Below are 72,089 nucleotides of genomic sequence, written 5' to 3'. Positions count from 1 at the left end.
CTGTCTTTTTTCTGTCTGTTTTCTGTGACTTGTCTTATACAAAATCCTAATAAAAATATATTTAAAAAAAAAAGATATGACAGAGGACGACTACCTAAACTTTACTCCAGCAGCACTTGACTCTCTTGTTGACAGCACTATAGTTTCAATGCGTACAGCACTGGACAATGTTGCCCCTCTGAAAAGGAAGGTAATCAGTCAGAAGAGGTTGGCTCCTTGGTATAATTCACAGCTGCGTGCTTTAAAGCAGACAGCAAGAAAGCTGGAGAGACAGTGGCGTTCCTCTAATTTAGAAGAGTCTCAGTTAGTCTGGAAAGATAGTTTAACAATGTATAAGAAAGCCCTTCGTAAAGCTAGAACTGCGGACTTGTGTCTGTGCTTGTCCTGTTGGATCTCAGTGCTGCATTTGATACGGTCAATCACAGTATCTTATTACACAGACTTGAACATGGTATTGGGATTAAAGGAACTGCATTAGGCTGGTTAAAGTCATATTTATCTGATAGATTTCAGTTTGTTCTTGTAAATGAAGAATCTTCCTCACACACCAGAGTAAGTCATGGAGTTCCCCAGGGTTCTGTGCTTGGACCGATTCTTTTCACTTTATACATGCTTCCATTAGGTAACATTATTAGACAGCATGGCATACATTTCCATTGCTATGCTGATGATACTCAGCTGTACTTATCTATAAAACCAGATGAACCCAATAGGTTGGTCAGACTACAAGCATGTCTTAAAGACATAAAGACCTGGATGACTCAAAACTGTCTGCTTCTAAATTCAGACAAAACTGAAGTCGTTATCTTTGGACCTGAGCGTTTCAGGGAGAAATTGTCTAGCTATATAGTTACTCTAGATGGTATTTCCTTGGCTTCTAGTTCTACAGTGAGGAACCTTGGAGTTATTTTTGACCAGAACTTATCATTTGACTCGCATATAAAACAGGTTTCTAGGACTGCCTTCTTTCACCTTCGTAATATTGTTAAAATCAGGAACATCTTGTCTCAGAGTGATGCAGAAAAACTAATTCATGCATTTGTTACTTCAAGATTGGACTACTGTAATTCTTTATTATTGGGCTGTCCCACATATTCTCTGAAAAGCCTTCAGTTGATCCAAAATGCTGCAGCCAGAGTTTTGATGAGAACTAACAGGAGAGATCATATTTCTCCAGTTTTAGCTTCTCTTCATTGGCTCCCTGTTAAATTCAGAATAGAATTTAAGATTCTTCTCCTTACATATAAAGCTCTTAATGACCGAGCTCCATCATATCTTAAAGATCTCATATTAAGATATTTTCCTAACAGAGCACTTCGTTCCCAAACTGCAGGTTTACTTGAGGTTCCCAGAGTTTCTAAAAGTAGAATGGGAGGCAGAGCCTTCAGTCATCAGGCCCCTATTGTGGAATAAGCTGCCAGTAAATGTCCGGGAAGCAGACACCCTTTCCACTTTTAAGACCAGGCTTAAAACTTTCCTTTTTTATAAAGCTTATAGTTAGGTCTGTTGAATCTGATAGTGTATCTGCTAGTGTGTCTTGTTCTGCCTCCACCTCTGGCACCCTCTATACTTTCATTACCCCCTACCCGAACCAGGGTTTGCATCCCCACCCCGCTGTGACTGGTGTGCAGTTGGTGAGAGGCTGAGGTAGCTTGTGGCTGTAAAAAGATGGTTGTTGTGGTGTGAGGAGCAGATCTATATAGGGAGTATAGGGAATTACTCACTGAGTCTGGTCCTTTATTTTATTATTTATTTATTTATTCGTTAGCACAAGTTTCTTGTGTTTACCTTGAATAGGGATGGCTCAGGTAATCCAGAAACATCCCATAGTTAAGCTGCTATAGGCCTAGACTGCTGGGGGGCCTCATCTGTCACACCTTTCCTCACTTTACTCTCTTTATGTATATGTGATATTATTGTGGTCATTAACTCGTGTTTCCCTGTTCCAACAGATATCCTTTGAATGGTGTTACAGTGCCGCTGCCGCAAACCCCAGCTGGTCGAGGCGGATGGCCACCCTTCCTGAGTCTGGTTCTGCCAGAGGTTTCTTCCTGTTAAAAGGGAGTCGTTTCTCTCCACAGTCGCCTCAGGCACGCTCAGGCCGGGAGATTCGACCGAAAAACAAAAAGTTTTCAGTGCAATCTGTTGGTTTTCTTAGCTAGGAAATTGTTTTTGAATTGGCTCTATATGAACGAATTGGATTATTTTATGAATTATGATTATTATTAATTAATTGAATTCCAATTGGCTTGAATTGGACTTACTATCTAAGTGCCTTGAGATGACATTTGTTGTATTTGGCGCTATATAAATAAAAATGAATTGAATTTAATTGAATTGAACTAAAGGCAAAACATCATTAGAAACACTGTAAACATTTCAGTCATAACTGTAGATCTTCTAGTCTCACTCCCTCTGTGTGTGTGTGTGTGTGTGTGTGTGTGTGTGTGTGTGTGTGTGTGTGTGTGTGTGTGTGTGTGTGTGTGTGTGCGCGCGCGGGTGTGTGTGTGTGTGTCCCTACAGCAGAGCAGACACATATGTAAACACTATATGGCAGCACTCCATGTAAACCTTTAAAAAAAAAAAGCTTTTAGCAGCTGTGTGTGTGTCTTCACCCACCCCTACATAATAAGTCCTCCTAGTGTGGTAGTCTGTGAAACACTGCCCCGGATGCAAGGGAACACTACAGGTCTTGCAACACAGTCTCGTCTCACTCCTCTGGCCTCTACGTACACAGACCCTACACTTCCGTCTCAGTTTTCCCGGCAGCCGTACAAGTATGTGCTTGGGTAGGGCACCATCTAGCCTGCTCTCTGGGTCACAATTATACGGAACTCTTGGTGTATGCCTGCCTTCATCCAAGTCCCCAGTTTCCTCAAAACCCCCACCTGCACCCTCCTCCTCAACCTCCTCCTGCATCTGCTCCCCTTCCCCATGCTCTTCCACCCTCTGCTTCACTGTCCAGGACTTCACAACCCTGCGTGTGAACTCCAAGAGAGTTTTACACTTTCCTGGGTACCTGGCTCTGTAAAGGACAAATGCATTGAATATGCAAAGCTGGAACAGATAGGCTACAAATTTCTTGGACCAGTTCTATGTTCTACGCATGAAGGGGTAATAGGCAATGTTTTGGTCCAGTTTGTCCACCTCATTCATGTTGGAGTTGTAGGCTACCACACACTCCGGCTTGAACTGCTCAACCTTGTTCCTCTGCCCCCTCTGCCATACCTCAACTCTTTGCATTCTATCTTGGTGGCAGGTTGTTACCATCTTCACCACCCCTTTGTCCTGCCATGCAGTAACCATCACCCTGTCATTGTGCAGCATAATTCTCCCCCCAACCTCCAAGCTATTCTTTGTCACCTCCCTGATGACATTGGGCTCCCCCTATTTGCCCTCAGTGTGCCAGAGACGTTGGTTTTTGCCTCCAGGAGACGCTCACACAGTGAAACAGAATTATAAAAGTTGTCCATGAACAATGTGTAACCGTGACCTGGCAGACGATCCAGGAGGTTGAACACAATCTCTGTCAAGGTACTAGCTTCCCCGACATAGGGCAGCATATTGAAACAGTAACCTGTGGCAGAGTCACACAAAATGTAGGATTTTATCCCGTATTTTACAGGCTTTTAAGGGTTGTACACCCTAAATGCCAACCGCCCCCTCAACAGCATCATCCCCTCATCAATGCAAATGTTTTGCTTTGGTTGGTACAGTTCTTTGAATTTTCCCACTATGTAATCTAACACAGGGCGTACCTTGTACATTTTGTCATTAGGGTTCTGTTCTGCATTGTTGTTGAAATGGAGGAACTTCCATATGATTTGGAATCGGTTCCTTGGCATGGTTTTGCTAAAGTAAGGTGTAGCATCTACTTCATCAACACTCCAGTACAAGTGAAGACTAGGCTTTTTGACACAGCCGGTAAGAAATGTAAGACCAAGAAATGTTTTAAGTTCTGGCGCGGACACTGGTTTCCATGCCTTACCTCTGCTATGTGGTAGCTGTTCAGGGTGTGCATCAAAGTACTGACCAGTATACAGGTTTGTCTGTGCCACAATATTATTGAGCAGTTCATCAGTGAGGAACAAGGCCAGGAAGTCGGCTGGTTGGTCGCTGTCCAGCGCATTCTGGGGTCCAGGAATGGCGGTAAATGGAATCTGACTCGGTTGCCAGTCATCCTGACGCCAACCCCCTGTATCCGTGCCCTGCTTGGAGGCTCTGCCTGATGTATGACCTGTAAATTACATACATGTATTATACACAATTGCCATGAAAATCATATTTATTACTGTGGTTGGATGCACAGATTTATATAAAATGATATAGGCCTACCTTTATTTTTTGATTTGGTAGCAGGCCTGGGGGTGGGAGCTCTGCTTGAAGCACCATCTATAAATTAGACATACATACAATTTTCATACCATTTTAGTGTAAGCTGTAGCAGTTACAAAAACAAATCCAAAAGATGCTTTGGTGCAGGAACAGGAGGGGCTAAATGTAGGCAGACACTAACACAGGAGAGCAATCAATGTTATCAAAACAATGAAATTCAAAAGATGCCACGCGAAGTAATGAAAAAGAGGGGCTACAAGTAATCTTGGAACTAAATATTGAACTGGAACGCACAATTGCATTTATTGAATACCATCACCCAAAATCGCTAACACAAGAAGACATCAGTAACACGTCTTACCTGTATTCGCCGCTCTGTCACAAGAAATGTGGGTGTCTCAGACCGACCAGATGCGTCTGTGAAATGATAATTGCTTCAGGTCAGTACTAGAACTAGTAAAAGAATCAGAATATGAACTGACTGAACAAGCATATGCGGGAAAAGGAACATGCATCAGCATTCAAAACAAACTGATGAACTTTAGCTCAACTCACCTGTAGTATATCGTCCTGATGCACGAGAGGCTCTTGTTCTTGAGGTAGAAGGCTGAGGGGAAGAAGACCTGCTGCTAGCAGCAGATGACGGTAACCAATCGTCGGTTGAATCTGGGTCAGCTTCGCTGAAATCCGATCCATCAGGGGAGGGACTCCGACGGGTGCTAGTGCTGGGAGGCGCACTGCCCAAACTTCTTGCCATGCTCTGCTCCAGCGTAAGCTGTTTGAAGTAGCTTGATGGCCGACCCTTCTTACTGCGCCGTCTTGCCATGGTGTCTGAGACGTTTCTCTGTTTATCGTTTCTTTATATGTGACCCGCTCTGGCGAAATGAGTCGGAAGTCGCAACGTTCTATTTTGAGGTACGGGCAGATAACGTGAAAAAACAATGGATTAAAAAAAATTTTTTTTTTAGCTAATTTCAAAGAATAGACATTAAAAAACAATCTCCCAAAGTTGTATAGTCCATATAATTGAGGAAAGGCATGTAAATGACAATTCAAGTTGACTTGCAAGTTGTATTAAATGCGTTAAAATTTAACAGGTTGAACAAATTCATCGACTCCTCTCCCATTAACGTCTACCGTTCCTATTACCTCTGAGGATTTCCCTTTACCTCTGAAACGTCTCTATCTCTGCTCGCTTCATAAAACCAATCAAAATGCTTAAAAATGTACACACACAGTGACACAAAGGCCCACAATAGGCGGGAAGTCACGTTTCGAGTGACTGGTGCACGCGATTGGTCCAGCCATCACTCCTGTCAAACTAGCTATCTGTGTTGGTGTAGCCTAAACTAATCGTAGAAAGTCTCTCAATATTCGTCATTGTCAAAAAAGTCATCGTCTTATTACAATATTAGTATCGTGTAGTACAGTGTAGTGTGTTGATCTGTGTTTTTGTTTTAAAATGTCATTCGCTAAAGAAAGTAGAGTCGCGAAAGCTTTAAACTCTCGTGGCGTCCAATTTTAGCTCTGCTGCTGGACAGCAAGACTTGCTAGCGCTAGTTACGGATTTTTTTACTGAGGTGATATCTTCTGAAGAAGAAAATGACAGCGATGTCGAAGACTCGGATATGGAAAAGGAGCAAGAATTCGCCACTCATGTGGAAGATGACGATGAAGTCATTGAGCAACCTGTGACTGATATTAATGAGGTGACGAGGGCTATGTCGAGCTGTGGAGCAGTGTGTGTGGGAACAAAAATAAATATTTTCTAATCATTTGGGCTTCAGTCTGGTTTAATACCATTTTACATCTGTACAAATGCCTTTGGTAAAATTAAGCTTTAAGATAAAGAGTTTATCCCCTTAAATTCACAGGATTTTGAAAGCTATCAACAAAAAAACGGGCAAAAAACTTTAAACGCGATTTTCTCAGGTTTTCAATCGTAAAAAAAGGGTGGAAGATCATAAATCAAATGGCCATATTTTGAAAACCATCCAACGTATGACTTTGACTATGGTATCATTTTAAAGCTTATTTCCATTCCTTTCTTTTGATACCAAAATCTCAATTTTGACATTTGGGTCACTGTGACTCATTTTGCTGGATCAGGTCACATATAGACAACGCATCTTCTTCGCACACTTTCTCCAAACATGAAAACAAACAAAAAAAAATACTGCCCCCTAGATTGTTGCAGATATCCTTGTGATTACATACAACTCAATTTTTTTTACACAAGCTAGATCAGCTGATTACCCCCCCCCCCCCCCATAAAAAAACGCAATTGACACGATAATGCGCCTTTGGCACTGTGCGTTACTATAGGAAAAAACGCGTTTGCACGTTCATGGCACTGAATGAGTTAATTAGACGATAAGGAGGCACGGCAGCTTGGAGGATGCCTGTGATTGGGAGATGCAGGTAGATTTAGGAAATAAGCTTGTTGTTCCCCAGGAGATAGCCTCTACAAATCTAAGGCCTGATATAGTCTTGTGGTCTAGGAGTAAAATGAGAGTCTATTTCATAGAGTTGACTGTTCCTTGGGAGAAATTAGTAGCAGAAGCATATGAAAGGAAAAAGCTTAGATATGTGGAGTTGGGGGCAGAAGCAGAGCAGCGAGGATGGAAGGTTAGAATCTGTCCAGTGGAAGTAGGATGTAGAGGATTTGTTGCAAAGTCTGTGGTCTCATTGTTGAGGGAGCTGGGTGTAAGTGGACAGAGTGTGAGGAAAATAGTGAAGGAAGTGTCAGATGAGGCAGTAAAGTCCGGTCAGTGGATTTGGATTAGAAGAAGCAATAGCAGCTGGGGGCTCAGCAGGGGGAGCACTTAGGGTAAACAGACTTTTGGAAAAAGCAAAGAAGAAGTTCAATATATTTAAGTGGATATTCTCAGCTTCCACCGCTATCAAAACAAAGAACTAGTTGTTCGGGAAGCTAGGAGAAGGGGTGAGCTAAAATTTCAAAACACTCCGTTCAGGATGAGGTAGTGGACAAATGGAGGGAATACAGCTCTGTAATGTCGTCTTTATACAAGATGGGACTGAAACCTTCCTTGGCGTATCCAGCAAGGCTCCGCATCATACAAGCCAATGGGACCCGAACGACATTCGGCTCGGTGGCAGAGGCAGAGAAATTTATTGTGGACTTTAACAAGCCTGAACCAGCATGCCCGCAGAAGTGAGAACTATACCCGACGACTCTTGGTTCACACTGAATAAGGCAACAATATTATTTTGGTATGTATAGGGGTTCTTTTATATATGCGTGACGTGAGGTTTATCCGAATAACAATTTCTAATTTATAAGCCCACGACCTGTTCATAGGTGGGAACTGTACCAACATTTTAGGAGCAGAGAAGCTGTTAGATAGTTCTATGGGTGTGGAGGTGTTACAGGTATATAGGGAAGGTGTGCTGTTTGTTCCTACAGCTGATTTCACCTTGGGGTTTTAGGAGGGGAGGGAAGGGAGTTCAGTCTTGCTGTCAGTAATTATTTTTTCTTTTTAAAGCCCTGTACTGCAGATCAACCAAAGAAAAAAATTTGCAACAAGCCATATGTTTAATGTTCATGGTTCTTTAATCTGGTTATAATGTGAGTATGATGAAGAATGTTAGCATTGTTACTTGGAATGTTAAAGGTCTGAACCATCCAGTGAAAAGGAAAAAGGCTCTCGCACATCTTAGGAGCTTGGACACAGGAATTGCTTTTCTTCAGGAAACCCATTTTAAAAACTCAGAATATATGCGTCTGAAATGTGGTTGGGTGGGGCAGCTCTTTCATTCGACCTTTGGGGGTAGGGCCAGAGGGGTTGCTATATTGATTAACAAAAATATACCTTTTACCCCAATATCTTCGATATTGGACCCAAATGGGCGTTTTGTTATAGTGGCAGGTAAACTATATGACAACAACGTCATACTAGCTAATGTATATGCTCCGAATTTTGACGACCCCCAATTTTTTGTTCGCCTCATTAAAACGCTTCCTTGTCTGAATTCATATCAGCTTATAATGGGAGGAGATTTTAATTTATGTATGGATCCCGGACTGGACTGATCGTCAGTGAAACCAGGTTATACAATATCTAAGTCGGCATCTTGCCTACAATACTTTTTTAAAGAATATGGCATCTCACACATTTGGCGCTTTTTACATCCCCAAGACAGACAGTTTTCCTTTTTTTCTCATGCTCACCAGAGCTATAGCAGAATTTACTATTTTTTTTATTGATAATAAGCTGATTAGGGACGTCCAAACATGCGAGTATCAGGCCATAGTAATATATGATCATGCTCCAGTGATGCTCAAACTTCGCATGGCGGAAGTGACAGCACCCAGGAAGCACTGGAGATTTAACTCTCTCTTACTATCTGATGAAAAGTTTATTAAGTTTATGTCGAACCATATTTCCCTATTTTTGGACATCAATATGACCCCCGAGGTTTCTATTGCAACTGTATGGGAGGCGCTTAAGGCGTACATCCTCGGCCAGGTAATTTCCTTTACAGCAAAGAAAAAGAAAAACTCTATGTCCAAACAATTAGATCTGGAATGTCAAATTGTCGATATAGATAAAAAAAATGCACAGACTCCATCTCCAGAGCTATATAAAGAACGTTTGAAGCTAAGTGCAGAATATGATCTACTTACCTCACAATCTATAGAATATCTACTATTAAAAAATAGAAGTAACATGTATCAACATGGCGATAAGGCCAGCGAGATACTGTCAAGACAATTAAAAGGTACCAGAGCTAAACAAGTTATTAAAGGTATCAAGTTGGGGCACGGCGAGATCATCACAGATCAGCAGGGGATAAATGAAATCTTTAAACAGTACTATGAAGAATCATATAGTTCTACTAATCCCAACAACGTCGATCTTATACATACCTTTTTTAGGGACTTGCCTATTCCAACTTTGTCTTTTGATCAAGCTTCCGCCTTGGACACACCAATAACACTACAAGAGGTAGAGATGGCAGTTAAATCGCAACGAGCTCGAAAATCTCCTGGGCCTGATGGTTTACCGAGTGAATTCTATGCTGCATTCTCCACACAGCTTTGTCCTGTACTGACGAAGGTGTATTTGGACTCCATTAGGAGGGGGTCTCTCCCGACCACCATGAACCAGGCATGTATAACGCTATTACCAAAAAAAGGCAAAGACCTCATGGATTATACTTCCTACCGACCAATATCCTTGTTAAATTGTGATTATAAGATATTAGCTAAGCTACTGGCCCGGCGATTGGAAATTATCTTTCCGGACATAATCTCTCCAGGCCAAACGGGATTTGTTAAGGATAGACGCTCATATTTTAATATAAGGCGTTTATTTAACATTATATATACAACAAGTCAGGGGGGCTCGGAGTGTGTCCTCTCTATGGATGCGGAGAAGGCCTTTGATAGGGTAGAGTGGCACTACCTTTTTGAGACATTGGAAAGATTTGGCTTTGGTGGTGCGTTTATCTCTTGGATTAAACTTTTATACACCGACCCTTCAGCCATGGTCCTAACGAATGATTTATATTCCGAATCCTTTAGGCTAAATCGGGGGACCCGTCAGGGCTGCCCTCTTAGCCCGATTCTCTTTGTGCTAGCAATTGAGTCCCTGACCATAGCCATAAGATCTAGTGACTCCTTTTGCGGTATCACTAGGAACGGCATGGAACATAAACTAGTCTTGTATGCCGACGATCTCCTGCTGTTTGTCTCCAAAGCAGAGATAACCATCCCTTTTATTCTGGATCTTCTGACTCGGTTTGGGGAAATTTCGGGGTATAAATTCAATCTGCATAAAAGTGAGCTTCTGCCGCTGAATTTGGATAATATTACTCTAGCCAACATTAAGGTGCCATTTAAGATTGCTATGCACGGTTTTTCATACCTGGGGGTTTCTGTAACCAAGGATTTTTTAGACCTAAAAAACTAACTTTGATAAGTTACTATCAGAAACCCAACATGATTTGGTTAAATGGTCTCCCCTCCCACTTTTTATGCTTGGGAGAGTTAATGTGATAAAAATGTCTGTGCTTCCTAAATATTTATACATGTTCCAATGTCTCCCAATTTTTCTTCTAAACGCCTACTTTAAAAACTCGACTCAGCTATATTAACATATATTTGGAATGGGAAAAAGCCACGATTGCGGAAAGATCATCTTCAAAAACCCAAACAAGAAGGCGGAATGGCCCTTCCAAATCATAGATATTATTACTGGGCAACCAATTTGTGGTATCTTTCTTTCTGAACAGACTATTGGTCTGATAAAAGAAATCCTGTTTGGGTTGGAATGGAGAAGGGGTCTTGTGATCCTTTTTATTTAGCATCAGTAATTAGAGCACCGTCATTCTCAATTATGGAACGAATATTTACCAAACCTGTAGTTAGCAATTCCATTAAAATCTATTTGCAGTTCCGAAAAAAATTTGGCCTTCAGGATATGAACCTTTCTAATCCAATAGCCTCAAATGCCTTTTTCCTCCCGTCAATACAAGATGTCACTTTTAATACCTGGTCTAAGAAAGGTCTGAGGTGTTTTAAAGATCTTTTTATTGAAAATAAATTTGTCTCTTTTGCACAGTTGTCTTCCAAATTCAATCTCCCCTCGTCTGACTTTTTTAGGTACCTACAGGTAAGACATTATGTTTCAGGTTTCATCCCCGGGTTCCCAGACCAACCAGCTGATAGTATAATTCATTTCAATAATTATGAGGAAGATCCTTGGTTTACATACACCTCTGGCCTCTCCGGTTAAGGCAGCTTGGGAGCAAGATTTGCAAGTCACAATCAACGAGGCAACCTGGGCTGAAGTTCTTAAGAAAATTCACTCGTCCTCCATGTGTGCCAGACACTCCCTTATCCAATTTAAGGTTGTCCATCGGATGCACCTCCATAAATCTAAATTGGCCAAGATTTATCCAGAAGTGGATTCAACTTGTGATAGATGTGAATCTGAAGAAGCAAATTTGATCCACATGTTTTGGAGGTGTCCTAAAATACGAGAATTTTGGGGTGGAGTTTGTAAAACGCTTTCCAGTGTTCTGGCAGTAAAATTTACTTTAAATCCAATTATGATGCTTTTTGGAGTTGTTCCTGGGGGGCTAGGATTGCCGGTGGGGGGACACAAGGTTGTTGCTTTTTCAACTCTACTGGCGCGCCGTCTGATTCTTCTGGCGTGGAGGGATGTTGCCCCTCCCACAGTGCAGCATTAGATCAGGGATGTATTATCCACTTTGAAACTGGAGAAAATCAGATGTGTAATGAGAGACTCTGAAAAGAAATTCTACCAGACTAGGAACACCTTTATTCTGTTTTTCAATCAACCCTCAACAAAAGTTCAGGAATAGTCAAATTTTAATCACAAGGTTTATCTGGTATAGTTAGTAATATATACAATTTAAATTTTCTGTACAGTATTTGATTTGCATGACAGTGAGGACTGGTTTTGTTCATTTTAAGGGGTGTTTTTTTTTTTTTTAATTTCCTTTTTATTTATTTATTTTTTGTTTTTGTTGTTGTTGTTCATGGTTCTTGTTAATCGCTATTTCATATTTCTTGATTTGATGGAGAACTGTGAGGTATTTTCATTACCCCCTACCCGAACCAGGGTTTGAATCCCATTCCTACTAATCTTTTTTTTATTTTTTTTATAATTTTTTGGGGGCTTTTTATGCCTTTATTATATAGGACAGTGTAGAGAGACAGGAAGCAGGGGGCAGAGAGAGGAATAACATGCAGCAAAGGGCTGTCCGATGCAGGATTTGAATCGGGGCCAGCTGCAGCGAGGACTATACATGGGGCGTCTGCTGTACCCACTACGCCACAGACCGCCCCTCATTCCTACTTATCTTACCTCTTTTATTTCTCCCCCTACCCGAACCAGGGTTTGTATCCCCACCCCGCTGTGACTGGTGTGCAGTTGGTGAGAGTGAGTTGTATGGCTTTGTTTTTGCTGGCATTTTTAGTGATTATAGGACTGTTTAGATGAGTTTGTCTGCTGAATCTGCTAGTGTGTTTTGTCCTGCCTCCATCTCTGGCACCCTCTATATTATCATTACCCCCTTCCCGAACCAGGGTTTGAATCCCATTCCCGCTTATCTTACCTCTTTTATTTCTCCCCCTACCCGAACCAGGGTTTGCATCCCCACCCCGCTGTGACTGGTGTACAGTGGGTGAGAGGCTGAGGTAGCTTGTGGCTGTGGGAGGGGAAAAAAAAAAAAGAAAAAACGATGGTTGTTGTGGTGTGAGGAGCAGTGATGGCTGGCATTAGGGGAGTGACTCTGGGACGCCAGTGGTCATTGTCTAGACTCCTAGGTGTCGTGGGCCCAACTTGACGGAACACTGATGAAAGGAGGTTCCCACCTGATGACCCCAATGATATGTTGGTCAGCACTGCTCACTGATCTATATAGGGAGTATAGGAAATTATTAACTGAGTCTGGTCCTTTATTTATTTATTTATTTATTTATTTATTTCTTTAGCACAAGTTTCTTGTGTTTACCTTGAATTTCATATGTAGCTACTGGGGCCAGAGTCAGTGTTTTTGTCTGCTATACATCTGCTTGATGTGTGATGGCACGGTGTGGATTCTCTGTTCAGCTTGTTCGGACTTAAAGGTGGGGTAGGGTTCTTTTTCTGGAACATTTTTTTACATATTGCTTGAAATACTCTTCACACCCCCATTGCAACCAATTAATTAAAAGTTTTGACACAAATATGAAAAGTTTTAGTGGCCTCTAGAACGTACAATCTAGGAAAAACACTATCCAATCATTATGCCGTCTATCAAACTGCAATCTGCTCCTCCCTCCCCCTCCTTCCCCCTGTGCGCGTACCCTGCTCCGTGAATGAATTACGCGTCCAGAAGCTTGGCAGGAAGCTAAACTAGAGCCAGCTTGGCTAGCACCTAGCATTATTAAACGTATAGTTATCATATACTAAATACTAAATACTTATTACGGCAACGATCGATGCTTGCTGTCAGAACAGCGCTCGTGCACCTTCGTGCTCATGCGCGTTCATGTACTCTAGAGGCATGCCTTCGGGGGGAAAGTGAAGAAAAGGGTTGGGACTTTTTACCTGTGTATTTTCAAAATACACAGTGTGGTGTGGTGGTTAGCACCGTCGCCTCACAGCAAGAAGGTTCCAGGTTCAACACCCAGCTGGGGCCTTTCTGTGTGGAGTTTGCATGTTCTTCCCGTGTATGCATGGGTTCTCTCCGGGTACTCCGGCTTCCTCCCACTGTCCAAAAAATCATGCATGTTAGGTTGATTGGCATCTCTAAATTGTCCTTAGGAGTGAGTGTGAGCGTGCATGGTTGTTTGTCTCGTTTGTCTCTATGTGGCCCTGCGATGGACTGGCGGCCTGTCCAGGGTGTACACCGCCTCTCACCCATTGACTGCTGGGATAGGCTCCAGCCCGCCCGCGACCCGATCGACGGATTCAGCGGTATAGATAATGGATGGATGGATGGATTTTCAAAATGCAGCTTCGCTGGACTCAAAATCCAGGATCTCCTACCCTACCTTTAATATCAATTGAAAATGAATGAAAATTAAATGCTATCGAATATGTCATTATTATCACAAGAAAACTACAACTTGGAACAAGACCATTTAAACTTCAGTACTTATAGTTTATATCATTTTTAAAAGTAAAGCGACGGGTAAAAATAGATTATGACGGGATTTTTATGATGCTGTCAGTCAAAATGACGGACAACGAAAAAGTCTAGCACAACTTTTGGGCGAGACCCTTTCATGGATGGATTGGATGTCGGGGAAAGATCACATAAAATCTCATTATATGCAGACGATGTGTTGCTGTTTATGTTAAACCCCTCTGTATCAGTCCCTCGTCTTGTTCAGATTATTGACCGGTTTGCTGCCTTTTCTGGATATAAAATTAATTTTTCCAAATCAGAGGCAATGCTTCTGTGGAATTTACGACGACACCAGATATTCCCAATCCTTTCCCATTCAAATGGTCCTCTATGGGTTTCATATACTTAGGTATATACATTACACCTAAATTCAATCAGTTGTTTCAAGCCAACAACAGACTTGGAGAGATGGAACAATCTTCCCATATCATGGCTGGGCCGAATCTCACTTTTGAAAATGAGTGTCCTTCCGCGTCTGCTCTGTCCAATACAAATGAGTCCCATCTTATTCAATCATAAAATAGTGAAAAAACTTAATGGTTGGTTTAGCTCATAACAACTGAGTGCCCATCTAAGATATATATCTGATTGGATTAAAGAGGATGCTTCTTCAGTCTGGCTTGATATCGAGAAGTTCTTATCCAATTGTCCTCTAAAAAAATCTACTTTTTATTGATAAACTGAAATGTATTAAAGGGAAAGTTCCGTTTTTTAAAACCTGGACCTTATTTCTAGCTGTATATATGTTCATTTACTCATTGATAACATTTTGGTGTACCTCGGAGTCGTCCTGATGCCATTTAGATCATTCGAGGGCCGCGTATATATCTGCGTATAATATAACGGGAGTGAACAGGGCAAGGACAATGCAGCCTCTAAATAAGGCACGAAACTCCTTAATTTCACCAATACAAGTGCCTTTATAGTGCATTATAAGTGCCTTATTATATATAAAAAAAGTTGCAAAGCTGCAACAGAATGTCTGAAAAAGAAAGGAATCAAGGTGTTGCAATGGTCCAGTCAAAGTCCAGACCTCAACCACAAATATGAAGCAACATTGGAAAGAAGAGTGGGCCAAAATTACTCCACAACCATGTGAGAGACTGACAACGTCCCACAGGAAACCATTACTTCAACTCACTGCTGCTGAACCTGCTGCTACAAGCTGCTGGATCATAGATCGTACTTAGTTTATCGTACACACACATTTTGGCTTAGTTTCTATTTAATAAATAATGACACAGTGTAGAGTTAATGTGTTGTTGTTTATCTAAAGTTGTATTTACCTCATTTTTAGACCTGGCAAGCACAGGATTATTTTATTTTTCATTATGTCCTTAGAACTGAGTGTAATTCTTTTTTACCAGGAAAAGATCATTATTGAAAACAGGCAGGTGACAAGAGAAACAAATAAAATTAGTCAAATCTGAGATTCCTTCAGATGTGGATGTTTTAAAATACCAGGAAACAAAACACGTGTCGGAAAGATAGTGTGGCAACCTTCTTCTTATGGTGTAATTAAAGATGCAGGAATGAAAAATTATCTTTTGACTTATTAACATCTTATCGTCTGGTTACGAGTGTAGGAGAAGATGCACCTATATGTAAGGGACTCTAATTTTTACTCCATTACTTTTACTGACTGGTTACATTCAAATCAGTTTGAATATCAAACTGTTGATGGGAAAGTGAGCTTCATTGCTACAGCCATGTGTTAAAGATTACAACAATCAGAAAGGTTAACACAAACAGACTGAGGAGGCTAATCGCAGCACATGGATTGGGCTGCAGTCAAAGTGATGGATAGATGTTGGAGGTACTTTCCTGCTTTCCATTCTATAGTAGCCATATGGAAATCACACACTCACACAAACACACACAGCTCTGATTGTTTACAGCCAGTGTCAAGACTTCTAGATTGATTATAAATTAACACCAGCTCATGATTACCTTGAAACAGGTTGCTGTGTGTATGCTGTATATGTGTGTGTGAGAGAGAGATATGCTTCTCAAAGTGTTGTAAGTTAATGATTCACTCCACATTTATCCAGAGAATAATGACTAACTGTGGCTAATGTGTGTGTGTGTGTGTGTGTGTGTGTGTGTGTGTGTGTGTGTGTGTGTGTGTGTGTGTGTGTGTTTGAAATCTACGAGCATACAACTAATTGCAAACACTTGTTAAAGGCTGAGGTCTGCATCTTAGCAAACGTCATATCACACACACACACACACACACACACACACACACACACACACACACTCAAACACACACCTCCAAGTATACACATATGAGAGGTCAGTCTGGTTGTCCTTAACAGATCACATCCTATGGTCTCTGTGAGGAAACCAGGTGGAGAACCATCAGGCACACCTACAAAAAGACAAACAGAGAAAAACACAAACAGCAACAACAACACCAGCAGCAAGTAAATTAAAACACAACTGTGGATATTGATGATTAAAACCACAGGACCAATATAGTACTCATTCATCGAGTGGCATGACCCTATAAGAAGCAGATGGTTGGTTGGTTTATTCATTAATGTGACTGCGTGCAGTCCGTACCTGTTCTGTGCTGAAAGTCTTTTGTCAGTCTGACAATAAAATTGCCATTACAACTTTGATTAAAAAAAAGTGACCAGGTGCTTACTCATTTTTTTCTAATGAATGGAAAGAAGTGCATCTCTGAAAAAGGCTTAAAAATGGACCACACAATCCAGAAACAGTAGCCAACAAGAGGCTCACAAAAGCAGCCCCTCCGATGGGGTCAGTTTGTTGCTGCAGCAGGGGTGCCAAGGCACAGGGTTTAAACAAAGCAAGGCAATGCTTTCTGATATTATCTTAGGTTGTAAGGGAATGTTAAGTTTCACACAGTTTTCAGCTTTGTATCGCCAAACTGGTGTACACAAAAATTCTTTTTTGTGAAGTGTCTTATTCAGAAATGAACTTTAATGGGTGATTTAGTTTAATTTGGAGCTGCAAACTAAAATTGTGTCCCACACAAATTAGAGTGCAAGGAGAAGAGCCAATTCAGTTGTTTAAATGCAAATCTTGCTGTGAGGTAATAGTACAAATCATTCTGTTACAGTCAAGTGTGTGAACTGAAAAAAAATTGTTAAACTTGTTCGAAGGAAAATGTGAGGTTGTAGTTTATTGAGCAGCCAAACAAATACAAAATGAACTAAGTAGAAGTGAATACCTTAAACCAGATGAAGTAAGCATGAGTTTGAATATGGCTGAATAATTATCATTATTTTTTTTACAAATTGAAAGCATTGAAAGTACAACCCATTCCAAAAAAGGTTGGGACACTGTGTAAAATGGAAATAAAAACAGAATGCAATTATTTGTAAATCCCAATGTTGTATTCACAAGAACATAGAAACCATATCAAATGTTACTATTACTATTTTATGAAAAGTATTAGCTCATCTTGAATTCAGTGACAGCAACTGTATCTCAAATTAGTTGGGACTGTTTAGCATTAGCAACAGTCTGTAGATATCTGAGAACTGAGGAGACTTGTTGTTGGTCCTTCGGGAAAGGGATGTTGTCCTGTTCTTGTCTGATATAGGATTTTAGCTGCTCAACAGTCTCGGGTAGATGGTAAGCACTTTCTTAGTCTAGTCTAGCTGACCAAAGTGCTTTCACACTACATGAAACATTCCCCCATTCACTCCCAAACTCATACAGCACATCTCAGTCCTTATAGGCTACCTCATGCTTTCTTCTAAGCATTTATACACATTTATACACCAATGGATGCATCAGTAGGCAACATGGGGTTCAGTGTCTTGCAGTGACATGTAGCCAGGAGTCAAACCACCAACCTTCCAATTGGTAGGCGACTGCTCTTCCTCCTAAGCAACAACTGCCCCTTAAGACTGGGTCTTCTTTGTTGTATTTTGGGTTTCATGCCAAAGGTTTTCAGTTGGTGAAACGTTTGAACTGTAGTGTGAATGGCAGGATTGTTCAAAGTCTTTACAAATGTACTTACTTTTCCATCCATTTGTTACCCCTGTCCCAACCTTTTTTAAGACATGTTAATGACATCAAATTGAACTAATAGTTTTCATGAAATTGTAAAATGTCTCACTTTCAACATTTGATATGTTTTCTAAGTTCTATTGTGAATGAAATATTGTTTCATGAGCTTTGCAATTCACTGGCTTCATTTTTTTTAACCTACATTTAACACAACATCCCAATTTTTATGGAGCGTTGGATTTAGTTGAACTGTCATTTGAGGATGAGTGTCATGACCATGCTCGGCTGTGGTGTTTGTGTGGTTTCTGGGTCTTAGTGGGATTGTGCAGGTTTTCCTGGTTTTCTAGTTCAGCTCCTGCACTCGCACCTGCTTTCCATCTGCGCTCGTCTGGTCACCTTCAGAAGGATCTGCAGGAGCAAGCAGTTTTCCCCAGATTGTTCTCACTGCTACAGTGGTCATCCGGCTGACTTCTGCGCTCTTTTCCTGCTGAAACTCAATGAACTTTACTTGTTCTCTTGTGCTCCCAGTGTCTGCTCTTCCGTTGCTCGTTGCACCCTGGATTGCCAAGCTAAAGGATTTAGCTCTCCACTGCAGATTCGGAGACATCTACCTGCTCACCACCTGCCTGCTCGACCCACCGTTGACTCAGTACCTTCTTCACCACAGCCAGCACCCTCCCCTCTGAGCTGGAAACCCTCTTGGACTCAGTAAGGAATCTTCTCTTGGATAAATGACTCTCTCTCCGGCTCACGCCAACCATCTTCCTCTCCTCTCAGAGTTCACCTGGATCCACTCATCGGCTCATCGCTGCACCAACCTTTTTAATAAGTGCTCTTGAGTACGATCTGCGAGTCAGCCGGCTTTTGCTGTGATAGAGATAAGTTCAGCTGAATGTAAATGATGTCAATTTTTTATTTATTTATTTATTTTTATTTAATTTTATTTTTTTAAAGGAGAGTTGAGGGCTTCAGGGTAGCGTGGTGATTAGCACTGTCGCCTCACAGCAGAGGGTTCCAGGTTCAACTCCTGGCTGGTTCTTTCTGTGAGGAGTCTGCATGTTCTCCCCGTGTATGCGTGGGTTCTCTCCGGGTACTCCGGCTTCCTCCCACTGTCCAAAAACATGCCTGTTAGGTTCATTGGTGTCTCTAAAATTGTCCTTAGGAGTGAGTGTGAGTGTGTGTGGTTGTGTGTCTTGTTTGTCTCTGTGTGGCCCTGTGATGGACTGGCGGCCCCTCCAGGGTGTACCCTGCCTCTCACCCGATGACCGCTGGGATAGGCTCCAGGCCCCCCGCAACCCGACCAACGGATTCAGCGGGTATAGAAAATGGATGGATGGTGACAGTTGAGCTCTGTAAGTGGTTAAAATGTTTAAAGAAAAATTCTGACACATAAACCACAAATCACAGACCGCAGTTATGTTGTGGGTACAGCTACACTGGCATTTAAAACAAGTGATTTTTTTTATGTGGACATATGTGAAGATCTATGACAATTTGTTATTGACTGAGGAATAAAAGGCTAAAATGAGTTTCCTTTAGAAGGTGGCTGGGCTCAGCCTTAGATATGGTGAGGAGCTCGGCCGTCTGGAGGGGAACTTGGTGTAGAGCCGCGGCTCGTCCCCATCGAAAGGAGTCAGCTGAGGTGGTTTGGGCATCTGGTAAGGATACCTTCTGGTCACTTCCCTTTGGAGGTTTTTCAGGCACGTCCAACTGGGAGGAGGCCGGTTGGACGGGGCAGACCCACAACTCACTGGAGGGATTATAAATCCAATCTTGCTTGGGAACATCTCGGGGTCCCCCAGGAGGAGCTGGAGAGCGTTGCTGGGGTGAGGATGTCTGGGTTGCTCTCCTGAGCCTGTTCCCTCCATGAATCGACCTCAGGTAAGCGGAAGAAAATGGATGCAGATGGATGGAATAAAAGTCCCTTCAAGAGTCAGTTTTCCTCAACTTGAAATTCAGTCAGCAGTTTGTTGAACAACTTTAGGAATGTGCCACACAGCGTTACTGTCAGATTGTAATTTTGATCATGAAGCTAATTGGACAGATACACTTTCGGGATCAATAAAGTATCTATCTATCTATCTATCACTTGGTGTGTGGAAGCCGCCTCGCTGATATGTCTTTAAATCATGTTTGTGCTTTAATTCTCCGTAATGACAGAGCAACAGGCACCCTCACAGCAGACTCTGTGTGCCATTCCAACACGTCACATGTCAGTCAAAGTATTCCATAAGCAGGCAGGGAAAGCTGCCATTCCTCCCTTGTTCTGGAAACATTTTGGCCATTTTAGACCAGCAGAACAAAGTGCCATTCAGATAGCTGTGCATGTGTGCGTGTGCACTCATGTGTGTTTATTCTTGCATGTATTTAAGTGTGTGCTTAAGCTAAGCTCATCTGTAAAAAGTCCAGACTCTTTGGAATTTTCCTTACCCTGGTCACACATGGAAACATCTCCTTTCTTTATGCTCTTTGCTCTTGTGGGATTGAAAATGAGAACATCTGTTCCTCTGCACCCTCAATGTAGTTGGGTTGCATAAAATGAGTTTCTTTATCTTTCGACCACTTATTCCTAATCAGTTTTGGTTTAGACCACACCATCCAACAGAGAACAATTTCAGTTATATATTACAGTTATAGAAAAACATGCTGGAGTTGATTGGAACTTCAGTCTCTTTCACTTTATTCAAAACAACACTGGCAAAAGATCATATGTCAAATTGATATACATGTTACTTGTAAAGGTAATGGGTATACTGGTATGTCTTATTAGTGACTGCGTCGCTGGCTCTCTGCAACACCTTGTGGTCAGAGGAAGAAGTTGCACAAAAGATGGAGACTGCAATACAATGGGAATAGCAATGTAAAGCAATTGTGTTGTTACTGAATCTGTATATCATTTGAATAAAACCGCAAACTGGTAAGTTTGGCTTTAAAATTTAAAATTCAAGTTTAATGATCACCCAAACCAAAAAACAAAAATATGTGATCGGGAACTGAAGCAGAGAAGAATTAAATGAACTACTGAGTTCTTCTCAAATTGATTTATTTTTATATTTTTTTTATTTTTTTTTATTTGTTTATTTAGTCATTAATTATTATTGCTAGTTAGTAGTAGTATTTTTTTACTAGAATTGGTATTATTATTGTTGTTGTTAATACAATCATTGTAAATATTTAAAAAAAATGTTGAGCTACTTGACTAATTTGAATTTCCCCCATTGGGGGATGAATAAAGTATTTTTCTATTCTATTCTATTCTACAATCTATAAACGAACCACCCTCAAAAGCCATCTCCTTCCCCTAAAAAGTGTTTCAAAGCTGACACCTGGACTTAGATAAAACTGTTAACAGCAAGAGTTCTGTATCTGTGAATGTTTGTCACTGGCCATGATCTTTGAATTTACATAAATAAATTAAATCATATCAAATCTGATGGAGCAACAGGAATTTGTTTTTGTAGTTGAACAACAAAAATAGTCAGTTTCATCCTGAGCCTTTCCCTGCTCGCTGGTTTAATTACATCCTCTGAATTCTCCCTCTCCTCTATCACTAACCTGTCTCCACAGGCATACCTTCACTAAAGGATAAATGGTTGTTCTCTTGCTAATTGCTGCTGCATGTTTTTCTATTGGCTGATTTTGTGTTTCTCCAATCAGAGCTCTAAGATCCTGCATGGAACCAATTAGTTTTTTCAAGGACGGGCATTATTTACAAGGCGTGTGAGAGTGTGTATGCTTGTGTGACTCTCCAAGTTCAATTATCCCGATTTACAAGATCTCATGTGTGCATATTGAAATAAGACAGATAAATGTTCAATGTCAACTTTAAATGTCTGAATCTAGTTGTGTCTTTCTACTTTAAGGAATAAGTCTGTGCTTCATTTTCTTTATGTGTACATATATATATATGTATTTAGCAATTCATTTGGCAGAGCACAAATTAACTCAGATGTTAGCATGAGAAGCCCATCATATTGCTCCAGCTGAGACCTGGATTATATTTTGGATGTACTTTGTATTGTTTTGGCAGGAGTGGTGCAGCCCAGCAGAATGCAGGCCATGTGTATGCTTTCTCTTTTCACCTCTGAGGTTGAGCACCATTTTGGTGCTTTGGGGTACACTGACTGGGCTGCACTGCCACAGCTGTATAATCTGGTTTTTCATATGTTGCAGATCATACAGTGTACGGTTACTTTGGACTGAGTTAACATGTAGGATGTATCAGTATGAAAACAATTCATTTACACACATTGTTCTTGAGAGCTCCAAAACTCAAGTCCCTTGAGTCCAAGACAGGGGTCTTGAGGTTTTTATGGTCTCCAGAAAGATTTTGCACAGAAATTCAGGACTGTCATTTTTTTTTATCACAAAGAATGTCTTGCGAGTAATGTTTCTATTGTATATACACCATAGTGCTATCAATCTTTTTATTTTACTGAGGGAAAGAAAACAAAAGATCCTATTTGCCAAAATCTTTAGGGGGTCTTTTAGTGGAGACATCTGGTGGTCTCCAGGGATTTCCCAAAAATTTGTAAGATCTCTGGAGGCTTCTGGACGCTGCGGCTGCCTGCTGTTGTTGGCGGTAACTCGTCTGTTGTCACTCTTTACAGTGTCAGAGAGTTGGCCTTTTGAAGATGCTAATTAGTTTTTATGCCCAGGATTCCAGCTGGAGTCTGCTGTGAGAAAATAGCATTATTCTTTTTGCATGTCAAATCAAAGGTGAAGATTTGCAAGACGAACACTTAGCTGTGGAAAGACAAGCCAAGTGGAAAGCTGAAATGTCTCTGTAAGCTTACATCATTGCTTTTGGAATAAAGCTCATGTCATGTGACAAGACACAGAAAAATGGTTCATCCAAAGCTCCCAGTTTTTTCAGCCTTGACATCCTGAAAGATGAAGGTTCCAGCGGTGACATCATATTTAAACACTCACACACAAACACACAAAACAATGTTGTGGTTTTTTTTTTCACTTTTTCACTCTCTCTCTCCCTCCCTCTCTCTTACCCCACCCACACTCAGTGATGTCACAGTGTAATCAACCAGTCACAAGAAGCCCAATCTATCACTGTCAGCACTCGGGCCAGTCGGCTGCTCCATGAAAACCTTCCTCTCTCCAATGGCAGTGAGCCTGGCCCTGACCTGCCCATGTGGGAATATGGGCAGGTCTGATGCAGGCACACACACATATCTGCACAGTGTGGCACTACGTCATGACTGACAGAAGAGTATTCACTGTCCAACACAACATGACTTGTTGGGAATTGTTGGCTTCCTCCAGTTGTAGAGTGGATGAATGAATGATTTAAGGCTTTATTTCGAACATGAGAAAAACAACCAAAAAACAAAAACAACCAATCAAAATAGTCAAAACGACAAAAAAGAAATGTTGACATAATATGTCTGAAACGGAGTAGGAAGAAGCATATGCTTATTTAATCCTACCCTTTCTCCTTTCTCAATAATCAACAGTGTATGTATGTACCAGCACGTCACGAATGTACATATTTACAAACAAAAGAAAATAAATAATGTAAATAAACAAGTGAATAAATGATTTGTGAAAACACCAGGGGCCCGTTGCACAAAAGTAGGATAAGGGATTAAGCCGGGATATGTTGGCTATCCTGGATCAACTTATCCGTGATCCAGTTGCACAAAAGTGGGATAGAGGGAAGTGGGATATGTTCAGACCTAAGTTACCTGCTGCAGACCAGGGGGGTATTCCTAGAAGCTGGCTTAGCGGAAAGCCTGGCTTATTTCGCTACTTCTGGCTAAATTTAGCGAGAGTTCCGTTCCATAAAGGTGGCTTATTTGAACGCCCGCTGAGTAACCATGGTAGTTTATGCTGCTGAACTAGCCTGCTCCCGGGCAGGCTAAAGTTGAAGCTTAGCTTAGCTGCAACTCAAAAAATGTCCGACCGGCTGAAACGGACTCCGGAAAGAAATGTTCACCAAGAATTCTGCGCTCCCGCAACTCATGTCTTGTCTAAAAAACTAAACAAAAACTGTGGTTATCATATCACCACCTTCACTGTCTCGAAAAATCAATCAGTCGGTGCCAGTGCAACTAAAGAAACACAACTATACACACGTATTGAACATGAAATTAAATGAGAGAGAACATGGTATTCATTAAAACTAATCAACACCTAACAAACATCCGATCTACACCCACGTAGGACCAGACTCAGAAAAATGGGGGACAGGTAATAATGTTAATCATACAAATTATTTGTACAGTCAAGGACTGTACAAACAAGATATTAAATAAAACGCAGGAATTAAAACATCTTACCATATTAAAAATATGACCTCTGTCCTTTCAGGCTGCTGCTCCACATTTACAGTAGCCGATAATGTAAAACAACCTGCTGGCTGAAGTATTTGCATTAAGTTCATCATCTCCCTCAGGCTTCCCTAATGTTATCGGTGCACTACACTGTGCCCATGTACGCATCCAAGGCAAGGCAATGTGTAGAGCACAATTCGTACACAAGGCAATTCAAAGTGCTTTACAGCTACATAAAACCACAAGAAGGCAATAAAATCATTCCAAAAACCAAAAAAATCATTGATTAATTAATTTAAAAGTGAAGAGTGCAGATAAAATACTTTCAGGTGTCATATGCACATCTAAATAGAACTGTTTTCAGTCTGGATTTAAACATTGTCACATTGTCCAGGCCCCTGCTGGACCCGTGGAGGCTGACTATGTAAACCGAACATTTTTCCATATCCTAAATGTACAGGTACACTTGGGGATAATTGTCCATAGACTCTGAACTGGATTTCTCATTTTGAAAAACACAACATCAACCCCTTTGAGTAATGCTGAGCAATGTTACATTTATGCCCTGTGAAAGCTCATCATTGACTCCTATCCTCCGTGCATACCGATGATCTGTGATGGAGGTCATTTCATTTCCAACATTGAGGCTAAATGGCCGGGATCAGTTTATGATTCTAGGATCTTCCGAGCATCCTCACTGGCACAGAGGTTTGCACAAGGTGTGAGAATTTTACTTACCCGAAGGAGTGTACTTTGGAAGTAAGGTGTAGCATAGGCAGAATTTTGGTGATCTAATGAGAGGTCAGGTGTAGAGGTCATCTTAAGGAATTTTAAGTGCTCGTCATACTTTATTATAGATAGCCATATAAGGCACACATTGCATCAAATTGCCTAAAGTCTTGACACATGTATATCCATCCAACATTTCTCTTATTCTGCAGGAGAGTTCAATGGTGTCCTGCTTGGGGACAGAGGCTATGCATGCTGGCCGTACCTCCTCACGCCATATCCTGATCCAGGAACAAGGGCATGCACATGCACATGCACATGCTACAACAAGGGCACGGATAGAAATGACCTTTGGCCAAATTAAATACAGGTTCATTGCTTAAACTTACAGAGAGACAATTCAGCATGCTTTATGTAAACACATTATAACACAAAGAGGAGAGCATAAATACACGAGGACAGTAAAATAAATGTCTAACAATTGAAACTTTCAGAACTTACGCGTTTAGTCTGTCTGCAGTTGTTTGCCATGCCGTTTCTTCGCTTTATTGATCGCAGCTGTATTACCATTTCTGGTGATGACACTTTTAAAATCCTCATACAGCTCCATAAGCATTATTTGTTCAGCTGCCGAAAAAATAACAGCGCTTCTCGCTCTCATTTTCACACAGATCTCGGTTTTTCCACCATCCACTCGTCAGGGCTTCATGCATATTAATTAGAATAATTTAACACATATTGGTCTCTGACCAGCCGACCACAGTCGTCATCCGGGAAGATGGCAGGAATGTCCCAGTCTATGAGAGCTGGCACTCTGGGGGCCCTCTCCTTTCTCAGGCAGGCCACATTGTGGAGGACAGCACAGGCCACAATGATATCACATGCCCTGTCTGGGCTGACTCTCAGGTGGTTCAGACACTGAAAGCGTGCCTTCAGTAGGCCAAATGTCATTTCTATCCGGGCCCTTGTTCTGGCATGGGCACGGTTGTATGCCAGTTGGTCCTCCAGAGGGTCTGCAAATGGAGTGAGCAGAAAAGGCTGGCAGGCGTACCCTCTGTCACCCAGCAATACACCCAGGAATTCACCTGTGAATACAAAATGTTACCATCACAACCTCATAAGTAGTGACATTCTTAACACAGCCATGATGTTAAAAGTGGTTATCAATAGAGGTTCTGTGGCTCACCTTGTGATAGGCGCCGATAGATCTCCGAGTTCCGAAACACTCGGGAGTCGTGGACCGAGCCGGGCCACTTTGCCACAACATTACTGAACAAATAGGTAGCATTGCAGACCATCTGAAATGATAAGATGTTAAACCAATTAATGCACAGTACAGGCAATGTGTGGGCAGGCACATTCTTAATAAAAAGTACACTTGTTAAGTATTTGTCAGGGGACTTCCCATTCTGCAGGATGTTCTTATATTTCACTTTGACTTGCTGCCAAGTCCGTTTTGGCCCAGTCATGTTAAATCTACACACACAAAAACACACGCACACACACAATGAAACAGTGGAGGAGCATGGAGTTACATTTAGATAGTTTCACTCACATGCAGTCAATTTCAACTTATTCATAATCAAAGTAGGCTACAAATATCTTTTCAAATATCGTCACCTTCCTAAAATAATCGCATAAGTCATTTTTTCAGGTTTTTCAGGAAACACAAAAAACTCCCCCCAAAAGTTAAATTATAGCATAAAATAATCATTTCAGTCAGTAAGTATGTATCAAAGGATGCTTGACATAAGAACACTTATTGTTTTTCATAAAAACTAAGATTAAATAAATGACTTAGGCATTTTTTGGACCACACCTTTGATGCCATAAAATGACTTGGGCGATTATTTTAGGAAGGTGACGATATGTTAATTAACATTTTATTTGGATTGTAGCCTAATTGTGATAGTTTCAGTAGAGTGGTGAGTGTGTATTTGTGCACTACTTATGCATTCAGGCGGTCAGCAATGGTTTGCCACGCTTGCTCCCTTTGTTTTTTGACTGTGGCAGTATTTCCTTTTTGTTTTATTTTCTCCTTCACCTCTTCATATGCTTCCATTAATAATTCTTGCTCCGCTGGGGAGAAATACGCCGCCCTTGTTGCCATGGTGAATCAGTGAATCTATGATCGATCGTGGGGTCTATTTAAGCAAGCCGTGTGCAGCACTTATCCGGGATCGGTTTCACCTGGCTTAATGAATCCGTGTCTGCTCATCCTGGATTGGCCTTTGTGCAACCAACTAAGCCTGGGCGCCCATGTTTTGGATTCCTTGAACCTGGCTAAGTAATTCATCCTGGATGTCTAGGCCCGTTGCACAAAAGTAGGATAAGGGATATCTTGGTTATCCTGGCTCAACTTATCCGTGATCCGGTTGCACAAAAGCGGGACAGTAGGATATGTTATGGTATAAGTTACCATGGAGATTTATTCTGTGGAGCTAGCCTGCTCCAGACCAGGCTAAGTTCCAGGATCTATTTAATCTCATTCCTTATCTCAGTCAGCAGTCACCACAAACGGAAACCAATAGTTATTCCACTGCTCACTGCACTTTGTTATCATATATAACTAGACCCACTGTCATTATTTAAATGTTTGTGATCATTCTGATAAATTATCATTTTAGGTGATGTTGCAATTATTACATAATTTACAGTTTCCCATATAAGGCTATATATAAAATGACGGAATATTAGGGCCACAGAGAAAAAAAAAATTCACAGACTTCGAGAAAAAAGTCAGAGGTTGAAATGAGGACCGTGGAGCATTTCGTGGAATTGTACTTTAGTATAGGTTTCACAAACAAGGAGAAACTTAATCTTTTGGCACATCAGCATCACTTGGTCATAAGTATCAGGACTTTAAAAAGAATATGCAAGAAAATGCATCTTTTCCGCAGAGAGAACCAGTCTCATAAATGTATGACTTTTTTTCTTCCTCAGTGTGGCCCTAATACTCTGTCATATAAAATAAAAATCCCATATAAATATAAATACACATAAAAGTGTAACATTATGTTCCTTTATTGAATAAGGACAAATCAAAACAGGTAAACCATCAGCTCCTTTCAAAACTGAAGTCACACAGAGACTCTACAAGGTAAAAAGCACAGAATCAAAGCATATTATACAACACAAGGATATTCAAAGGTCTGTATATAATACATCCCCCATGTCTGCACACTGAAATAAATGCAGGACAAATCCACACACATCAAATGAACAGACAAATGAATGGATGCAGTAGCCTCCCTGCAGGCTTGTATACGCACAGTATACAGGCCTTGCGTGTTGTTTACACAGTCATTTGTACTCGATGTGAAAGTACACCACTCACACAGTAATTAGAAGGTAAATCAAGTAAATTAATTCACGTTGGGCGAAATATTTCGATTGGCGACGCTGGCGACGCTAGCATGTATGTATTACACGCAACCAAGCAGTGGTCAGTGCTGTGAGATTCAGACAATGCCTGGGTCGCCAGGAAAACGCTCCCACACACTTATTTATGTCTCGGGAATGCGGGGATACACTTAATTTGGCCTGGGGGTGGCATATCCCTTTAAGACCTAAAAAGTCATGCAGAAAATTAACAGAAGCCCTGAGAGCTTTGAGACTTTGCACAGTTGTGGCCAGGGAGTCACTGCAGCTTTTGGATGTTGATATCTTGATGTATGAAGAAGATGTAGACCAATAAACACATGCCTAAAATAGGCGGACAATGAGGAAAAAATATGTCTATGGAGAATGTTATCATTTCCTTTATGGTTGCTTTGCTCATGATGATCATAGCAACACATATCATAGCTCAAATGAAAGGTGAGGTTGTGCTGAATCCGGCAATACCAAATATGTATATATGATATGAGTATTGAAGATGTTATTTTACCAAAAGAAGGAGGTGTGCTAAATGAAGCAAAATGAATCAGTGACAGCCTCCAGTCCTTTATCCAGTGATATAAAAGACCAAAGCTCTGCAAGCTCTGGTACCCTTTAGATATTTAATAATGTAAGGAGTTAATACTGTATAGCAACACACTGTAAAATAGAATTAATAGTGAAACAAAGTTAGATTTTGAACAATGAGGTGTTTTTTTGAAACGAGATTGAGGAGCCGGGACTGCAATTTGGCATTGACGAACGTTTTAATAAGAACTTAGATGAACTTACAGAACAAGTTAGGTAAATCTACTCATCCACATCATCTTCTGTGTTAAAGTGGGTCACATTTTGACAGTCAGGGAAGCATGAGCAAAAGTCAGTGGATGTTAGTCCCACTGCGAAGCATTGACATTTGGTGCCATCATCGCATTTGCATTTGCCTTTACAGTAAAGATGGGTAATGTCCCTGACTTCCTTCGGTGCAGCGTCCTTCTTGAACATGACCGGTTCAACTGACCCATCTTCTCTGAGTCTCCATCCCCTACCTACTGGGTCCCAGAGTCAACATCTGCTGTTTTTTGTTTTTTTGTCTTGATTGAGCAGTAGTTCGCTCTACATGATACATGGTATGACACTTTAATTTTCCCTGAAAGTATATCTTCTGTGTGTGGAGCGAGGTTTTTATGAACATCATCATCTCTCTGCAGAGCAAGAGAAAGTATGTGTTGGAGGGGTTTTGGACATAGGGATCTTTTTTCTTGCCCTTTTCAAAATGTTTCCCACAAATGATACAAAGATTCGGATCCAACATCCTCCATAATTCAACACACTAGTGCAAAGTAAAAAGAGAAAACAAATGTACGTTTCAGTATTATCATTGTCTTAATACAATATTAATTTCATTGTACATGCACTATACCTTGAGCTAGCACAGATAGCTAAGTTAAACTCTAGCTAAGCTAAGCTAAAGGTTATTTAACAACTAAACTTGCAGTTAATTATAGTAATGTAGCTATTTAACTCATAAATTGTATTTATTGTAATGTCATGAATAATGATTTACCTGTCAGTGTAGATAGTGTTAGATAGTAGCCTAAGTCACTAAAGCACTTTGACCAACTGTTGAACTGAAGATCTCTGGTGTGTCCTGAGCGACTGGTGCACTGGTGAGTTTGAAGATCAGAGAGCTGCAGGTATCACACACTTTAACAGCATGTACAAACCTACATTTAGCATTTTCTGCAGTCTAGTTTAATTCATAAATTGTATTTAGGCTATAAGCTATTGTAATGAATACAGTAGAGTAGAGTAGAGATACTTTATTGATATGCTAGATATAGAAGATATTTTTATTATAAATATAGTTTCACTCTAATCTGAAATATATAATCTAAATATATAGTCTAAAGATATTTTCACTCTAATCTGATTCTTAATAAAATATGATCTAGAACATCACTTACCAATTACAAGTGTATTTGAAGTAATATACTGGAGTAGAAAGTATGAGCAATCCTCTCACCACTAAAGTGCATTGAAATAGGGGCTGTCTCTCCTTTCAGTTTTCTTTCATTGTGGACACTTCATTCATTTGGTGATATACCATCTTCAATCTTCAAAATATATATACATATTTGGTATTGCTAGATTCAGCACAACCCCACCTTTCAATCAAGCTATCATATGTCTGCACTTGACACTCCCTGACAAAGCCATTTCAAAGTAAATGATGACATTCTGTATAGACATAATTTTTTATCATTTTCCGCCTATTTTAGGTGCGGTATAGACCTATATCTACTTCATACATCAAGATATCCACATCTAACCTTTTCTAGTACATATAGTGGACCCCTGGGGACAACCATGCCAACTGTCAAAGCTCTCAAAGCTTCCGTTAATTTTCTGCATGACTTTTTATGTCTTTACTCCCATACTAAGAGGTCACATTTTTGGTGTGTTTTTTGTTTGGGGGTGCATATGAAAATGTGTCAATATTTCAGCCTTAGCAGTAAAATCATTTTGGCCAAGAATCAATTTCATGTATGGGAGACCTTTGAGATGAGCAAAAACATTGTCACTAGCCTATCTATGGTTGCTCTTTGCTTTGCTATAACAGCCTGTGGTTTTGCCACCATTGATGCATCACACAGGATTCTGATCATTGTTGCATCCTGTAATTTAAAAGCACTGATGAACATTTTTACTTCTTTGTATAAATTATGTCCTTCACCAGGAAACTTTTCTTGTTTCTGTTTGCTTTAATATTGGGAGCTCCGTTTTAATAGTTTATCATTATATACACCCTGGAGAGAACACCAGATTTCTATTTCTAATTTTATTTTTTGTTTTAAATATCTCCCTGATAAATTGTTGGGCATCTAATTGGAATAAACATTTGTATCTTAATTTCCACTCTAAAGTCTGGCCCTGCCCAGGTATCCTGGGGGCCTCCGGCTCCACGCTGCAGAGGCCGGCCTTGGTCACGCTGAGCATCAGAGTTTCCTCCTGGTCTTTGGCAGTTTGTATAATGTCCGAGCTCATCACAGGTCCAGCATGCTCCTGTGGGTCTTTGCACACCTGGTGTGGCGCTCTTAGGCCCCTCAAGGCTGATATAGATGTCACCCCCCTGAAGTCACTGGTTTTCCCTACCTTCATTCTTTGTGTGGTGTTCATGGTCAGATTCACAGTCTCTGGCTCTCCCTCGGAGGCCGTTGTTCTGCTAGCACTGCTCTACAGATTGCAGCTCAAAAAGCATTAAATTCAGCTCCGAATGTTCTGTGGTTCAACATCCAATCACTGCTGGATAAATGTTCAAAACGTCCTGTGAGTCTGCAACATTGTTGACACTGCTTCAGTGAATCAACTATTTGCCCCCCCACCCCCCATCTCTTCATGGGAAGCTTGTTCTGCTCCCTCATCGATTCGATCCTGAGCAGCTCTGGAAGGTCGAGCGTCTGCCACGGCTCAGAAAGTCCTGGGTTGAGGACTTTATGTGGGACTTGCAAATCCTTAAAAACCTTTAAATACAACACTCAAGAGTAAGTCCGAGTTGTACCACCTATGGATAACCAGCGACCTGGCGATGAGAGCAGAAGACTGGAGCTTAAGGACTCAGTGAGTTAAATTACCAATCAGCCAGCAGTCACAGCGACAGCCAGAAAGTCCATGACATAGCACCGGGAAAACAGACTAAAAAAATAAGTCTGGCAAAAAAATCCCGTCCTCTCTATTGGATTTTCTCAGTGTTCACAGAGCGACTCACTGCCTTAATCACACCCTTGATCTTGTGCTGACTTATGGCATTGAGAGTGAACAGTTAACAGTGTTCCCTCATATCTGACCATTTTCTGATAACCTTTGAGTTTAAATCTAAAACACCTTCTATATGTAAATTTCTTCTCAGAAAGTGTATAGTCAAGTAATGTAAAGAATTAATTCCATCATCCTTTTCTTCACTGCCATGTGCAGATATGACAGAGGACGACTACCTAAACTTTACTCCAGCAGCACTTGACTCTCTTGTTGACAGCACTATAGTTTCAATGCGTACAGCACTGGACAATGTTGCCCCTCTGAAAAGGAAGGTAATCAGTCAGAAGAGGCTGGCTCCTTGGTATAATTCACAGCTGCGTGCTTTAAAGCAGACTGCAAGAAAGCTGGGGAATCCCAGATTTTTAAAAAGATCACACGACATACAAACAACATACAAATGTATCACCATCCAAACTAAGAAAAGCAGACACAATGTCAGTGTGTTTGAATTCAGCACTAAGCTTATCATGTGACACCCGTCATGATTCCATTTCAAACATTTTATGTCTGTATTCTGTTATCTACAGAGCCCCTAAAGGGACATGGAGAGATTTTTTTTTTTTTGCGGGATCTCGGAAAAGTTTTTTTCCCACGTCAGTGAACCGGAAGTAAAACAGACACAGCGATGGAGGAGCCTACCCATCATCTGTGGGAGAAGTTTATTGATTTCTATTTTAGTATTGGCCTAACATATAAAGACATCAAATCCGTTCTTGCCCGTAGACATGGCTTTGACATAAGTGAGAGACATCTGAAATCGCTGTGTCTGTTTTACTTCCGGTTCACTGACGTGGGAAAAAAACTTTTCCGAGATCCCGCAAAAAAAAAAAAAAAAAAAAAAAAAAAAAAATAAAAAAATAAAAATATCTCCATGTCCCTTTAGGGGCTCCGTAGTTTTCCAGCTTTAAACACATTATTTTTTCTGATCATGTGTGGATTTTTTCTTTTAATAATAATACATTTAATTTTTAAAAAAGCGCCTTTCTCAACGCTCAAGGACACTTTACAACACATTAAAAACACAATAAATAAAATAACACAAGTTAAAAAAGAGACTAGAGGGAGAATGCAGCTTGAAACAGATGGGTTTTGATTTGAAGAGGGGTAAAGAGTCAATGTTGCGGATGTCTGGTGGGAGTGAGTTCCAGAGTTGGGGAGCAGAGCTCCCCAAAAACAAAGCTCTGCTCCCCATGGTGCATTGACTTGAAGGTGTACCAACTAATACATAGCAACAAATTACAGGCTACAAACTTGTAGAAATGTTGATAACAAGAGGACTCAAATGTACAAATGATTTGCCATTTATATCTCCACAGCTTTATTGATAAACTTGGTACGGGCTAACTGCCTGGTTATACTTTTTCATGGCCCCATTTGGCCTGCTAAATTAATCTCTACATGTACAAAGGCTAACATAACTCCCAAGCCAAATAAGTTAAATACATATAACACACAGTCACAAAAGGAGACCAGAGAACCCTGGTACTGGCTGGTTAACCGCTTTATGAAGCAGCCGACAGCCTGACAGGCATGTGACGACCTTCCCTTTGGTTCGGCCCCATAAATGTAGATCAGGGACCAGAAAACATTCACTATAGCTCTTCTGACAGTTCAGCCTTTTCCTCCCGAGTCATTTTAGTATGGACCATTTGATTTGCTCCTTGGCTGACTGCAGAACCTGAAAAACAGGCAAGAAGACAAAAAAAAAGATGTTGTTGATGTACATACTGATGCTCGTTATGTTAGCCAAGTCATGGATGCTCAGAGAAAACAGAGAGCTTTACAGCACTTCTTCTTCAGGACTTGAACTGTTGATAAGTTATACAGAAGTTTACAAATCATTTATACCCACCAACTGCTGATAACATTCTCTCATAACTCATAATACCTTCTATACAGTTCATCAATGTGCAAGGATGTGTACTGAAGCCTTCAGTGAAGAAATGTATCAGTCAAATTTACGGGCTGCACAAGCCATCATAGAAACAATTCATGCAGGTAACCTACAGAAAGATGGTGCAGTACCAACTCAAACCAGCAGAGGTCAGGCTGAACGTATGCACGCAACCTTGTGCAGTCCCGCGGCTCCATGATGGAGCGCAGCAGGACCCCTAACAGCCTGGGGGTCTTTAGCTCATTGGATTTTCTCTGCAGAAACGGTCATTAAGTAACAAAAAAACAGCGGTGATTCTATTTTGGTTTTAGATCCACATTAAGATACAATATTCTTTCTTTATCTTTGCCAAAAGGGCCAAAACAAAACTTCAAATTCTGTTTGTCATTTCCTTTTTGAAAAATACAAACTAAAATGACAACAGAACAGAAACGAATAAATAGTTTTTGTTTTTTTTCTCCATATTTTGAGATTGGTTGTTGGAACAAGATGACAGAACCTGAGCCAGGGGACATCCAGGAGAAAAAAAAAAAAAAAAAAGCTTTTGATACAACAGGGAGTGAATGAGACAGAAGTCCTGGGCATGCCCAGCAGCTCTGCACACAGCGATGACTAATAGGTGCTAAAAAACTGTCACGGTTCATTTCTCTGTCTGTGCACAGAGTTTGATCCCAGCATCTGGTCAGAGGTGTCCCCTCCCCCCATGCAGGGTGACAGGGACCCTGACTGTGCCCACCAGCCACATGACAGCCCCCCTGTGTACAGGATGGACAGCTGTGCAGATGGACACCTCCCTGCCGTCCACCCATTTTTCAAAGAATAATACTATTGTTTACAATTATTATTATTTACTATACTACTAAAATACCAGCAAAACAGTCAATTCATAATGTAGGTATTCATTTATTTGGCACTTAGTATGAGGTTCTCAGCTTTTGGAAACCATTGGAATTATTATTATTTTGATAGCGTATATATACGCAGAGTTAAGGCATTTTCAATTATGCGTGTCACATTCTGTAAATGGGCCCAGAGTCGGCACAGCAGAGCAGCTTTCACTCAGACTCCACCATAGAGTGTGGGAGGCGTGAACCTCACTGAAAATACATCTCTCATATTTCGGAAGGGATTTTCAGTTTTGACTGCCTTTTCCTTCTGATTCCTGTCACGGTTCATGTGTAAAGTCTGTAAGGTCGATCTGCGCTCTTCTTATGGTTCATATCAATATATTTCAACTTGTGACTAATGTGAGGAGGGGTGCTGATGCAGCAGGTCAGGTCCTGATACTCCAAATACCCCCCCTGACCTGATACCCCCCCTGACCTGGGTGGAGGTCGTAGACTCGAAGCAAACAACAAATGTTTTCCCAGTGCCGCCTTGCTTCTTTTAAAAGAAAACTTTTGATATTTCCCTCAGTAGAAAACGTTAAAGCGAAATTAACAAAAAGACAATACACTAGTTACAAGATTGAATTCTGCTTATTTCAATTCTTCATTAATTCCTCCATCTGAGCGGAAATGAGGAATTTCCTTCTTCACGGCTGGGTTTCAACTAAAGAGAAATACTATAATAGAACAGGATGTTGCACCACATTCCAACAGCAGAGGGCGCTCATCTAACACCCCCAGGATTCTGGAGAATGCAGTCAGCACTTTTCTGAGATTTATTTATTTATTTATTTTAAATCAGCATCAGAGTCTGAAATCCCTGTTCTCGCAGAGATCAGTGGGATGTTTGTGGCAGGTCCTGTGGTGGAACAGAACTAAGTACATTCACTGAACAACTCTTCACTGACAGCTCCATCCGTAATTCAGACATTTAGAAATGAGTCGCCGTAAAAATCCCTTTAATTATAAGATATTAAGGACTACAATATCACGTACATCTCAATCCCACAGATTTATTTTCCATGACTATTCTACATTGTGCTAATTCTCAGAGATTTGACTTTTACTGGAATATTACTTTTACATGATAGAAACATTTTGTCCACTGCAGGTGTAATTCAAGAAATTGACAATATGCCAACTTTACCTCTCTTGAGAGGATTTTCTAGTTCTATATTATGGCTAGGTTCTCAGAGATGCTTCTGTACAATGTGTTTAGAAGAGTCCTGACCTCAGAGGGGTGAGGTGCAAAGTAAAAGTTAAATATAGTGATAAATATCATGTTTGCTGTGTCTCTGAGCTTTTTTTTCAGGTTGCACAGAAGTGGACATACACTGAGAATACATATCACTGTACTTCTGAGACTGGAGTACATGCATGCAATAGGATACAGTAGACTTATATGTCAACTATCAAATGTTTTGACCATTCTTTGGAACTCATTCTCTGCTCAGATGGGGAAAAGTGCCTGAAAACATTTGTCACATACTTGCCTACAAAGTGTTAGAAAACATTTCAATGTAAATGAGTTTCCTCCGGATCTCTGTACTGTAGGGATGAGCAGCAGTGCTGATGAGTGTACAGAGTACACACTAAGACAACTCTACGAGGTGGAAGACACCAGGACAATTCTGGGGATATTCTGACAGGAAGGGTTCTGATCATAGGGTGTGCTGAACTAACCATGCAAAATGGAGCATTTTGTACCAACTGCTTTGGGCTGAAAGAAAGATCCTTTCATACTGTTGGATGTTAAACAGTCTGCAGTAAAACAGCTTTGTGATACAATGTTAGTAGAAACTTACATTAGTGCTGAGTTCCAGTTTCTCTGTTAGGTGCTGTTAGGGTTAAAGGAACAGACAAACAGAACCTTAGTGAGTGCATACACACACACACACACACACACACACACACGGTAAGAAGAAAGAGTGTTATGACTGAAGGACTGCAGTTCTTAAGGCAACTCACTAATTATTCAACCACAAGTGAATAATTCCATTGAAGCCAATTTGTGCCGTTATTGCATTAGCATGAAAATCAGTAAACTGGTGGACAGATAAAAAAAAAAATAAATCAGTCAGCACGAGTGGTTGAGTGTAACTGTGTTAAAGATAAAACAGAAGATATCAGCTTCTCTTCATTGGCTCCCTGTTAAATTCAGAATAGAATTTAAGATTCTTCTCCTCACATATAAAGCTCTTAATGACCGAGCTCCATCATATCTTAAAGATCTCATTATATTTTCCTAACAGAGCACTTCGTTCCCAAACTGCAGGTTTACTTGAGGTTCCCAGAGTTTCTAAAAGTAGAATGGGAGGCAGAGCCTTCAGTTATCAGGCCCCTCTCTGTGGAACCAGCTGCCAGTTTGGGAGGCAGAGCCTTCAGTTATCAGGCCCCTCTCGGAGGAACCAGCTGCCGGTTTGGGAGGCAGAGCCTTCAGTTATCAGGCCCCTCTCTGTGGAACCAGCTGCCAGTTTGGGAGGCAGAGCCTTCAGTTATCAGGCCCCTCTCTGTGGAACCAGCTGCCAGTTTGGGAGGCAGAGCCTTCAGTTATCAGGCCCCTCTCTGTGGAACCAGCTGCCAGTTTGGGAGGCAGAGCCTTCAGTTATCAGGCCCCTTTCTGTGGAACCAGCTGCCAGTTTGGGAGGCAGAGCCTTCAGTTATCAGGCCCCTCTCTGTGGAACCAGCTGCCAGTTTGGGAGGCAGAGCCTTCAGTTATCAGGCCCCTCTCTGTGGAACCAGCTGCCAGTTTGGGAGGCAGAGCCTTCAGTTATCAGGCCCCTCTCTGTGGAACCAGCTGCCAGTTTGGGAGGCAGAGCCTTCAGTTATCAGGCCCCTCTCTGTGGAACCAGCTGCCAGTTTGGGAGGCAGAGCCTTCAGTTATCAGGCCCCTCTCTGTGGAACCAGCTGCCGGTTTGGGAGGCAGAGCCTTCAGTTATCAGGCCCCTCTCGGAGGAACCAGCTGCCGGTTTGGGAGGCAGAGCCTTCAGTTATCAGGCCCCTCTCTGTGGAACCAGCTGCCAGTTTGGGAGGCAGAGCCTTCAGTTATCAGGCCCCTCTCTGTGGAACCAGCTGCCAGTTTGGGAGGCAGAGCCTTCAGTTATCAGGCCCCTCTCTGTGGAACCAGCTGCCAGTTTGGGAGGCAGAGCCTTCAGTTATCAGGCCCCTTTCTGTGGAACCAGCTGCCAGTTTGGGAGGCAGAGCCTTCAGTTATCAGGCCCCTCTCTGTGGAACCAGCTGCCAGTTTGGGAGGCAGAGCCTTCAGTTATCAGGCCCCTCTCTGTGGAACCAGCTGCCAGTTTGGGAGGCAGAGCCTTCAGTTATCAGGCCCCTCTCTGTGGAACCAGCTGCCAGTTTGGGAGGCAGAGCCTTCAGTTATCAGGCCCCTCTCTGTGGAACCAGCTGCCAGTTTGGGAGGCAGAGCCTTCAGTTATCAGGCCCCTCTCTGTGGAACCAGCTGCCAGTTTGGGAGGCAGAGCCTTCAGTTATCAGGCCCCTCTCTGTGGAACCAGCTGCCAGTTTGGGAGGCAGAGCCTTCAGTTATCAGGCCCCTCTCGTTTCTCTCCACAGTCGCCTCAGGCACGCTCAGGACGGGAGATTGGACTGAGACAAGTTTCAGTGCAATCTGTTGGTTTCCTTACAAAGTTCATATTTTTTTAATTGGCTCTATATGAATTGGACACATTTAGCATTTATTAAATTTAATTTGATTGGATTATGATTGAATTGGATTCTAATTGGCTTCAATGGGACTGCATCTTTGAAGCGCCTTAAGATGAAATTAGTTGTAATTGAGCGCTATATAAATAAAACAGAATTGAATTGAATAACAGTGGACGGGTGCAGTTGGAGACATTGTTTATATAAATCAGACAGAGCAGAAGCTTCCGCTAGAGCTAAAAGGCTTTCAAACATTTTTTACTCCACATCTGAGCCAAGTGAACAACCGACTCAGTCCTGGAGCTGATTATTGGAGATAAAACCACGGAGGAGGAAAGTTTGAACAGTTTGATCTGTCGGATCATGTGCGGATCAACAGCTGATCTCATCTCAAATCCATGCATCTCTGCTGGTCCACTGTTAATGTGACTGCAGCAGTCCACCATTATGCTAAAAATGAAATAGAGCTGCCATTAAGTCGGACCAAGTCTACCAAAACTGCCATCTCAAACTGTTACAGAAGTGCACAAGGAGGGTAATGCAGATAAATGAGAAGCAGTGGAGGTCCTAATGGGTTGGTGCTGAAAACACGCCTTATTGTCTGCTTACCTGAACTAAAAACCATTAAGACGAGTTTCTGCAGAAGCACTGGCCTCATCAGTGATCAGCGTTTATGGGCCGCGTTGTATGTTATATTATGCAAATGAATAAATTGGGAAACATTGCTGTACATCATGGTCTACAAATGTGACGCCACATATGTGGGACAAACAGGAAGTTAAGACAACTGTTTTGTAAAACATTTCTTTTATATGTGCATGTCTGCTTAGCGAGCTGTATGCATTCATGCCCCTCCCTGCATGGAGTGTCTATTTTCATGCATGTACTTTAAGTGCAACATTGTGAACTGTATGGGAGTTACCTGCGTCACACTTTGTTCTGTTAACGGGTTCTCATCTGCCTGTAAAAGAAAACGACATCATCATGAGTGCAAGAAACAAAAAGCTAAAGGAAAACACGCAGACACCCAAAGCAAAGGCAAAGCACCATCAGAACCGCAGAATCCCATGCTGGAGGCCAGGAGCCACACTGGCTAGCAGTTGAAAACATGCGGTGATGGTTAAAAAAGCCCATTTGATAGTCAGTCCATTACTTTGACTACAGAATGAATTAACATGACATTTTCAGAAGTGTTCCCCTGAGGAATACGTCTAATGACTTGGCTTTTCATCAAACAATGGAACAGAAATATAGAAAAATATTGGTCTGAATGCTCTCTCATCATGCATTTCTATCCCGTCTCACTTACTGTTGTTCCATTCCCCACCCGTCTTCATCTCACTCTCGTTCATTCTCTCTCTCTCTCTCTCTCTCTCTACCTCTTTCTCCTTAACTCCCTCCCTCTCTCACCCTTGGTTTGTCTGTTTGTCTACAGCAGCAGGGTCCTGCCTGTTTGTGCTTCTAGGTTACCGGCGATGTAATCAAACAGGACAAAGCCATAGGCTGCCTCTGACATAAGCTGTCACTAATCAAAAGAGGAGAGACAAGGAAAAGGAAAGACATAAAGCAGGTAAGAGGAGGCAGAAAGGCACTGAGAAAAAGCAGTGGGAGTCACAACAGTCATTCAAAACAGGCGAAAAAAAGCTGCCTCAGACGTTATCAACGGCTTCCAATGACAAAAGATGATGTCAAGAAAAAAATAAACTGGTATTAGTGAAATATGGGAATGGTCAACAGTCATCCTACCCTGTAAATGATCTTGTGTACGACTTGCTGGGGGTCACTCTCAATAATCACCCTGGCAACAGGATAAACAAACTCATTAGGAATGAGTTCTGCACAAGCAAGACTGACTATTCATGTTACTGTTTGTTTATGAACAAAAAATAAATTAAAAAAAGTTTAGTTAATCACAGGTTAACTTTCTTGAAGAGTAATCAAATCCCGCAGTAAATGAATGTACAATCTTACCCCCCATCAATGATTTCATCAAACACCAGCAACACTCCCTCCATGTTGTCCAGTAAAGACTGCCGCTCCACATTAATCCTGCAGCACAAATGCAAATATTAGTCACATCCAATCAAGTTAATTTCTTGTTCATCCACGAATGAATTATTCTTGCAGTTGTTGGACTGAAAAAAGCCTAAATACTTACAAAAAGAAATAATCTGTACCAGTAGAGATTCAGCATCTCAGCTCAATCTAAAGCTGAACCTCATTTGGAGCAGGTATGGCACTCTCTTACTTGGGAAAGGCAGAGCGATGTTCACTCCAGTAAGTGTACACATTGTTCCAACTCAAAGTTTCACTTGTTACAGCTGCTATATACAAAACTGTGCTCAGACTCAGATTTGAAACTTGTCTTAAATGTTTCTAAAACCAAATGAATGATCTTCTCAAACGGTAAGGAGACACCTGAGCCCCCTCAAAGTGTGTTCTCCTTACAAGGGAATGTAGTGCCTCATATAGAGAACCTGATCAAAAAAAGTTCAACTGAAACTAGGTTTCTCTTTTGCTGCCAAGAAAAAGTTGCTTGCTGCCGCCTTTCTTCCCGTGTTGGCGACCTTCTTCATATGAATGCCCCTGCAAAATGTCTGCAGTCTCCGGACTCTGTGCACCACGGTGCCCTGAGATTTGTTACAAGTTGCAAAGCGCTCACCCACCACTGCACCTCATATGGCAGAGTTGAGTGGCCTTCATTGCCCCCATTTTTTATGTGACAACACCCTGGTGTCTCAATGCTTTTTTGGCTCCACCTCTGTACTTAACGTGGAGCGATATCAATGTTCTTATCAGTCTCACAAGGGAAATGAGTCAATTGAAGAACTTTTGACCCTTTCTGTGTCATCATTACACTGCAGCCCAACATGCTTTTTCAAATGTTGCTGGCCATATTCAGTGAGAAGACAGAAAAACTATGATTAAAAACCAACAAAGCTTGTTGTTCTTCATTTTTAATTGTATAAGATATGGGGGAGTAAAAAATGCCTGCAGTTTTTTTAACTCACTCTGACCCAGAGATAGGGGACACAGATCTACTTCAATATTCTCCCAAAAATCTATATTTAAGAAACTGAATGCTTGAAACACAAGTGTTTGTTTTAACTTGGCAAGGGCTAGAAAAGATGAAACTCAGATCCAGAGTTGGAATAAAATTTTACTCATCTAAAAGGTCAATTGGCATTGGTTGCACTGGGATATAACAGCAGCTTATAGCCCAGTGTCCTAATAAAACTGACATATCGCCCTGTCTCATTAATATTAGTTGATCATTTTTACTACTATATAATAACAAAAACCCTCCATGTCTTCGTCACTCACATTCTGGATTACATCTGCACCAGTTCCCATAGCAACCACACCAGCCACTATGTTGCAGTCAATAATAAATACTGATGTGAAACACACACACACACACACACTGTTAGGCACAGACAGCTTAAAAACTATCTTTGTGTTTGGTAATAAGTTGAATAAACGTAAAAAATAGGATGAAGTCACATTTGAACATTTCAGCTCGCTTGAATGATCTTTTGATTAGATCAGGATTGTTCGTCCTATTTTAAATCGAGTTTAACAGACTTGTCTGGGTGAATACTCAATTCTGATAGGCTGGAGGGTGTAGGTTAAAAAGTGTTAATTTACACCCAGGAAAGATATTCCAGTCAAATTGCCTGATGACAGTTCTAAATTGGTAGTTGGTAACCATGGCAACGGAGACTGAACGTTATTTCACAGTTTATTTATCACAACAACATGACAGATGAGTGATCACATGAGTGATTTTTATCATTTCTGTTAACTTATTTGGTGAATTTGATAACTTTGAAGACTGGGATGCAGCAGCAGAAAAAAAGAAGAGAATATGAAAAGAGAATGGAGCAACATTTTGTCATCTCGCTCTGGCATACTGTCTTGCATACTTGGGCTACTTGCTTTCCTTTCTCCACATTTGATGATCAGAGTGAAAGGTTGATAATATTTGCTGTAATAAAAATGATTTAGGAAACTATCTGTGGACTTTGATTCTTTGAAACTAAATTTTGCATTATCCTCTGGACACACACAAGCGGTAAGTAGTGCACACCAACCCCGAAATGACAATAAAATGTGATGTGGGATATCATTATGAATCTGAATTGAACATTTTGAATAGCATGTTTAGCTTATTGGCTCTGTTCAGACTTATTTATCAATCTGATCCCCTTTTTCCTCAAAGTCTGATCTTTCTCATCCCTGGAAGAACATCTCTGAAATTTACTTTCCTGCAATCCCCCAGTTGTGGGACGAATAAAGGTCCGTCTCATCTAATCCATCTTATTTATCCATCTTATTTGACCTTATTGTCCTTGCTAATGCTTTCCATGATCTTTTTATGCAACCATTTCTGTACACTCCTCAATAAACATCTTTCCCACCCTCAAGACTTTCTTCTACACCAACACCAGATATTTCAGGTCACTGGTGGTCCAGAGCTCATTACTGGGGAAGCATCACAAAGAAATGTTCTTTTTATCATTGTTATAACACCACAGTAATGTTATAACTTTCTTTTGAGATAAATAAAGTATTTTTCATTTCATTTATTTTCATTCATTTCAGATATAGATATAGTCTGTCACATTCTGTTGGGTCATCAATATCATCTCCACATGGCACACAGAATGCATTACAGTCTATTGCCTCAAATCCCCCATTCGGTTTCCTGAGGTCATCTCCCAAAACATTTTTTGATCAATTTACCTTGTACAATGGATTTACAGTTCAAGTTCAGGAGAAACAGAGTGTAGTCTGATTTCCTGATGGGAGAAGGCAGAGAAGCTTCTATGCAGCTTTTACCTTTGCATAGATTCAAACCAACTTTTTATTTTCTATGGTGGAGCACTTTCCAAACTGTTGAAAAGTTGGACGTGTAGCACAGAGGGAGACATGGTCTCTTCAGAGATTACTAGGAATATATTGCGGCGTTCTATCCAACAATGACAAGGTCGACGATGTCACAGACAGTGTCGGCAGCTGTGCTGGGTAAAATATACATATATCCATCTATATCGACATTTGTGTATATGTATATATATATATATATATATATATATATATATATATATAGGGCTGTGACTCGATTAAAATTTTTAATTGAGTTAACTACAGGCTTTGAAATTAATTAATCGAAATTAATCGCATTTTAATCGCATATACTTTATCCTTTAGAAAATTAACATTTTCAACAATATTTCAACAAACACAGAACATATCCCTATTTGAAATCTGAATGTAGTATGCATGAAAACACAGTATATAGAATCTTGGATGTTAAGCTGCGTTGGGCCCCCGTTAGCTTCCACGCTAGCTGCTACATGTTTAGCGTTGAGGTGAGATTTGAGGCTTGATACGCTGCGGTGATACGCTGCGGTGATACGCAAATTCCTTGTTGCATAATCTGCACACAACCACGCTCTTGTCGACGCTTCCATCCGTCTGTATTTAAAAAAATTAAATAAATTAAAAAAAATTATAGTGTGCGATTAAAATGCGTTATTTTTTTTAACGCGCTAATATGTGTGTAGTTAATTAATCGAAATTAACGCGCGAGAAAGGACATTAGATCTGTTCTATGCTAACGTGAGGGAGGCTTACAGGACAGTGTCTCTTCCACCACTGGGTAGATCTGATCACAGCATGGTCTATCTACAACCCACATACAGACCGTGTGTACAAAGACTTCCTGTTACTACCAGATCTTTCAGGAAGTGGTCACAAAGGACTACTACCACAGACTGGGCTGTACTGCTGGAGGAAAAAGAGATGGACATTCCCATGGACAGCAGGGAGCACCATCACAGACTACATTACCTTCTGTAGGGACACTGAGATTCCAGTCAGGACTGTAAGGTGCTATTCTAATAATAAACCATGGATCACCTGTGACATATCTCAGTTGACAATATGAACATAAGCTCAAAGCTAACAGTTCAATATCCAGGGGACAGATCTCATCTTTCACAGTGACATGTCCACGATCACACCATCTGTTATTAATAAGCCCTGCAATAACTTAATCTTTACTTTTGGGACTACTTCTGATGTCTCCGCCTGCCTTTGGTCTGACAGCCGGCTACGGAGGCACTGAAGTCCAGTATATGCTCCGTCTCTGTGAAACAAGTCACTGCATTCTCCAGATTTCCTCATTAGCACTTCAAGCTTGTCCATTTCATGTACCAGTGATCTCACGTTGCCCATGATGACTGGGGGAAGAAATGATTTATACCCTCACTTTCCTCACCGTCTGGACCCTGTTTGACATCCGTGGCTCTTCAACTTGAAGGGGTTTGGGCTCTTTTCTTCCAACAAGTAGTTGGCATTTGGTTGACTCAACTCATCATAAAAGATGTTGAAAAGTCTCACAAATACGAGGAGAAATCCCACAAAAAGCACAGCTTCTAAACTAGAGTAAAAAAAATCTTCCAAAAATCTATGTTTTGCGGAAAAGAAAAAAAAGAAACTTAAAGAGGAAAAAATACAAAATCCCCCACAATATGTTTAGAGTGTCAACAACTTGCTGCCTCTATGGTGCGGTGCATTTTATAATAATATTATATGAAACAATTAATAACGACATAAATAATAAAATAATACCCTGAATAATGATGCGCATGGATTTAGAATTGATGACAAATGCTCTAATGCATTTTCATGGAGAGAAGTCTGGAGAAAACAATTGCCTTATGGTAGTCGTCCACTATTCCAGCACGTCAACGTAACTCGCCAGATTGGATGCCTAGTCTCGCCGTGTTGCTACTACAGTGGGTGTGTACAGAGGGGCGTGTAGAATGGCTCCGGGGGAAAGTAAATAACTTGTGATTTAACCAACCGAAGTTTCTCCCTCTAAAAATTTGAGTTTTGGAGGGAAATGAATGTGTATATATCGTCAGCAATGGAACATTATTTCATATTGCACCATGGATCCGGATCTGTGAGCGAGGAGAGCTGCTATTGTGCTGCTGCGACACAGGAGATCACATGATCTACTGTCATTGGATAACGCACTCCGTCTGCCGTGGCAAATTTGCATAAACTTCGAGCGAGCCCAACTTTTTGACGTGCCGCAGGTCCCCCGCTCGCCGTGCCGGAATCCCAGCATGCTTTGCGAGCACGGCGACAACGATCGGCCGGATTTCATTGAAAATGAATTGAATGCGTTGGATACGGCTTGACGTGCCGGAATAGTGGACGACTACCCTTAGCGTCACAGCTTGCAGATCTGACGCTGTGACGCTTTGCGGTAAGACGTGTTGCATCACTTCCTGTTACCTTGCTTGTGCACTGTGGAATTTCTTGCTCCGCTTGGAGTACTGATAATCACTTTATTTCAATCTATAACTTACACAATTTTGCATAGTTAAACTCTATAGCTTACCGTTCTGTTCTAACACACTCCTACAGATCTTTATTCTCACTTTTTAACGGTGTGTCTGGTTCTCTAGCGTAGCATGGCTACCGGTTCTCTTCCTCCTTCTCCTGCTTTCACCTGCTCCGTGTGTCAGATGTTTAGTTACTCCTCTGCCTCCTTTAGCGATAATGGTACATGTAACAAATGTAGTCTTTTTGTAGTTTTGGAGGCGAGGTTATCTGAATTGGAAGCTCGGCTCTGCACTGTTGAAAATCAACCGACAGCGAGCCAGGTCCCTTTTGCCAGTGTGGAGCCACCTAGCGTAGCTAGCTCAATTAGCCTCCCCCTAGCAGAACCTGAGCAGCCAGGATTACAACGTGGCTGGGTGACTGTCAGGAAGAGGCATAGCTCTAAAGTCAAGCCCGTTGTTCACCATCGACCTGTCCACGCTTCAAACAGATTTTCCCCACTCAGCGACACACCCGCTGAGGACAAAACCCTGGTAATTGGCAGCTCCATAGTCAGAAACGTGGCATTAGAGACACCAGCGGCCATAGTCAAATGCATTCCAGGGGCCAGAGCGGGCGACATAGAATCCTATTTAAAACTGCTGGCTAAGGATAAATGTAAATATGGTAAAATAGTTATTCACGTCGGCGTTAATGACACCCGGTTACGCCAATCGGAGGTCACTAAAATTAATGTTGCATCGGTGTGTAATTTTGCCAAAACAATGTCGGACTCCGTAGTTTTCTCTGGACCCCTGCCAAATCTGACCAGTGATGACATGTTTAGCCGCATGTCGTCCTACAATCGCTGGTTGTCTAGATGGTGTCCAGCAAACAACGTGGGCTACATAGATAATTGGCAATCTTTCTGGAGAAAACCTGGTCTGATGAGGAGAGACGGCATCCATCCCACTTTGGAAGGAGCAGCTCTCATTTCTAGAAATATGGATGAATTTATTTGCCACCCTAAAACATGACAACCCAGGGCTCAGACCAGGATGCAGAGTTGTAGTCTTACACACTTCTCTGCAGCTTCCCACCTGCTGCTACCCACCCAATCAATTAACACAAAAGGAGCAAATCCTCTTGTGCAAAAAGAAATTATTAAAACAAAAACTTTAACTGAACAAAAACATCAAACTATTAAATGTGGTTTGCTGAATATCAGATCTCTCCTTTCCAAGTCTCTGTTAGTGAATGAGTTGATTTGTGATCATCATATTGATATATTTTGTCTTACAGAAACCTGGCTGCAGCAGGAGGATCATGTTAGCATCATGTTAGCATCATGTTAGCATTAATGAAGCAACTCCCTCTGACTGTTTAAATGTTCACGTTCCTGGAACCACAGGCAGAGGAGGAGGAGTGGCAGCTATCTTCAGATCAGGGTTACTAATCAGTCCCAGACCCAAGATTAGTTTGAGCTCTTTTGAATCTCTGATTCTCAGTTTTTCCCACGCAAAGTGGAAATCCCAGAAACCTCTTGTGTTTGTTGTTGTGTATCGTCCACCTGGCCCTTATTCTGAGTTTCTGTCTGAATTCTCAGAGTTTTTATCCCAGTTAGTGCTGAGTACAGATAAAGTCATTGTAGTGGGTGACTTTAATATTCATGTAGATGTTGAAAATGACTGCCTGAATATGAACTTTAATTCTATATTAGACTCTATTGGATTTTCTCAGAGTGTTCACAGACCGACTCACTGCCTTAATCACACCCTTGATCTTGTGCTGACTAATGGCATTGAGAGTGAACAGTTAACAGTGTTCCCTCATAACCCTGTCTTATCTGACCATTTTCTGATAACCTTTGAGTTTACATTACTTGACTATACAGTTTCTGAGAAGAAATTTACATATAGAAGGTGTCTATCAGAGGATGCTGTAACCAGATTTAAAGAATTAATTCCATCATCCTTTTCTTCACTGCCATGTGCAGATATGACAGAGGACGACTACCTAAACTTTACTCCAGCAGCACTTGACTCTCTTGTTGACAGCACTACAGTTTCAATGCGTACAGCACTGGACAATGTTGCCCCTCTGAAAAGGAAGGTAATCAGTCAGAAGAGGTTGGCTCCTTGGTATAATTCACAGCTGCGTGCTTTAAAGCAGACTGCAAGAAAGCTGGAGAGACAGTGGTGTTCCTCTAATTTAGAAGAGTCTCAATTAGTCTGGAAAGATAGTTTAATAATGTATAAGAAAGCCCTTCGTAAAGCTAGAACTGCGTATTATTCATCATTGATAGAAGAGAATAAGAATAATCCCAGGTTTCTTTTCAGCACTGTAGCCAGTCTGACTAAGAGTCCGAGCTCTGCTGAGCCAGTTATTCCTTTAACTCTCAGCAGTGATGATTTCATGAGCTTCTTTATTAATAAAATTGTTTCTATCAGAGAGAAGATTGATGGAGTCCTTCCCACTATTATCAGTGATGTATCATCAAGTACAGCAGCTTTAGAAGTATCTTTAAAAACTGATTTGTATTTAGACGGCTTCTGCCCAGTTGATCTCTCTGAACTAACGACATCAATAGTCTCTTCTAAACCATCAACTTGTGTTTTAGACCCAATCCCAACCAGACTGTTCAAGGAGGTTTTCCCATTAATTGACACTTCCATATTGGATTTGATCAATCTGTCTTTGTTGACAGGATATGTACCTCAGACTTTTAAGGTTGCTGTAATTAAACCTTTACTTAAAAAACCTACTCTTGATTCAGAAGTGTTGGCTCATTATAGACCTATATCCAATCTCCCTTTTATGTCTAAAGTTCTTGAAAAAATAGTTGCAGCTCAGCTTTGTGATCATTTACACAGAAATAATCTGTTTGAAGAGTTTCAGTCAGGATTCAGAGTGCATCATAGCACAGAAACTGCACTGCTGAAAGTTACCAATGATCTCCTCTTAGCCTCTGATAGCGGACTTGTGTCTGTGCTTGTCCTGTTGGATCTCAGTGCTGCATTTGATACGGTCGATCACAGTATCTTATTACACAGACTTGAACATGTTATTGGGATTAAAGGAACTGCATTAGGCTGGTTTAAGTCATATTTATCTGATAGATTTCAGTTTGTTCTTGTAAATGAAGAATCTTCCTCACACACCAGAGTAAGTCATGGAGTTCCCCAGGGTTCTGTGCTTGGACCGATTCTTTTCACTTTATACATGCTTCCATTAGGTAACATTATTAGACAGCATGGCATAAATTTCCATTGCTATGCTGATGATACCCAGTTGTACTTATCTATGAAACCAGATGAACCCAATAGGTTGGTCAGACTACAAGCATGTCTTAAAGACATAAAGACCTGGATGACTCAGAACTGTCTGCTTCTAAATTCAGACAAAACTGAAGTCGTTATCTTTGGACCTGAGCGTTTCAGGGAGAAATTGTCTAGCTATATAGTTACTCTAGATGGTATTTCCTTGGCTTCTAGTTCTACAGTGAGGAACCTTGGAGTTATTTTTGACCAGAACTTATCATTTGACTCGCATATAAAACAGGTTTCTAGGACTGCCTTCTTTCACCTTCGTAATATTGTTAAAATCAGGAACATCTTGTCTCAGAGTGATGCAGAAAAACTAATTCATGCATTTGTTACTTCAAGATTGGACTACTATAATTCTTTATTATTGGGCTGTCCCACATATTCTCTGAAAAGCCTTCAGTTGATCCAAAATGCTGCAGCCAGAGTTCTGATGAGAACAAACAGGAGAGATCATATTTCTCCAGTTTTAGCTTCTCTTCATTGGCTCCCTGTTAAATTCAGAATAGAATTTAAGATTCTTCTCCTCACATATAAAGCTCTTAATGACCGAGCTCCATCATATCTTAAAGATCTCATTGTAAGATATTTTCCTAACAGAGCACTTCGTTCCCAAACTGCAGGTTTACTTGAGGTTCCCAGAGTTTCTAAAAGTAGAATGGGAGGCAGAGCCTTCAGTTATCAGGCCCCTCTATTGTGGAATAAGCTGCCAGTAAATGTCCGGGAAGCAGACACCCTTTCCACTTTTAAGACCAGGCTTAAAACTTTCCTTTTTTATAAAGCTTATAGTTAGGTCTGTTGAATCTGATAGTGTGTCTGCTAGTGTGTCTTGTCCTGCCTCCACCTCTGGCACCCTCTATACTTTCATTACCCCCTACCCGAACCAGGGTTTGAATCCCATTCCCGCTTATCTTACCTCTTTTATTTCTCCCCCTACCCGAACCAGGGTTTGCATCCCCACCCCGCTGTGACTGGTGTGCAGTTGGTGAGAGGCTGAGGTAGCTTGTGGCTGTAAAAAGATGGTTGTTGTGGTGTGAGGAGCAGATCTATATAGGGAGTATAGGGAATTACTCACTGAGTCTGGTCCTTTATTTTATTATTTATTTTTTCGTTAGCACAAGTTTCTTGTGTTTACCTTGAACAGGGATGGCTCAGGTGATCCTGAAACATCCCATAGTTAAGCTGCTATAGGCCTAGACTGCTGGGGGGCCTCATCTGTCACACCTTTCCTCACTTTACTCTCTTTATGTATATGTGATATTATTGTGGTCATTAACTCGTGTTTCCCTGTTCCAACAGATATCCTTTGAATGGTGTTACAGTGCCGCCGCCGCCGCGGCCCTCCCCCCCTTTCTGTCTTCTCAAACCCCAGCTGGTGGAGGCGGATGGCCACCCTTCCTGAGTCTGGTTCTGCCAGAGGTTTCTTCCTGTTAAAAGGGAGTCGTTTCTCTCCACAGTCGCCTCAGGCACGCTCAGGCCGGGAGATTGGACCGAAAAACAAAAAGTTTTCAGTGCAATCTTTTGGTTTTCTTAGCTAGGAAATTGTTTTTGAATTGGCTCTATATGAACGAATTGGATTATTTTATGAATTATGATTATTATTAATTAATTGAATTCCAATTGGCTTGAATTGGACTTACTATCTAAGTGCCTTGAGATGACATTTGTTGTATTTGGCGCTATATAAATAAAAATGAATTGAATTGAATTTTCTCTTCTTGAAGTTTTTTGGTTGCAACAGTTTTATAAATAAAATAAATAAAATCCAACTTTTTAAACAACTCCATGAAGGAACTTACCTGATGATGTAACTGAGGGAGTCAAACACACAGTTGAGTACTGACATCAGCATCAACTGGCAAGAGAAAACGAATGAATAAATAAATACAATAAACCTGCAGATATTCAGCATGAACTAACCCCACACACCAACACTGTCAGTGTCTCAAAATATTAGAATATTTTTCTAATTTATGCCTTAAAAGAAATCGGAGGCACGGATTTGGATGGACGAGGTGTTCTTTCTGGCAAGACACTGAACCCCACATGGCCCTTGATGTGCTTAGTGTGAGAGTGTGTGCATGAAAAATACACGTTTGTTATAAAATCAGAAGCGCTGTGTCACTGTGTGTGTGTGTGTGTGTTTGAAGAAGTGAAGGCGAAACATGATTAAAAAGGCACCCTGGAAACCCTGACTGATGTTAAAAGGTTAGTCTGGACCATTTACTAAGTTCTGTTTGCAAAAAGAACTTTGAAACTTTTCAGCTAAGCCTCCAAATGAATTACCAAATAAAGTCAATTTTAGGGCTACTTTTCTTTCCTATTAATCTGCATCTAAATGATAAATATTGTACAATGAACCTGTATCTTTGTCAGTAAAGGTGTTAAACAAATCAAAACACGTGAAATGATGCATTATGTTTTACAAAGCAAACCATGTTTAAACTAATAGGGGTGGGCGAAAAAAATCGATTCATGTACATATCGCGATTTTTAATGGGATGATTTTAAAAATCGATTTTTCTCCCCTGAATCGATTATATTACGTCATACCCGTGTCCAGAAAAACTTCATCAATTCATTACATTAAGTTATGTTAAAACTAGCCCACATTTGTGCTGTGTGGACATTTCAATTCATTTTGTAACTGTAAACTTTAAAAAATGCTGTACATGTTAAGTACCTCTTTTTGTCTCAGTTGAAATAAATGTCAGCTGCTGGACTGACTGACACAGATTGATGTGTGTTGTTTATGGGAACGACATTCATTCTAGGAGTGTATGATTCAACTTGTTTGTTTTTTTAAGGAGGAAGAAAATTTCAAGTACTGATTATATCGAATCGCAATACTTGTAGAATTGCAATTATCAAGAATCGGGATACAATCGAATCGTGACCAAAGCATATCGTCCCACCCCTATAAACTAAGCAATATACGTTTCATATTTCAGATTCAAAGTAACCACTTGCCTTCCTTTCAGACAAATGACAACATCTTAGAGCTAAGTCCCATACAACACACTATTTATGAAATTACTGCGCCGGTAGGAGCGACTGGAAATAATCTACAACCTACCAACTGCCTCCTATCAAATCATTTCCAGCTTAATGTTATTTGATGGAAAATTTGAACTAATCTTACCTCATTTTCCTGAGCACTTCCAACGACGTAGAAGAAAAGATCTATGTTGCTCTTATACACGATCGTCATCCCCTCCAAGAAAGTTATCTCGTCTGAAGAGAAATTTTGTAGAGTAAAGAACTTTAAGGAAGTAAAACAATACATTCTTGAGTCCCTTAATACTACCCCTTCTTTTAATACAATACATTTATCTGTAATCCAGTTAAAAAAAAATGTAGTATTACACATTGATGTAAATTTACTGTTTGACACATCAGTGTCAACTAACTGCATACATGTTGTGCCCTTACTACAAATCGGACTAAATGAAAGTGTTTCTATGAACAAGCTGGCCTACATGTGACCCATAAAGATAGCCAGTGGTATATCCTCCTGCTGCAATGGACACATTTGTGTCTTTCTTTGTCCAGTGAGATTTTCTACTGAGCTTTTGTTCAGAGAAAACAAAATCGTTCATCCAGAAAAAGTCAGACCTCACAATCGCTTGGCACTATTTTCTCTCCCTTCGTGTCACTGCCTGCTGTGTAGAGTCCATTTTCCCAAAATTCAACAGTCACAAATCTATCCCAGTATCACAGACAAATTTCATGCTTCATCCTGCATTTTAATCCATATGTTTTACTCTGGTTTGCTACTTTCTCCCTTCTGGCAGAATTATTTTGTCTGTCATGTCCAAAATACTTTCAGGGATAATAAAAGTCTCCCCCCGTGTCGCCATATTTGGGCTCCCAGAAGACCACAACCTGTTTACTCCTAATCAATTAGATATTCAAGCGTTTACTTCCTTACTGGCTTCTTACTTCTTCCTTTCTTCTCCACTGGAAGTCAACTATCGCTGCCTCTAGCTCTCAGTGGCTCAATGACACTATGTCTTTTCTAAAGCTGGAGGAGATCAGATATTTAGTGAAGGTAACTCTGACAAATGTTATAACAAGTGGCTTCCCTTGTTGACACTCTTTCACCCTCTGATTGATGGACCCCCACTCCCTCTTTTCTTTTCTTTTCTTCTTCTGTCTTTTGGCTTCATTTTTATTTGTATTTGTACTGAGTAGCTTAAACACTTATTCATTCACTTATTCAATTGTTACATGCAAGTACCCTAATGCCTTGTGTACACCAAGAGCGACCTACGCTAACTGAGCGCCGGAAATCATTATTTCTCTATGGAGGGTGAGCTAACTGGGCGACCAGAGTGAATTCCAGCGATTAAACTCGAGCTAATATTATGGTAATGAGCTATGACGTGGTTCAGCGAAAACCAATGACAATCCACAGATTGTAGGGGTCCGACAATCCGCGGGGTTCGCGGAAACAGACGTCTAAACTTTGGTTCCTAGTTCCTACGTCCTTTAAACATGGCTACTGAAAAATTAATCGCCGCGGTGTCCGCCCACCAGATATTGTACAAGTGCTTCAATACAATAGTGTAGTAACCCCACGCATACCTTTCTCACTGCAATTAAGTTTTATTTCGGATTTATTTCGGATTTTATTTTGAATTTATTTTATTTTTCACAGCTGCCTCTGCTATTCCTGCTCTTCTCAGGTGTACCTAATGTAGTTTTACATCATTTGTAACGTGATGTATATCTTGTATAACAAATTGTAAATGACAACACGCTTATTCGTGTCCCTGCCCTCTCTTTCCTCCTTTGTTCTTTTTCGCGGGGGTGCTGCAAAGCCTTTAAAAATGGAACATTCTAATGTGACGTCACGATTGAACAAAGCTACCAAAGCGAATTCTCAAGCGAAGCTTCTCCAGCTACCTCCGCTACCAGGCAGCGTAGGTCGCTCTTCGTATACACGCAGCATTAGTTATTCCCTTTTTTTTTGTTATCATTTTTCAAAATGTGTATCGTTTCTTGTTTTGCCCATTTACGTTCTCATGGGCCACAAAATTGGGAAAAAAAAAAAAAAAAACATCCTAGGAGGTTGACTGTATGCCTTGCTCTTCATTCATCACAGTGTTTATATTGTGATGTGATATTCAATGTAAATATGACATTGTGTGTGTGTGTGTGGGGGGGGAGATTACATAAATTCGGATAAAGAGGTACAGAAAAGAAGGAATAATGGAGGAATTTAGAACAAAAGGGGAGGATACTGGGTGAGTGACGAGGAGACAAGGAAACCAGGGGAAGATCAGGTATCAATCGTGTGAATCTTACAAAAACCAAAAACTAGAAGAGGGAGCTGATCAGGTTTCCCCAAAAAGAATGCACCGAGACTCTCCCAAGGTCTCTCATGCTACATTTACATGGGTCACTCTCCTCCAACTGTGTCATGAACACCACAGATTAGATTCAGTTCCACAGTAAAAATCGGGAATAAAAACATATGGAGAAATTGCTTTAGGCAACTAACCGCAGAATGGGCAACAGTTGACACTGGAGACGTGTGTGAGCGTTCACTACAATACAAGGGGCGTCACGATGGGGAGGGGTGGGGATATAAAAAAAATATACAAGAAAACACACGCATAAAAGACAACAACAAAATAAAGAACTTACTGTCCGCTTTGTGCGTTTTGTCGAAAACGTTGCTCTCGAAGTTTTTCTGCTCCTTCAATGAGGGGTAAAGCTCAGGATCATAGTACTGAAACACACAATTTTCAGTAATACTGGTTTAATGATTAGTCTACAGAAATGGGATCAGGATGGCACAAAATGCTAAACTGCTCAGAGAGAACTTTGCCTGCATTTGAAACCTCTTGGCTTGAAGTATGGCTGGAGAATCCAAAAATTAAACTTTACAAACACATGTAATATTTAAAGAGGAAAAGCAGTAGCCTACTGAGTTTACTTTGGTGGATTAACTGATCAAGGAAAGCTTAAAGTAATTGTACATTCAGTGAAAGAGGAAATTTAATGTAATTTACAGTAAAGTACCCTAAAGATGTTACGGTCACTTAACTTACCTTTGATAAAAGTCTGTTGCCATCATTATCAAGTATAAAAACAGCTTTTACTGTGTAGAGGGAAGGCTCCTGCAACAATATAAAGAAAATGTCATTTTTAATGATTTAACTTTGCTCATGTACCCCAGAAACCTCATAGAAACATCTAAGATGTAATGCCACAGCTCCAGTCACATTCAGTCCTCCCACACTTGGCTAGTGTGTGGCATCCCACTTTATTACCCAGATACAAGCTTCATTTTTAGGTACCATTTGCTTTATTTTCACCCTAGTCTTTAAAGGATAAGACCGGTTTTTTGACATTGGGCCCTTGATTTCACATTATAACATGATGTTCTACTCACCCCTGCTTGTTGTTGGTCATTTGGAGCTGTTCCGAAGATATTCGCGAGGCGTCTGGCTGCTCTCTTGAGATATTCGGCCATGAAACGGTTTCCTATGGGCAAGCTTATACAGGTACAAACTATGCTGTTTATAATTTATTAATTACTGTACACTAGCACTGATAACGTGGAGGTGCGTCGCTTACTTAAAAAAATCCGGGTTATTGTAATTTAGTTTTTTTCGTCGTAAAGTGGGTGTTACTGACGTCCTCGTTGTGCTACTGCCACAGACAGCCCACAGACCTGCTGCCTATTTATTAATTCGGCTAAAATTCAAAATTAGTAACCCGGATTTTTTTAAGTAAGCGACGCACCTCCACGTTATCAGTGCTAGTGTAGAGTAATTAATAAATTATAAACAGCATAGTTTGTGTCTGTATAAGCTTGCCCATAGGAAACCGTTTCATGGCCGAATATCTCAAGAGAGCAGCCAGACGCCTCGCGAATATCTTCGGAACAGCTCCAAATGTTCAACAACAAGCAGGGGTGAGTAGAACATCATGTTATAATGTGAAATCAAGGGCCCAATGTCAAAAAAACGGTCTTATCCTTTAACCACTCAAAGCTGTCCAGCTCAACTATACTTTAGTTCTGGCAGCATTCACACTCCAGTGTGAAATAAACCAGTGTATAGACCTATGAATGATACTTGCCAATAAAAATCAGTTTTACAGAAGTGTAAATGACATATTTATATTTTAGGAACTTACACTCATTGACACATACATGACTTACTCATCCATCCATCCACCCGTTTGTCCCCATGGAGAACTTTTAGGCCCGGGACAAAGTTCTGTTATGCACTGACTAGCAAAGATTCACAGTCAGAGTGTATCACAGAACTTAGACCAGAAACTAAGATCATCCCAAGTTCAGTAGCTATGGTGACAAAGTAAGGGGAGGAGACCCCTACCAAATGACCAAAGGGACACTATGTAATTTCTTCCCCCATCAATTCAATTCAATTCATTTTTTTTATTTATATAGCGCCAAATACAACAAATGTCATCTCAAGGCACTTAGATAGTAAGTCCAATTCAAGCCAATTGGAATTCAATTAATTAATAATAATCATAATTCATAAAATAATACAATTCGTTCATATGGAGCCAATTCAAAAACAATTTCCTAGCTAAGAAAATCAACAGATTGCACTGAAAACTTTTTGTTTTTCGGTCCAATCTCCCGGCCTGAGCGTGCCTGAGGCGACTGTGGAGAGAAACGACTCCCTTTTAACAGGAAGAAACCTCTGGCAGAACCAGACTCAGGAAGGGTGGCCATCCGCCTCCACCAGCTGGGGTTTGAGAAGACAGAAAGGGGGGGAGGGGATTGCACCATCTAGTGGTGCAATTTTATTTTGCAAAGTCGAATGAATTTGCTCTCTAGCGCCTCGCGTTTTCAAATGTGCGTTGCAACTTCTTGAACTACGGCAGGCGGTATGTGTCAAGATTCAAGAAGCTATAGCTTCAGACTCAAGGTCCATACAAACAAAAAGACATCAAGACACACAGTACAAAGGATTACATAACACACATACAATAACACTATAAATACAGATGACAGATAACATGTCAGATAACATAAGTTGACATCGCCTTTGGTGTGCAAGCAATGCAATTAGTCATATTCCGGGAGTTACCGGAAGTGACGTCGACGCAGCGGTAGCGTTAGCAGCAGTGTGTAGTTGCTATCTGGATGTTCTTTTAAATAAACTCCCAGTAAACTTACAAACTTTCTAATGCCTCGTTTTGTGAGTTAAGAGCCTATGTGTACTACGGCAGAAGTTTGGTAACAATCAATGCATTATTAGTGGGATAATTTACGAGATAAAATCTATTTACCATTAGCGCCAGTAATAAGCCATTCGGCGGACGTGACGTCAAAATGACGTCATTTCCGCTTGCAGGCCTGGCGTTGGGGAAAACGCGATTCGAAGTGCTTTATGTCCCTCTCGGCACTTCGTCATTTTTCATAGACAGGAAGGACATGGCAGCCTCCATAGAGCTTGCCCGTTCTATGTAGATACAGACAAGTTATTCTTCACTCAGGAGGATAAGGGAGATTTTTGACAGAGATAATTTTACACCAATGAGGACTAATTTATGAATGAATATGTTGATTTGAGCTAATAAATGACTTAATTTATTACATAGTGTCCCTTTAAGAAAACCACTTATCAGTGAGGCTAATCGTAAAAAAAAAAGGCTTCAGTTTGCTGGGAGCATAAAGATTGGATGCTGGAGCGATAGAAGAAGGTCATGTGGTCGGATGAGTCCAGATTTACTGTTCCAGAGTGATGGGCGCATCATGAGGTCAGCTGACAACCTGAATATACTGAGTGACCAGGGTGTTCCATCAGTGGATTTTTCCCAGCCCTAATGTGATGTACAGTCAGGGTGATCCCTGTGGTAGATGCCTACAGCGAGAAGGTTTCCTTTCTGGGCTGGATTTTTTTCATCTGTGTGGAGTTTGTAAGTTCTCCCTGTGCCGACGCTGGTTCTCTCTGGGTACTCCGGCTTCCTCTCATTATTCAAAAATGTGCATGTTAGGTTGACTGGTGAGTCTAAATGCATCTTTTGAGTGAGTGGCAGCATGCATAGTGGTTTGTGATGGATAGACCACGGTCTGTGTTATAATCTGAAAATCTGTTGTCCATTATTGTTATGTGTTCAGTTGGGAGTGAGACTGTGTGTCAGACATCTAGGAATAACTGGAATCTGGGAATCTCTCATATCCGGATATTTCTCCACAGCATTTAAAGAGCGCTTTCTTTGCCTACGCTCCACCATCATAAACCACAGCTTATGAAGATTGGCTTTTTGGTTTTAGCTAACAGACAGAGAGGCAGATTAACAAACTGCAATTAAAATACTGTGATAATAATCAGTCACAGAGGATTTTTGTACAACAGCCAGAGTCTCTTTCAAAGCCGAACTTTCAAATTGTAAAATGTAAAATGGGAGTGCTGGTCCCAGCTGGTGGAGGCGGATGGCCACCCTTCCTGAGTCTGGTTCTGCCAGAGGTTTCTTCCTGTTCAAAGGGAGTCATTTCTCTCCACAGTCGCCTCAGGCACGCTCAGGCCGGGAGATTGGACTGAAGACAAGTTTCAGTGCAATCTGTTGGTTTCCTTAGCTAGGAAAGTGTTTTTGAATTGGCTCTATATGAACAAATTGGATTATTTTATGAATAATTATGATTACAATTAATTGAATTCCAATTGGCTTGAATTGGACTTACTAAGTCCCTTGAGATGACATTTGTTGTATTTGGCACTATATAAATAAAAATGAACAGAAAATTGAATTAAATTCACTTAAAAACTGGAGACTGTTCCCCTGACTAAAAATAATAAAAATAAAAATCTATGTTTTAAAAATTCCAAGTGAATGAATAAAATGTGTACATAGAACATTCTGAGAATTTAGCTGATGCTCCAACAGAGAATGAACAAAAGTTCAAACCTGTCCAACAATAAACATTTTAGAAGACTTTCTAACCTACTTTTTTTTTAAAGGGACACTATGTAATTTCTTCCCCCATCTAGTGGTGCAATTTTATTTTGCAAAGTTGAATGAATTTGCTCTCTAGCGCCTCACGTTTTCAAATGTGCGCTGCAACTTCTTGAACTACGGCAAGCGGAATGTGTCAAGATTCAAGAAGCTATAGCTTCAGACTCAAGGTCCATACAAACAAAAAGAAATCAAGACACACAGTACAAAGGATTATATAACACACATACAACAACACTATGAATACAGATGACAGATAACATGTCAGATAACATAACATCTCCTTTGGTGTGCAAGCAATGCAATTAGTCATATTCCGGGAGTTACCGGAAGTGACGTCGACGCAGCGTTAGCATTAGCCTGCGTTAGCAATAGGAGCATTAGCAGCGGTAAATAAACTCCCGGTAAACTTACAAACTTTCTAATGCCTCGTTTTGTGAGTTAAGAGCCTATGTGTACTACGGCAGAAGTTTGGTAACAATCAATGCATTATTAGTGGGATAATTTACGAGATAAAATCTATTTAGCATTTTTTTTTTTTTTTTTTTAAACTTTATTAGTAAATCAACAAAATAACAGTTTACAAATGTGAGCATAACGCCAAAAAGAAGATATCCAGGGGGAGCATAGGAATAATAATAAAAAGAAGAAGATGATGCACTTACAAAAAGAAAGCTAATGAACACAAAGACATATGTGCCAAGGAATAAAATCTATTTAGCATTAGCGGCTGTAATAAGCCATTTGGCGGAAATGACGTCACAATGACGTCATTTCTGCTTGTAGGCCTGGTGGGGAAATCGCGATTCGAAGTGCTTTATGTCCCTCTCGGCACTTCGTCATTTTTCATAGACCGGAAGGACATGGCAGCCTCCATAGAGCTTACCTGCTCTATGTAGATACAGACAAGTTATTCTTCACTCAGGAGGATAAGTGAGATTTTTGACAGAGATCATTTTACACCAATGAGGACTAACTTATGAATGAATATGTTGATTTGAGCTAATAAATGACTTAATTTATTACATAGTGTCCCTTTAACCAGCGTTTTACTAAACAGAAGCAACTATCTTTTTAATGAACGTACACGACTATCAATGGAAAACATGGTATTAGAACACCAACTAAAGTTACGCACAACCTGAAAAGGCTTTTTTGTAAAAATAATACAATTTATTCATATTCATCACTTGTTATGACACTGATCCAAAATCAGCAGTTGAGAAAATAGCCCATGATTATGACATTCGTGTTGGAGCTGCTGAGCTACAAATATATAACAGAAAACCTGAATTACAAAAAAAAAAAAAAAAAAAAAAAGATTAAAAACACTTAACTATGGGAATTCACCTTTGTGTGCAATACTTAATTGCTAACGTTGCTATTTAAGTGATATTTCAAAAGCCTGATTTGCTGGGAATACTTTCACATAATCAAAAGCTATCATGCCTAATCAATTTCTATAGGGAAATGAATCAGTAAGGAACCAAAGAGTTTATGAAAAATGAGAGAAAGGGGAGGACAGGGACAGAAGAAAGGGAGAAAGAACGGTCCTACGAGCTGAAAGGTAGGAGTGAAAAGGAAGAATTAAACCTGAGAAAGTTCAGTGAAATACTTACATCATTTGTCTAAGGCAGGGATGTCCAAAGTCGGTCCTCGAGGGCCGCTATCCAGCAGGTTTTAGATGTTGCCCTGCTTCAACACACCTGATTCAGATTAAATGGATCTCTTCAACAGATTGTTAAGTTCTGCACAAGCCTGTAAATGATGTCTTGATCTGAATCAGGTGTGTTGAAGCAGGGCAACATCTAAAACCTGCAGGACAGCGGCCCTCGAGGACCTACTTTGGACATCCCTGGTCTAAGGAATACTAAAAAAAAGTTGAAATGATAAAATAAGCAAATCAAAGACTAACATTGGACTGAGCAGCACATTTACACGTACAGTTAAGTCGAGCTACAGTTGGATTCCAAGCTGGAAATGTAATCAAACCAACACCCTTTCCCAACACAGGTGCACAGGACTGAAGCACGTCTGATGCAGCAACCGGGCATCTTCCATTATTTCCAGGTCAAAGCCTGGAATGGGAATGTAAAGCATGTGCAGTGCACCTCAGCCACTTTGAGTCTGGTTGAGTGTATATGTGCCAGAGCAGTTTGACCATCCCGGACATTAAAGGTGATAGAGAATCAAAATCATCTTTTTCACGTTTTTGGTGTTAGTTCTGAGTCTCCCCGCTGTGGGGAGTACACACGAAGTGCCAGCAAGTGTCAGAACCTCTGTTTCAAGTACTCCCCTTTTTTGAATTGCCACCAGAAAATGTGCCAATCCGTGTTTGAGTATAAGTGACGTATCTTTTGGCGCAATCGCCCCCCCACACCCAAATCCACAGCCACCCCGTTTCAGACACGCCCCTTCGGCGAGAAACAGGAACAGGTGAGCCTTCCAAGGCTGTGAAAGCGGACTACGATCGTTAGATATTCTTGCCCCGGAAAGGAATGTTCGCGATCAATGGCTTTTATTTATTTTTAACAGCATCCCCAGTACATACAACCGCCGACTTTTCCTTTGCGCTGCGCATTTCACGGAGTACAGTTTCACAAACCTTACACGATTCCGAGCAGGCTTCAGTTGGAATTTAATGCTCAGTAGAGGGTCAGTTCCGACAGGGACAGACAGACTGCAGCGAGCTGTGCGCTCCGCTGAGAAGCTGATCGGCTGCAGCCTCCCATCTATCCATGACCTGCACGTCTCCAGGACTACGGGGCGAGCAGGTCGGATCACAGCTGACCCTTCTCTATTTGCACCGCTCCCCTCGGGCAGGAGGCTTCGGTCCATTCGGACCAGAACCTCCCGTCACAAAAACAGTTTTTTCCCCTTGCAGTTGGACTTATGAACACTTCATAATCACCTCATAACCTGCCCCAGTCACTTTACCATCAATACAATTGCACTAATGAAGCTGCACTGTTGTTGCTCTGTATATTGGATACTGTGTATTGTTGTACACACCTTGTACATTTTATATTCATATATTTTTATTCTTTATTTTTTATTATTATATCCTATGTTACATGTTTGCACCTTACGCCGCAGCAAATTCCTACTTAGTGAACACTGTTCACTAACAATGGCAATAAAACGAATTCTGATTCTGATGAGCTTTCTTTTCAGTCAGTGTATTACCACAGCCATTATAACGAACAGCCTTGCCACTCTCTATTAAGCCCCATTGTACCGGCTTTTTGGCTGCAGTTCCACCAGAATTCCACTGGGGGCGTCGGTGGAGACCAGAATGAATGGGGCCCAATGGAGCTAGATGCTACAAATGGTCAGTTTCACCTAAGTCTCCTCAAGAGCGCTCAGATTTGAATGTAGTTTCTGAGAGCTCAACATGGGTTTCAAGTCAAAAATCTACTGAACGAGTACATATATCCCTTTGATTTCTTACAGGTTGGCTTCTTGTTGTCCACCACGCGCTAGCATTGTGCTAATGACAGCGCTCGACCAGAATTACGACCAGAGGCACCGCTTGACGGCTGGCTCCATACCAAGCGACAACAGAATTAAGATGGACTTTTTCCGCTTATGTTACCACAGCCTAAGAATCTGTGATGTTACCACACATTCTCTCTTACTACAGCTCTTCCTTGAAAACGCTGCTGCCTTTGAGACCAACAACAAGCAGGATTGTTGCCGTAAAGCGGCATCTCCGGTCGTAAGCTATGTATGACGTCATATACACTTCAAATCCTTTTTTTAAGCAAATGAGTGGCTCTAAAAATCTAAAACTCAGCCATGGGTATTTTCTAAATATCCTCTTTCGAAAACAACATTCGAATTACTAGAGAAAAAATTATATCTTGAGATAAGGGCACGAAAGGGCGTATAACTCCATAGGACTCCATTCATTCTGGTCTCCAAAATTGAGCGCCCTACGTGGAAAAAGGGTGGAACTGCAACCAAAATCGCCTCGTTGGAAACCGGAAATGCACCGTGAGTGGCGTATCTGTACTATTATAGAATCTGTGGTATTACTCTATAGCTCTGTTTTCAGTGAGAGCAAGGGCAGCCAATCAAGCAACGGCAACCGAATAGCGCCAACACCTACCTGCATTTCATAATGAGGTTGCCAGATAAGCTCTGAAACGACGCCAAATAAGGGAAAAAGACATTCTAAACCCAGCATAGTAACATAGCTGTTTCAGAGAGCCTTTTAGGGAGGTTCTGAGCCATTACAGACCCAACCAATTTTTTTTGGGCTACATATCACATCACAGAACAAGGATTAATGCCCCATTCAACCTTTCTCTATCACCTTTAAGCATGTCTACGTGACACGAGGAAAAAGATGGCTGTGTCAATCCAACCAAAAGCAGACTTTTAAAATGTATGTGTGTGTGTGTGTGTGTGTGTGTGTGTGTGTGCGTGCACAGCTTCACATATTTCCATGTTGCTTTATTCAGTCACTGGGACAAGGTCCAGCTAACCGACCAGGTTTAACTCTTTAGCGTCCACCAGAGCCCACTGTGCCCCAGCATGTCAGAAACTCTAAGCTGGCTATCAGAAGGACTAAGGCTTGCTTCAGGGCAATGGTTTGGTGCCTCCAAAAATTCACCAACAATTCAAATGTGCAATATTATTTATACTAGGTCACTTTACTTTTTGGTCACTTTACTTTTTAGTTCTTACTTTTTTTTACTTGATTTTTCTCTTTAAAAAAAAATAAAAAAATAATGTTTTCTCTTTTTTAATTTCTTGTTTCATGTTTGTTGTTGCTGCTGTGACAAGTAAATTTCCCCGTTGTGGGATAAATAAAGTACATCTAATCTAATCTAATCTAAAAAAATTCCCAAAAAGTTGTGGAAATGACTAGCCTGGGAATTCCCATGCTGCTTTGTGCGCGATTTCATTCACACTGCAAAGGCAGCCTGGAAACCACCGCCCTTATTTTTGCCTGAGTTAGGGAACCAATCACAGAACGGTGGGGGCAGCAAGACGATGACGACGTCTATGCGCTACACCGAAGCTTGTAGAGTGTTAATCCAACATGGCAGCGGACACAACGTTACCGTTCGATGCAGCCTTACGGTGCGTTCACACCAGACGAATGATCGCACCGCGTTACTCGCGCGAGTGTTGCCGCGGGTGTAATTTGAATTTACTCGCCTCATTCGTGCGAGTAAAAAACGAGCGAATAGCTCAAGGGGCTATACATTTCATTCTCTCATCAACCATGGCGTCCTTGTACCTGCTGTGGCAGTCCGAGATTCGTCTGAAACGCACACGCCGTTGTGTCTGGGTCAGTGACATCATCCGGAGGTGCATTCAGCTCGGATAATTTCACCGCCTTCTCCAGGAGTTCCGTCTGGATGGAGGCCGCCTCCAGCGGCACCCCAGGCCCACCAGGACCCAGCCCGATGACCCGCTCGGGAGGATCGGCGCCGTGATCTCTCGGCAGGACACCAACTACAGGCGCTCCGCAGCTGAAATGGAGCTACGGTGCCGTGATTTCAGGTGATCACGGCACCGCAGCTCCACTTTCAGCTGCGGAGCGCCTGCAGCCGGTGTCCCGCCGAGAGACCACAGCACCGATCCTCCCGAGCAGGCCATCAAACCGGGTCCTGGCGAGCCCGAAACACCGCTGGAAGTGGCCGTCATCCAGATGGAACTCCTGGAGAAGGCGGTGATTTAATTTTTTTTATTATATTTAGTCAGGGACCATGTGCAAAGTACATTAATTACAAAGTAAAGAGATGACCTGCACCAGATTGTAGCTTAGAAGCCAATTTCCATCTGCAGTCCCATCTGCATGTCACAGACAGCGCCTGTCCATCTGTCTCCACGTCACTGTCGTCCAGAATCTCAACGCTGATAGGCTGTCTGACGCGAATATTTCGCCAAAGTTGGATTTTTTGAACTCGCACGGATTCGAATATTTTCACTCGCGCAGCGGCATGCGCCTCTCCGCGCCTCTCCGCGCCGCCCCACCGCGCCTCATCGTGCCGCCCCACCGCGCCTCATCGTGCCGCCGGCTTGAATCCGCGTCTTTGCATTGACTTTGTATGTAATCGCGTCGCGCGACCGCGTCTGGTGTGAACGCACCGTTAGAAAGTGTTTTAAGTAGCTTAGAACGCAAGTTTACTTTTAAAAAAGAGCAACGTTTGGCGTTGAAAGATTTCATTGCCTCGGCGAATTTCTGTCGCTCTACATACGTCATCTGGTATAAGTGATACAATTGGGTATGAATCGCGCGCAAAGCAGCATGGGAAGAACCAGACGCCATTTGATAGACATTCGTAGCGCCCAATAAACGGCTCTAGGCATTCGTAAACCACGCCTCAAATACAAGAAAATGCACACCTAGTTCCCAGACCACCATCTCATCGAGATGTGGACGCGTCAGCCAGGCTAGGAAATGACTGTTTGTACTGGAGATGATGGAATATGCATTGCAGAACGTTATTCTGAAGTTTAACACTTTCATTTTGTTTGGTTTTTTTCAGATTATTGAACCTCTTCCCCCCTTTACGTCTGAGACCCCGTCTCTCTGAGGTGCTCTTCATGCCCAGTGTTACCATCATGCTATTAGTTGCAACATGTGTGTTCACAGAGCAAGATTTCCGGAAGTGTTCCTGAGCCCGTGCAGTGATCTCATGACAGAATAATGTCTGGTTTTAATGCAGAGCTGCCTCAGGGCCTGCAGATCACTTCCATCCCATCTAGATATTTGGCAGAGCCCTTTGCACACAGAGACGTCTTCTTCAGCTGATACTATGTGCATCTAAGTTTATAGAATGTACGTGATGGAGCATTATTCTGAAACAGGTTTTTTTTTTGCAGATTACTGAACTTCTGCCCATCATTCCCTCTGAAACACTCTGCCTGTCTGAGGTCTCCTTCATATACACACATCATGTTACTGCTGCCATCTAACCTGATCAGTTATTTCTTTAGTTCCCATTTCAAGATGAGCTGAAACATTAAATGTCTTACTTTAAACATGTGATGGTCTTCATGTAATTGTAAACTAAAGCTGTGTTCATTAGATCTGAAAATAGTTTAATTTTGTTTTTAAAATCAACATTTTACAGTGTCCCAACTTTTTTGGAATTGGCGTTGTACTTAAAGAATAAAAAACAACAGTAGCTATTCATAATGTTGGACATTTAATCCCCATCACTAATGCTTCTGATGACTAAATATTGATCACATTTTAAAGATGGACTTTAGATCACTGAAGGTAACATGACAACACTCAGGCCTGGTGTTAAACCTTACAAGTTGAATAAAATAGCTCAATAAAGTTGCTTTTCTACATCTCTGGTTGTGTTTTCTCCTTAAAGCTGAAGGAAATCTGCGCATCGTGCTGTGGAGCATGGCTGCTGCAGATAAAAGAGGCAGACGGTCTGACCCAGGATTTAAATCTGAGGGAAGACGGATGACAGGCCGGAACAGTGAGTGAGACTGAGCAAAGGGAGCGCAAGGCAAAGAGGAGGGAGAGAGAACGGTGGACGTGGCACCTACCCTGCTGTACACGTCACTGCATTTCTGCCCAGCAGAAGCACGCGCACACCCGCACAACTGCACTCATTTCACCAAAATACACACAGCATCTCAACATTGCACTTTTTTAGCAGTTATCTCTGCAGGATGGGGTCGTGGGGGGTCCCCTGTCCTGCTGAACGAGGTGCCAGCTCCTCCATTAGAACAGAGCAAAGGTTTGGAGAAGTTCTCACAATCTGAATGCTTCCACACTGTGAGGGTTAATAAATGCATCACGGACACTGATCTGCGCATTTAGTCACATAACAATGTGGCAGATCCCACGCGCTGCTCATGCATAAAAGCTGATGTTTTTAGGATATGCAGCCCAGACTCTCCCTTCCCTCCCATAATGTCCTCCACTGAAACTAGCCTGATGCAACAAATGTCCGGCCGGAATGCTGCTGGGAAACCCTGAGAGAAAGCCCCCTGCTACCTGTTAATCCCTGCATCCCACACAGCTGATCCCCATGTCTGCTGGAACGGGAGAAACTCACCGGGGACGTGGAGTCCATCGCTGCTGCTGCTGCTGCTGCTGCCGCTGCTGCTGCTGCCACTGCTGCCGCCGCCGAGTCGTTGTGTTGACGTGGACAGCCTGCTGTCACACCGCGATCACGGCTTTTTTTAATAATGGGACAGCCTGGGCGCGCTCCCGCCTCCGCATCAGCCAACCGGATCCAAAGACCTGAAGCCACGAGCACGACGGCACCCAAACGCGCAGAGCGGGCTCCCGACACGCCTCTTCCTCTTCCTCTTCCCCGGACCTTTCACAGGAAAAGCCGCGCAGCGCCGTCAGCGGCTGAGCGGCTGTGGACCACCTGCCAACAGCCCCCTGGGCTGAGAAGGATTCTCCGGCAAATCTCTGTCCAGTTTTAGTTTAGAATAGATGTAAACGGGAGAGTACTAGGGCCAGGCATAAGAAAAAATATTTATATTTTGCCTGTCGAGAATAAAGTCGACATGTCGAGAATAAAGTCGACATGTCGAGAATAAAGTAATTAGATGATGGACCAGAGGAGTTGACTTTATAGTTCTAGAATGCGCTGCTGAGGGTGGCAGCATGTTGGAGTAGCTCTGTACCTCACATTGAGATTTTTCTTTTTTTCTAAATTTCATTCCTGTTATTTCTTGGAAGAAATTGCATTTTTTTGGACAACTGTTCCTTCCTACCTTGGATGCTGTGCAGCTGGATTAATTTTTCCCAATACTTTTGTATATTTTACTCTTTTGTCATGATGCATCACCATAGCAACAAGGTGGTTTACAACAGGGAGCAGCTGAATAACATTGGAAAAGCAGAAATAATTCGACAACTGAAGCCAGAAATCCCACTGGAATTGAAAAGATGGCGTCGTGGATGCAGAGCAGGAGCAAAGAGGAGAGAAAGAAAGAAGAAGTTCAAACCATCTCTGCCATCCTGCATCATGGGAAATGTAAGATCGTTAGCTAACAAGTTGGATGAACTTTTAGCCTTGATAAGGACTCAGCAAGAATATCGGGAATGTAGCATTATGTGTTTTACTGAGACATGGCTACAGGATCATATACCCGACTCCAGCGTCTCTCTGCCGGGCTTCCTGACTGTACGAGCAGATCGAGATTTAAAGAGTAGCAGGAAAAGGAAAGGGGGTGGATTGGCAGTGCTTGTCAACAACAGATGGTGTCACCCAGGACATGTTACTGTGAAGAGTCGTATCTGCAGTCCTGACATTGAACTATTGGCAGTAAGTTTTCGTCCATATTATTTGCCAAGAGAGTTCACCAGTGTTGTTTTGGGCCCAATCCCAATTCTATTTTCTACCCCTTCGCCTACCCCTCGCCCCTACCCCTCGCCCCTTCAAACGGAGGGGTAGGCGTAGGGCTAAGAATGTCACCCCTTCGAATTGGGACAGCACTTCACACTCACGAACGTAATAAGTCCGCGCCGTCAGTTGTTACGTAACCAAAAGCGACAGCTTTAGCCAGAAGTAAACAAACATGACCGGTGCTGTGGTGTTCGCGCTGTCCTGGGCTATTCGGATATCTTTAGAAATATCTGCGTCGAATCGACGGAGTGCCATCAGGCGAAGGCGTCTTCGACATCTGGGAGCATTGCTGGATCTTGTTACGGTATGTAGAATGAGAAATTAATGCAAATAACGCTTGTGAGTGAGCAGCTGGTAGCTTCCAGAGCCGGCGTGTGAATATGATAACGTGTGTTTGTGTTTGAAAGTGCTTCTAACTGTACATTTGTGATCTCGTGTAATATAGAAACAATTTGCTTGTCTCGTTGGATTTGCTGATTTATTGATTGGAGTAGTATCCTAACCTGGCTAACCTAGCTGAAAGCATAAGCTAACGTTTAGCCTTTGTTACTCGCCTCGTTCCGTTTGGAATAAACATGCAGCTCATGCGTTTTTGAAGCGGTTTTCTTTGTACCAGGTTCAGATTTGATGACATAAATAAATGCACTGCATTGTGTGTGCTATCAATGTGTTGGTTTGGGAGGATGAAAGCCTGATCTTTCCATGTTTTTCTTTCCAGCAGACGGGTCATCCTACAAATTATTGGACCACAACGTTTACCCCAATTTCTTTTGTTATCCCTTGTATAATAAATCTCTTCATACCAATATCCGTTCCAGTCGTTAATATGATGTTGATGTGATAATCATGCTCAAACCTTTGCAAACCTTTTGTCCTTAATTTCTTTTATTAGGCTCACATTACAGACTGGTAAGGCAGCTCATTTTCAGAAATAACAGCTTAAAGTGTGTGGTGAAAATATGGACAATAAACAGTATGAATATAAACAATATGAACATAAACGGGCAACAGTGCAATCATCGAGAACGAGATGACCGGAGCAGGAACAGCGGAGGGCACATCGGAGGTGCTGCATGGGCTCAGTGATGTTCTGGTGGAACAAGACACGACATGACATTATAGCATGCACTTTCATCCATTGTAAAAAATTTAAAAAGGTGTTTCAGAATGCGGTAGTGGTGGCTGTGTGTACAATAGGTGCATGGCGCATCAACTCACCGTAAAGTTTGTCTATCATGCGCTCAAACAGAGCTAAAAAGCGCTCCGTTTTCTGCTCGTGGCGCTTCTGCTCCTTCAGGCTCTCCTGTATCAGGTAATCCATTATGGGATTGGACTTCCTACTTCTTTTTGGGGATGGGGATGACTTTAGAAACAGATCTTCGTTTTCTGCGCTAAACCTGATCAGGCTCTGTTTGTGCTTGAGTCCCTGTGAATCAGTCACGTATATGAATACTTGTGATAATAGATAGCGAAATGACGCTCATGTCACTAAAAAAGGAACTTCTCTATGGTTAACCAACTACATTGCTTGTAAATACTCGTGTTACGATATAAAAAACGACAACTCTTTCGCAGCACCTTCACATGCATTGACCGATTACTCATGTAAAATAGCGACTTTTCCCATGTGCGTTTATAGCAGAAAACAACTACACATTGCCACCATGTTAAACTCACACAATACACCAGTTATCACAACCTAAAACGATTAAAAAGACTCGCGATCTCCCGGTAGTCGCGTTGTACTCTGGGAAATATATCATACCCCTTCAAACGGAGTCTGCCTGGCCGAAGCCCTCCGTTTGAAGGGCTACAACGGAGGGGTAGGGCTAAGGGGTAGGGCTTTGGAAGAGTATTGGGACAACACTACCTCTTCACGTGAACGCGTAAAACGGAGGGGAAGGGGTAAGGGGTAGGGCCAAGGGGTGAATTGGGATTGGGCCTTGGTGGCTGTTTACATTCCACCCTCAGCTGTTGCCGACACTGCATGTGATGTCATCAGTTCCGTTGTTGCTAAGATACAGACTCAACACCCCAATTCTTTTGTGGCAATATCTGGTGATTTTAATCATGCCTCACTCTCTGCTACACTGCCAACTTTTCAACAGTTTGTCAGCTGCTCTACCAGAGAAAACAAGACATTGGATTTGTTTTACACAAATGTCAAGGATTCATACATTTCCAAATCAAGACCTCCCCTGGGAAAATCAGATCACAACCTTGTTTTTCTCTGTTCAGCATATAAACCCCTTGTCCAGAGACTACCTGTCACAAAAAGGACTGTTAGAAAGTGGTCACAGGAAGCTGAAGAAGCCTTACAGGGTTGTTTTGATGCAACCGATTGGATTTCTCTTTGTAAGCCACATGGAGAGGACATTAATGCCATGACTGAGTGTGTGACTGACTATATAAACTTCTGTGTGGACAACACCATCCCCACCAGAACAGTGAGATGCTTCCCTAATAACAAACCCTGGATCACCAGTGAGCTAAAGGAACTATTGAACAGGAAAAAAAGAGCCTTTAGGGAGCGAGACAGGGAGTTACTGAGGAGTATACAGAAGCAGCTCAAAGTCAAGATCAGAGAGAGCAAGGAGGTGTATAGAAAGAAGCTTGAGAGTAAACTGCAGAGGAACAATATCAGAGATGTGTGGTCAGGAATGAAGAAGATCACAGGCCTCAAGCAGAGGGAGGATCGGATGGATGGAAGTCTGGACAGAGCAAATGAGCTGAACACATTCTTCAACAGGTTCAGTTCAGGAACAAGCTCACCATCCTCCCCTCCTGTTCCCAGCCAAAGAGACATCCCACCCTCCTCTGACCCACAGCTTTCCTGTAACATCTCCACCTCCACCTCAGTCATGGATTCTTCTGCTTCCACTAGTTTGTCATCAACCCAATCAGGAGATGCTGCTGTCCCCTTTGCCTCCCCCTCCCACTTTTCTGTTTCTAGAAGTCAGGTGAAGAGGCAGTTGGAGAGACTGAACCGGAACAAGGCTGCAGGTCCAGATGGTGTCAGCCCCCGAGTCCTGAAGGCCTGTGCAGAGCAGCTCTGTGGGATTCTGCAACACCTTTTCAACCTTAGCTTGACCCAAGAGAAGGTACCACTGTTGTGGAAGACATCCTGTCTGGTTCCGGTACCAAAGAAAACTCACCCTTCAGATATCAATGACTACAGACCTGTTGCACTGACATCCCACATCATGAAGGTCCTGGAGAGACTCCTGTTGACCCACCTGTGTAAGCAAACAAGCACATATCAGGACCCCCTACAGTTTGCTTATCGCCATGGAGTTGGAGTTGAAGACGCTATCATACACCTGCTTCAACAAACCCACTGTCATCTGGATAAAGCAGGCAGCACTGTGAGGATCATGTTCTTTGATTTCTCCAGTGCATTTAACACAATCCAGCCTGATCTGCTTAGTCTGAAACTCCAGAAGACTCAGGTGGAGGCCTCAACAATCACCTGGATT

The 72,089-nt window shown here is 41.6% G+C and overlaps 1 protein-coding gene across 2 annotated transcripts; it reads right to left on the bottom strand.

Annotated features, from left to right (window-relative positions):
- Positions 1 to 33,508: 33,508 nt before the first annotated feature.
- On the bottom strand, positions 33,509 to 67,502 carry copz2 (COPI coat complex subunit zeta 2). Of its 2 annotated transcripts, XM_075454175.1 has the most exons (10): positions 67,306 to 67,497; positions 55,372 to 55,440; positions 54,965 to 55,049; positions 52,455 to 52,546; positions 51,112 to 51,167; positions 40,620 to 40,697; positions 40,395 to 40,446; positions 39,571 to 39,609; positions 36,794 to 36,826; positions 33,509 to 33,885 (listed from the first exon to the last, which is right to left on the bottom strand). In XM_075454175.1, exons 1-10 carry the CDS (start codon positions 67,321 to 67,323, stop codon positions 33,838 to 33,840), a joined length of 570 nt encoding a protein of 189 aa, XP_075310290.1. In that variant the 5' UTR covers positions 67,324 to 67,497; the 3' UTR covers positions 33,509 to 33,837. The 2 variants fall into 2 exon arrangements, with proteins under 2 accessions (XP_075310290.1, XP_075310291.1); XM_075454176.1 differs by lacking the exon at positions 36,794 to 36,826 and having other exon boundaries at positions 67,306 to 67,502.
- Positions 67,503 to 72,089: the final 4,587 nt, after the last annotated feature.

The sequence above is a fragment of the Odontesthes bonariensis genome, chromosome 21 (genome assembly GCF_027942865.1).
Source record: "Odontesthes bonariensis isolate fOdoBon6 chromosome 21, fOdoBon6.hap1, whole genome shotgun sequence".
Classification (NCBI taxonomy): domain Eukaryota; kingdom Metazoa; phylum Chordata; class Actinopteri; order Atheriniformes; family Atherinopsidae; genus Odontesthes; species Odontesthes bonariensis.
The sequence above is the reverse complement of the archived record's forward strand: the minus strand, read 5'-3'. Positions and strand labels throughout refer to the sequence as shown.

What these genes read in the sequence shown, in the direction of transcription:
- copz2 (XM_075454175.1), bottom strand. An exon ending in GCAACAGACTTTTATCAAAG is followed by an intron (nt 55,050 to 55,371) that starts GTAAGTTAAGTG and finishes TGTGTGTTTCAG; the next exon opens with TACTATGATCCTGAGCTTTA. An exon ending in GAAGTGCTCAGGAAAATGAG is followed by an intron (nt 51,168 to 52,454) that starts GTAAGATTAGTT and finishes TTCTCTTGCCAG; the next exon opens with TTGATGCTGATGTCAGTACT.